The sequence below is a fragment of the Sceloporus occidentalis genome, unplaced genomic scaffold, assembly GCF_023333645.1.
Source record: "Sceloporus occidentalis isolate IW3139 unplaced genomic scaffold, rSceOcc1.0.p SCAF_246, whole genome shotgun sequence".
In the NCBI taxonomy this organism is placed as follows: Eukaryota; Metazoa; Chordata; class Lepidosauria; order Squamata; family Phrynosomatidae; genus Sceloporus; species Sceloporus occidentalis.
Genome location: NW_028317226.1, coordinates 1,000,746 through 1,072,834, shown reverse-complemented (window position 1 = coordinate 1,072,834; position 72,089 = coordinate 1,000,746). Strand labels below are relative to the sequence as shown.

At 40.7% G+C, this 72,089-nt stretch overlaps 3 protein-coding genes across 3 annotated transcripts; 1 reads left to right on the top strand and 2 right to left on the bottom strand.

The window, feature by feature from the left end:
- Positions 1-27,301: 27,301 nt before the first annotated feature.
- On the top strand, positions 27,302-28,201 carry LOC149276136 (mitochondrial nicotinamide adenine dinucleotide transporter SLC25A51-like). The gene has a single exon (XM_089503886.1). It carries the CDS (start codon positions 27,302-27,304, stop codon positions 28,199-28,201), a length of 900 nt encoding a protein of 299 aa, XP_089360012.1.
- Positions 28,202-34,685: 6,484 nt separating this feature from the next.
- LOC149276135 (DDB1- and CUL4-associated factor 10) lies at positions 34,686-42,251 on the bottom strand. The gene is made up of 7 exons (XM_089503872.1): positions 41,869-42,251; positions 39,991-40,104; positions 38,058-38,255; positions 37,711-37,913; positions 36,684-36,794; positions 35,634-35,779; positions 34,686-35,054 (listed from the first exon to the last, which is right to left on the bottom strand). Exons 1-7 carry the CDS (start codon positions 42,249-42,251, stop codon positions 34,686-34,688), a joined length of 1,524 nt encoding a protein of 507 aa, XP_089359998.1.
- Positions 42,252-46,839: 4,588 nt separating this feature from the next.
- On the bottom strand, positions 46,840-52,199 carry LOC149276134 (uncharacterized). The gene is made up of 5 exons (XM_089503871.1): positions 52,116-52,199; positions 51,308-51,481; positions 49,780-49,879; positions 48,492-48,622; positions 46,840-47,121 (listed from the first exon to the last, which is right to left on the bottom strand). The coding sequence occupies exons 1-5, from the start codon at positions 52,197-52,199 to the stop codon at positions 46,840-46,842; spliced, it is 771 nt and encodes a 256-aa protein (XP_089359997.1).
- Between the last annotated feature and the right edge of the window lie 19,890 nt (positions 52,200-72,089).

The following is a 72,089-nucleotide window of genomic DNA, read 5'->3' as shown; positions in this document are numbered from 1 at the left end:
GTTCACCAATAGCTGTAACTATAACCTCATTTAATGATGTGACATGCACATTGAATAGATCATACTAGACTAACACCTCTCTAATAGCGTATAAGTATATCACAATGTTCTACAGTCACAAAGCAGTGTGCTTATTAAATAATGTAAATAAAATAAATGTTTTCACTGCTTGTGAGGTAAACAGTGAAGCCTCAATAGGCCTGATGGATAAGTAGGGAGAAAGCCGTCACTCTTAGTTTTGACAGCTTGTTTGACTTTTGGTTTTGGTTGTGAATCCCTTAAAGGGACGTGATGTTAACCCATCTCAAAAAATATACAATAAGTAGAATTAAACATCAGTCCCACACACCTTGTAAAGGCTTCACTTTCACTTTTCCCCATAACATTTTATTGAGGTTGATTGGGAAACGGCTATAGGAAATGTGTTATAATGGCTCTTCTGAAATAACCTTGGCTCTTCACATAATTTTGTAGAGAGGTTTTAAAATCTGTGAGTTTTATTAACGCTACAGTCCAAGACATTTACAAGTCCATATAAAACATTATATCCCTATTAAGTAACTCTTCCAAGCCCCTGTATTAACAGAGGCTTTTATAAATTATGAAGCAATAAACGGTATGCATGTTTGTTATTCTTTATTTAATTAGACAAAGTAGCTTGACTTGAACCGAATGGACTAATGGCAATCGTTGAATTAAAGTAACATAGCCAAAAACAAGTCCACAACAGCCTGGGGGTCAGTCAGCACCAGTGAACACATAAAAAATGTTAATCTCTTATTGGAGTTATTCCCATGTTGCTGTTTTGGCACTTTTATTATACACTTTTGGAAGCTATTGCAAGTGTGGAGGTTTCATTGTTGTTTTGAATGGTGTCACTGGCACACAGATCGACAGTTAAACATGGTCATACTGTCCACTCACATGCTGGTAGACAACACGCGGTCTTAATGTGACCAAATAGGAGCTGCCTATCCTGCAGGCCGCAAAAGAGCACACGTGGGCTGTGGCCATATGGCAGTAATCATCTGTATATCTAGGAAATAAAACGCAAAATGAATATAAATAAACGCACCATGCTAATATAGAAACACTCCGCTATTTGGCTGTTACTTCTACTTCCCTCTGCAAGATTTAACTTGGCCAAGAAAATGAGTAATTTAGAATTTACAATTTCTTCTTTGCTTTTTTAAAAAGTTGTGAATTCCAGTATTAAAGCTTAAATTCTAATTACATTAAAGAAATTCAGTTATATAATTGCCCCAAAATGTATTGAACAAAAATAAAACAAATGCACAGTAAATGAATGTGCTTAAAGTTCAGTGAGTAACCTAAAAACAAATTATGATAACTGCTTGTAACAAGTTCTATATATATACTTCTGATCCATTTATTCATACTAGTAAGCATTATAGTGAAGAAGTGTTAACTTAAGCATGATGACTTCTCTATACATTTATTTTGAACAATGCAGTGGAATCGTAAGCGTGGCATGTGACCTAAAATGCACACACACAATGCTACCAAACAGGCCTTGTGATTTCCCCTCTTTAACTTTTATTAATTTGAAAATGTACTTTAAAGGAGAACTGCCACATTCCATGTTAACTTCAAACCCTATTTATATCTACCCGGAATGTATTTATTAATAAATATCGCTCCTATATGTTATGTGTTAATAGCTTTACCGAGGAACTCCACGGATGAAAAAATCTCTAGCACTAGAAGCTCATGGTCATCACAGTTGATAGTACACGGTGAGACATTAGAAATAAATAAAAGAAAACTTGCAGGAAGTGGAATGTTTTTTTGATGGATACTGGTTTTGAGAAATATAAATCTCTAATTGTTAAAAATGGAACAAAAAAATAATACTGATGATTTATATTGCTTAATTCATTTACGATTTTATCTAAGCTATGACACCTCCTGTTGAAGAGAAAACTAACTGGGATCTCCATTTTAATGCACGTGAGAGCTGCACTGATTAGCTAAGTTAGGGACCATGGAGAAGGTCTGGATCTGCAGCATCCCCTAAAGGTAATTTACTTTTTTATATACATATATAAGAATAATGTATCTCAAAGTATTTTAAAATGAGTTTAAAAGACTTCTTATTGTATGATTTAATTATGTTCTAATATTATATTTGGTGTGATTATACCTATTTATGAAAAAATAACATGACACATCTGCTATTTGCTTATCGTGCTAGTGTGCTAGCGTTCCATAAAGAAATACCTTTACGCCACATTATTTCCTTCTATAGCAGGGAAATGTACACAAAAGAAAGACATTTTCCTAACCCGTTTGACGGCTTTACTGGCATGTGGCCTTTGGCAGTCTTCTTTACAATTGTACCTGTTTACGCCAGAACAAAGATAAAACACAGAAACAAATCTTTAGTCTGTTGACCTTTTCTGCTGTAGGGTTCTGCCCTATGAAACCTATTTGGAAAACCTATTTGGGTTTTTTGTCACTTAATATTTAATTCGGAAATATGTTACTATACTTGTTCTATATGAAACTAGTAGGTATCCAATCATTATTTTTGTATACAATATATACAATTGATAGATGAACTATTAGATATAATATCACTATTTAAAAAAAGCTATATGCTGTATATAAAATAAACTTTCATGTCTGTAGACAATTGTAGGTGTATTTTCACCAGCCCCATAGTTCAACAAAACTAAGGCTGAGGTATAACTAATGGGATAATGTTTTAGCACAAAGGAGATTCCTAGAGTTATTTCCAGTTTTTGGGATAATGCAAAAACAGGACTAGCGCATGTTACAAGAAATACATTAAGAGTGGGATTAAGTCTGTTATACAAATGACCTGGATATTGTATATACGGTAATATAAAGATTATTTTATTCTCTTCCAAAATGAATCACAAAATTTTGTGGAGCAACTAAATATAATTGTGCATGAGAGGTTTCGGGATTTCTACATTTATGACTCAGTAGTTTCAGCTCCATTATCCCCTTAATCCAACTATCTATGTAAATACATTAAACCAGACATTACATTCAATTTTGATTATTGTCCAAATTCTCTACAGTACACGTCACCATTAATTTTAATTTTAATTAATATTTTACAGGATGTTGGAGAATAGTTTTGAAGAATTATTTAGTGATTATTTCTGATTGTTCAAAAATATGGATATCCATGTTAAATTATACTAATATGAGCAGGGCCCTCCTCACCTGTTGTCTCTGTAAGTCAGTTTGTTATGTTACATACTACTTGTTATGTCCTGTCTACCCATTGTACAGCGCTACAGAATTTGATGGCGCTATATAAAACAATAAATAATAATAATATCAGGTGCATAATTGTATGTATAATTATGAGGACTATAAACATTTCAACTCCCTGTCTTCAATATATTATGAAGGGCCAACTCAAACCTGGGAATTTACCAGGGTTTGATACCAAGTGACCCCCCTCATCTGTGGATGTGGTGTTATTCGGTGGGGAGGGCTACCACCAGTAGTGGAGAGTAGGTAGTAGCGGGGAGAAGGCAGTAGGTAAGCAGCAGCTGCGCACGTAGGTGGTGTGCCAAACATTGTTTCTGTTCATTTGAACACTTGAAAAGGGTTTTCCCCAGTAATTGGGGCCTCGTGGGCATTTGAAGAGTTTACCCTGTTCTTTCAGGAGATAGCAGGCACCATTTGAACCAAGAGCAGTCAAGTGCCCCTCCCAGCCCCCACCACTGCATATCAGCCCTCTAACACTCTTTAACGACACCAACCCCCATCTAATTTGCTTTTTAGTTTACATACACACTCACTTAGCTGTAACTTACCTTATCTGTTTCCCCTTTTTCTTGCGTGCGGTACAAGCTGCTGTGCTACCACTACAGGGCCACCTAACAGCCGTTTATGTGACTGCATTAGGCTCTTGTCTCCCAGAACAGGCAATAGAGCCCCCAGGGGCCAGCTTATCTCTGCTCTCTTTCCATTGTAAAATTGTATGTGGTCATATCCTGACACACACACAGGAAACCAGGGCTATATGTGTGATGCTGTTTTCACCCAAGAAAGTTAATAAGGAATTAGTGAAAACATAATGATTTTTATACACAGGTCTGTGAATGCTATTAAAATGGCAATGAAGTCAGTTGGGATGGATGTGAATAATAAGAATAATAATGGCAAAACTTCTTCACCAGCCCAGAGACATACCAGAAACATAATGTAAATTACATAAACTTTTGTGTTATATTTTCCTATCAAAATGATTTCACACAAACAGTAACAACCACTTCACTTCAGCTAACATCCCATTCTGTATTTGTTCATGGTTGCTCTTAGTGCCCTTGAAACAAAACCCAGTGGTTTACCCTGTCAATAAGGCACCAAGCCAAGACAAGGATGCATATACTTGAAGGACGACATCACAGAGTACACACAGAGCCGGCCTTAGGTGTTCTGGCGCCCTGTGCGGACTACACCTCTGGCGCCCCCCCATCCCAAAAAAAGAAAGGAATAAAAACTTGTAACAAAACTTGTAACAAAACCCCAATCACTATATACTACGCCAAACATTGATGTGGTCTAGGCCTACCACTTAATTGTCTGGCTTAGTAGTAGGGATGCACCGAAACGAATTCTGGACTGAAACCGAAAGTGCAGCATTTACCTGGCCAAAACCGAATATGACCCCCCCAACACCATAAAAAATCTAACACTTTTATTTAAAGTAAGTAACACACCAAAATAGGAGAAAACAATTAAATAATATTATATATATATATATATATATATATATATATAAAGTCCAAAAATAGTTACCGGCACTCCAGGGACTTTCCAAATAACCACACAAACAACTTCGGTTTTCAAGTCTATATATATCATATATATATGATTAACAGCAATCACATTCCTATCATGCCCAGGCATACCCAGATTCCAGGATTTACTCGCAGACTTGGCATGATAGGAGTATGATTGCCCTATTTACCCCTTCTCACTCTCTTCTGCCGTATCTACCCCTTCTCACTCCCTTCTCCCTATCTACCCCCTTTCCCCTGTCTCACTCCCTTCTCCCTATATATGCCCTCCTAACTATCTACCCTTTCCCTCTTTGAAGTTCACTTACCTTTCAGGAGTCCTGCGGTGGGGGTGCAAGGCCTCTGCCTCCCAGCTCTGCCACTGTATGGAACAGTATAGAATGATGGGAGTTATGATGTACTTTTAGAGCATAATTAGATCATGAAAAAGACATTGGAAATGGTACAGCATTACACCCATCACTCTCACACACTTACCAATCCACACATATACTAATCCACACGCATACCAATCCACACGCATACCAATCCACACGCATACCAATCCACACGTATACCAATCCACACGTATACCAATCCACACGTATACCAATCCACACGTATACCAATCCACACATATACACTAATCCACACATATATACCAATCCACACATATATACCAATCCACACATATACACTAATCCACACATATATACCAATCCACACACATACCAATCCACACGTATACCAATCCACACATATATACCAATCCACACATATATACCAATCCACACATATACACTAATCCACACATATATACCAATCCACACACATACCAATCCACACGTATACCAATCCACACACACATATACCAATCCACTCTCACTGAATGCTTTCCTACCTTTCCTCTTTTCTCCTTACAGCTCCTTTTTCTCATCTTCGTTCTTCTTCTTCAGTTCTTCTGTCTTCTTCCAGGTCAGAGGGCACGGACAGCGGTGGGCGCGGCTTCAGTGTTGTGCGCCGGGATCTGACAACAAACCCCGGCGCACAGCAGCTGTTGCCGCGCGGATCACAAGGGAGCGATATCGGAGGTCTTTAACAGACCTCCGGCTCCCTTGAGGGATGTTAAGCCGGGTTCAAGGGAGATCCTTGAACCGGCTTAAAATCACTCAAGGGAGCCGGAGGTCTGTTAAAGACCTCCGATACCGCTCCCTTGCGAGCCTGCTCCTCCAGCGGCGGACATTACTGTCCGTCTCTGGAGGGGTGCCGGGTGCCCCCCTGATGAGCGGCACCGGGTGCCGCTCGCCCCCCCCGCTAGGTACGCTGCTGGCGGCAGCGGTACGCTACGGTGGCGGCGGCGCCCCCTGGAGTGTGGCGCCCTGTGCAGTCGCACAGGTCGCACACCCCAAAGGCCGGCCCTGAGTACACACACACACAAATCTGTCAAGGCTGCTAAGTGATCATCACTAATTAACAGAAAATAACATTAATGTTAATGATGATTCCTGTCCAGCAGCATTGACAAGAAGGGTCTTCACAATAACCTAGGCTTTTTTATCAGAGAGAATTCTCTCCAATTTCACAGTTTTTTGAACCAAATTTTTATATGGAGGGATCTCCTGTTAAATAGAACTTCTGGTTAACTAATTTCAGTTTATAAATTAATTTTATTTTATTATTATTTCTCGGGGTGACTTTGATGATAAAACATTACTGTGTTGTTCCTTAATTGGTAACAATAAATTTGTTTTATGTATTTGTCTGGGTTTCATCATAGTAATTACCATAACTTAATTTAGAATGGAAAATGCCAAATAGGTCAGCAAGGAAAACAATAAGCACACACCCAGCAAATACTATTTAAAAGCCCATCTGATTCAATTTTAACCCCTTTCTGGACACCATTAATCAGGCACCTTAGTTGTAGGTTGGGTGGTCAACCCTAAGGTTTGGTCAATAGGTAATAGGCCAGCAATAGTCATTTATCAGTTACCACCCAAACTATATGCTTTGTTGAGCAAATAAAAGGTCTCAAACAGTTAATGTAGTAGCACTTATTATACAGTGGTTACAGAATTTTTCTCACCTCCTAGAAGATAAATAATGAATCATCTATCCGTTGCTGTTTTGTACTCTCACCATATTTTGGTCTTTAGACATCTGTTCCATGAGGCAAGCTTGGACATGTACTCAATGATGGCAAGTAACTAGTAAGATCTATGCAAACAAATGTCTTTCCTTTTTAACAAAAGACATCATATGCACATTGATAAGATAAAAATCCAGTTATCACATCTGAAGTGGAGTATGTGAAAACATGCTATTTGTTAGACTCCACCTTTTTAATAAACTGCATCAAAAAAAATGAAGTGAATCATTATCTTGCTAATTTGCATTTTTCAGGTGTGCTTTGGTGCAAGGGTGTTTCCCAGGGGTGAGATACATAGCTATGGGCATGTATTGTCTATTGTAACGGGAATCAGGCAGACTGAGCTACAGTAAGCAGCTCTCCCGCTCCTTATATAAGATTATTAACAAATGACAATATCCCACTATGGGTTTTAGTTGTGTTTTATTTCTATGCTGCACATTGTAGGAGAATTTGGGGAAAAGTTTGCATCAAGAAGGCATATTTGTAAAGGGAAGTATCATATATATACCGTATTGGCTCGGATGTAGGCCGCCCCCGTATATAGGCCGCACCCTAAAAGTTTGGTGCTTTTTTAAAGAAAACGTTTTTTTCTTTAAAAAAGCACCAAAAAAACATGCTGCCAGTCTGTCTCCCCCCCCGAGATATGCTGCCACTGTCCTCCTCCCCCCCCCGAGATATGCTGCCACTGTCCTCCCCCCCCCGAGATATGCTGCCACTGTCCCCCCCCCCCGAGATATGCTGCCACTCTGCCCCCCCCCCCCGACTTACCAGAGCAGACTCCCGGGTGTCTTGCGGGGCCGGCGGGGGACATCTACGCAATACGCATATACAACTTCCGGTGCCGGCACATCCGCTGAGTGCCGGCACCGGAAGTTGTATATGCGTATTGCGTAGATGTCCCCCGCCGGCCCCGCAAGACACCCGGGAGTCTGCTCTGGTAAGTCTTGGGGGCAGAGGTAAAACGCATCGTGCGGACGGTCACTGGCTGCGGTGATGCGGGTAAACAACCTCCCCAGCCGGTGACCGTCCGCACGATGCGCTTAGACAACCTCCCGTGCCGGCACCCCCCCGTGGAAAGTGCTGGCAGGGGAGGCTATCTGAGCGTATCGGAGAGTAGGATGCAGGTCCCCTGCCCCGCCGCGGGGGATCTGTATCCTAACCCCGCTGCCTGCCCGGCAGACCCCGAATATAGGCCGCACCCCCACTTTAAAGACTTAAAGTGGGGGGAAAAAGTGCGGCCTATATTCGAGCCAATACGGTACATCCATTTATTTCATTAAGTTTTAATATCTTTGTGGTGCTTGTGTTCAGCTGTAATTTTCTCCTCACCCATTTAGTGTACCCACATAAGTTATATATTGTTTTTTTCAGGACAAGATGGGCTTTCTTCAGATACCATTATTTTGATCGTATCAACTTATTTACTATAAAAAAAATAAAAAAAACATGGTGAAAAATTGAAAAAAACACATTTTATGACTTTTATTTGAAAAATCTTTTACTCACCTAAAAAAGCAAGTAAAAAAAACTAGCTAAATAGATTCTACTACTTGTCCTGAGTTTAGAAATACCCAATGTTTTTATGTTTTTTTGCTGTTTTTTGTAAGTTATAGGGCAATAAGTACAAGCAGCGTTTTATGATTTCCAAACCTTTTTTTAAAAATCTGGTCAGTCTGCCTCCATCTCCTCTTTGGAACATCTTTGAAGCCGGTTAACTCAATTTAACCCATTCAAACCATATATTTTTAAAAACTAGACACCCCAGGGTATTTCAAATGCTGTTATTTTAACCCTTTCCATGCAACAGTTATACAACTACACTTTGTCAAACTTTGTAATAGTAATTTTTTTTTTTTTTTTTCACACAAATTGTACTTTAGTTATAGATATACAGGTCCTGGTATATGTCACTGTCAAACAACACCCCAATGTGTGTTCAGGAACATCTCCTGAGTGCAGTGATACCCGACATGCATGGGTTTGTCGTGTTGTTTGAGATTTTAAATGCCACATTTGGGAAGTGCACTTTTTTTCTCCATTTTGGTCAGTCTGTACCTATGCCCTATCTTTGAGCTCTCCCACTCCAATTTACCCCATCAGCCATTTTTTTTTATATTAGACACCCCTTGGGTATTTGAAGTGCTTTTATTTTAACTCTTTGTTGAGATTTTTGAGAAATTTTAGCACTTGCTCAAAATAATAAACTTTATTTTTTTATTTTATTTTATTTTTTTAATACTTTTTTTAATATTTTTTTTACACATTTTGCTGGTACTGGATGGTTCATCTAGTGACATCACTGCATAATTATTTTTAAATGTTAGCACATATTTTTTATTTTATTATTTTTTGAATATTTTACTAATCACATTGTGATTAGAAAGCTGGGCTCCATTGACTTGCATGGTTGAGTGCAGTACCTGTATTCAACCTGCAAGCGGAGCCAGAGTTCTCTAGAGGGTCTGGAGACCATCTAGCGAACTCTTTCATCTTTATTGTTTTTTTTCCCGGGCCGCCGCCATCTTGCTGATGGCGAAGATCACCGGCAGCTGCGACTGTGACCGCTCTCCGGAGCGGTCACAGCCCATCCAGAGGTAAGTGTTTGGTGTCGCTGGATGCCTCCTGATCGAGGCATTCCAGCGACACCATTTAAGTTTAGGAGGCGATCGTTGGCGGCTGTTGATGTCCCGGGGAGGGGCCAGACATGGCCCCCGATGCCGATCTGGGCCTTGCTGAATGCCTCGACATCGAGGCATTACAGTAACGCTGTTTAAGCGAAGAAAGTGATCGTTGATCACTTTCTAAGCTTATTTAATTTTTTGACGGTTCAGGACCGTCAAAGGTTGTTAAGCGACCGTTTTTCCATGACGATCCTGAACCTGCAAAGGTCGTTAAGGGGTTAAAAATATTTTTTTCTTTAAAATAGCAACAAACTTTAAGGGTGCGGCATATAATCATTTGTTCAGCAGATTTGGTTTTTGATGCGCATCTTTCATATTTAGCCTTGTAACTACTGAAAAATACCGGGGATATGAGATGTTTGCAAAATCAGGACAAATACCTAAAAATATATATATACTGTATATTTTTATTTGCACTGGCTATTTATAGTTTTTAAAAGTGAAACTGTGAAAAATTTAGTTTTCCGTTTTCCCGACTATTTTGTATGTTTCATACTAAAGACACACAAAGCCTAATTGCATAAATATCTCACTCCAAAGTTACCTTATAATTCTAAATAAACCAATTAGGACAATAGAAGACAAAATTCAGATAATTAATTTGCATTCAATTTCCCCTACCAAGGCATGGTCAGGTTAAGGGACAGTTTAATGTCCCTGAAACCCAGGAGAGTGCTGGCAGCCTAAGGCCTAGGGGGCAAGTCTAGTCAAGTGGCCCGTTGCGCCACCGAATCAGCACACAATCCATGCCCATCTTTTTCTGATTTTCTAATGCATATTGATGTAATGTGATGGGACTGCAATGGCATCTCGGTGTGCCGGCAAGTTCGGCCGGCCCACCGCGGATGCTGCGGGTATTAAAGACGGCCCTGGCGTGGCCGAATCGGCCACTTAAATGGGCGGCTGCGCGGCCGTTTAATGTAGAATCAGGGCGGCCTGGGGGGCAATTGACACCCCTACTAAAGAAGAATGTGAGGACCGTAATAGATATTCTTCCAAAACAATAAAACATAAAAAACCTGGCACAGAATCTGGAGCCGTGAAAATCTGTCTGTTGGCAGTAAAGTACTTCCAATCAAGTTCCTGTCCCTGATTGCCAGCTTAAGCAGCCAAAGAGTGGCAAAAATGTCTTGAAATCAATGGGAAGACTTTACACATGTACCCTTGGATTTAAACAGCCCACTGCACACAGCATTTAGCAGATCCAGCTCTGGCTGGACACATCTCCTGCAAGGCATTTATGTGCAGAACCCCTCTATTAATTTGCAAAACAGGCCACATGAAAAATTCAATGTACCACACAGTAGAGCCCTGCATGGGACTGCTTTTTTAATCCCGTTCCCGCTCGCTCCCGCCACATTTGTGGCCAATCAAGCCCACCTCCTTACCTGAACTGCAGATTTCTCACGCAGTCCCGCAAGGCTGCCCTCGAGTTGCTCCCTCACAGCGTCATTTCTCTTGCTCCGCCCAGGAACAAGGCGGAGTCACGGGAAGTGACGTCACATCACGTCACTCCGTTTTGTTCCTGGGCGGAGCAAGAGAGGAGACACTATAAGGGAGCAGCGAGAAGGCAGCCTTGTGACCGCCCGCTCCCACCCGCCACCCCAGCAAAACCGCCCGCGCCCGCAAGTTTTTTTGGACCCGCCTCCAAATGCAGTCCTCTACCACACAGCTACTATAGGCATTCATGTGTCCCTTTAAAAATAAAAGCAAACCCTGTAAAAAAGGTTGAAACTCCCTTATTTTGTACATTACTCTTCTTATGTCTTATAGAAGACCTGTCAATCGAATCTTGCAGCGTGACCCTTGCAAGGGCATGCTGGTGTATTATATGTTCTAAGCACAAAAGATAATCGGAAAACTCAAAATCCATTTAAACATTATTTTTATTTTTTCAAATATAAAAATATGCATAAATAAAAGTATTCACATTTGTACAATTTCACTCTTTAAAAGAGCTACTATCACCTTTTTCAGGGTTCAGGGAAACAGACTATGTTTGTTGTTTCAACAAGAAATGTTGCTCAGCTGGCTCTCCTTTGGATGCCTCTCTGCTCCCAGTGTTTTACCTGTTTGAAGCTACGCTCAGCATTTAGTAGTAAGAGGGCATAGGAAAGCTGAGGGGAGCATATTAATGATTTATGTTTATGCTATAATAAAGTGACTAGCTTGGGTGCCAGTGATTAATATTCAGAACCACATAGTGATGGTGATTTCTCAAAAAACTATTACAATAGAACATACGTGCTTCGTCAGACTGACAGAAAACTAAGTTACAACGTGTAAATGCTGTAAACCATGACCATTCCTCTACAACCTTTATATAGGCTGTGCATGCAACAAATGATGACAAACTTTATTCACAATACTGACCATAATCAGTAATAATTAACCTGGTCACAAGAATGAAGTCTACAGAGATCTCATAGATATAATTTCAGAGGAGCCAATGCTCATTTAAAACAAAACTAGCGTAGCAACAGAAGGCTTCCCAAACCTGTCTGCTCACATTATCAGATTTCTTCTTTTCTTCTATATTACAGAAGAAGGGAACTTCAAATGAAAAAACATATGAAAAAGTAACTTTGATGGAAAAAAGTATGTGATACTTGCTGAGATGTAGATGATGTAGATGTAGATGTTAGGGGTTGTAGGATAAAAAATTTGCTAACAGAAGATCACCCTTATTCCTCCAAGTTACTTTAGCATGACCAGTAGCACCACCAACAAATATACCTTGTACTATATAGGATACATCTTTATACCCCTCAGCAATTCTCAGTTTTTACATCCTTTCATCGTACACTTAACATAACTGTTTGATTAAATTGTAATAGAATGTAAAAGAAATAGAATATAGCCACCTACAACATCTTCATACAATTATACCATTGATGTGATTACTGCCACAAATACATCATACCCCATGATAACTGGCATTCAGTGTTAACAAACCTAGTGCTCAGTCCTGGTCTTTGGTGGCTGTAGATTGTTTTGAAGTGTCTTCTTCCATTGTGTAGGTGTATTATTTTTTGAAGAGACATATAGCAGCGGTATTTCAGTTCTATCTTGCTTATGATGCACCCAATGTTTTTTCTCAGAGTGGAGGTCAGAGCCTACATCATGTAATGTCTTTTTGCATTCCCTGGATACATTAACTATTGTAGAAGAATCGTCCACTGGGTTCAAATGCTGCACTTTTGCTAGTGGTTTGTTATATTTCTTCACAAACTGTGGTTTATTTTCAATTGGGAAGGCCACAGAGCTGTTGATTTTAGTTTCCTGATCACCCACCAATATCCTCAGATCTCTTGGCTTTGGTTTGACTGCCATATATGCCATATATGATTGTTTGGGCTTTGATGTAGCTGGTTGGTTGTTCACATTTGTCCTTTGTGAAGTTACAAGAGGTTCAACTTGGGAGTCAGTTTTGTCACAGAGTTGTGTCTGTGTTGAGATAATCGATTTGGCCACCGTTTTATTAGTGATATTCTTCATCTCTAGATACTGCTGCTCACCTGTCCTTTTTGGCCTATCAGGTGACATTGGGCTCTCAAGGGAAGTAGAATCAGAAGAGTTAGAGATGGAAGTCTTTTGAGACGAAGTTCCAGAATCTAAAGCGACTGACTCATCTCTAGGTTTGAGTACCAGCTCTGCTGATGAAGTGATATTAGCAGCCGGTTTAAATAGAGATATGTTTTCTTTAGATGTTCCAACCTGTTTTTTAGTAAAATCCATTTCATCTGCAGAATTGTTGTTTTTCACCCATATGCAACCTACACACAGGAAAGCTTCTGTAGCCAGGAACAAAATAGTACCTCCTCCGAGTATACCCAGTCCAATGGGACCATAGGGATTCAGGCATCCAATGGTGATAAGAGCAATAGAAGCGCCAAATAAGAGGAATGTAACAATACCAATGGTGACTGCAATGTACTTCCATTTTGCTCGTTGTTTATGATTGTTTGCTTGTGCCATCAGAGCGCTTCTCGGTTTTACCACTGCCTTTTCAACTCTGGTTGTGAAGAATGAGTATTTAGTTACTTTGTAAACTCAGTGAGTTACTTTATAAACCCAGCCTCACATGTCTCCTCCTCCATTATGCAAAATATTCTGAAAACGCACAAGGAAGGGGAGAGCATGCAGAACAAGAAAAACAACCAAGGAAGATGTCTGTGTATTTTTGTTAATCAGTCTTTCACTAGTGCTTTCACTGCTAACACTCAATGTGGAAAAACATTCATATCAGTGGATAAAATAAATAGCTGTGATGTCAGCCGCATGTATTTTGACATATTTAGTATAAATAGATTAACAGACTATAGAATTTGACCTTTTGTGTGCTTCCATATTAGTGCTTTTCTATAGGAGCCTGAAAATTTTAAGTAGCAGTAGCAATCTTATTTTTAACGGTACTAAAATAATCTGTAGCACCGATTTAGCCATTTTTACTTATTGTATTTCTATTCAACATTATTCAGTGGCATATACCTGTCATGTACAATATGTGTGAAAGCTGAGCTCTTTTGGTCAGTAACAGGTCGATCTGTTTAGTGTAATTAAAAAAAATAACCTGTATAGTAATAAAACCGAGATCAATTGATATTGAGAAGTCTGTTGATCTAGCAGATGGCTTCTTTGGCATGCTAGTTGAGGATGTTAGGAGGGAAGGTTGAATTCTTCTCAGAAAAGGTGGGTTTTTAAAGAGAGGATGAAATTAGAAGAAGGAGAAAGTCTCACAGAACAGAGTAGGGAATTCTAGAGAAGTAAGAGCAAGGAGGTTAAGATGATTTGATATGAAAAGGTCATGAACAGCAGTGAGTTTGTTGCACGCAGAGATGTCCTCTGGTTTGAGGTTGGAAGCTTTGCAGTAGTTTGTGTTTATATGAAAGTTGCAGCGATAGAGGCCCCCAGGTTGTATTTAAAGTCCCCTTAGCACAAAAGGAGAAGGATAAAGACCAATAGGAGACGCGATTGGGATTTGCGAGCATGGTTAGCAATGAGGAAGGTACAGTGTAAATAAGTAAGAGAAGGTCATGTTGAGCTGGGGTGATAACAGAAGAGTAGGTGAGATGTAGAATGTGGAGGTGTTGTGATGAGGAAAGTGTAACTCTTACCTCTCTCTACTTATGATAAGGATGAGGCCACTACAGCTACATTTTCAAGGCTTGCTTCCAAGGAAAATTAAAGGACTTCCTCACAAGTGGTTAGTTGATTACTTAAAGGAAGCAGATTAAGCTTCAACAATAAGATCATACCAAGGGGGATATTAGATTCAATACAAGCCAGTTTGTGCATGACACGTTTTTATCAGCCTTTCCTTTCTACAATGTTAATTTTTACTGCAAGAAAATGTATTTCCAACATTATACTGTGCTCAAAAGCTGTATCTCATACAGCAGGCATGCGTAAATATGGGAGCCATGTAACCATTAGGAATCAAGTGACAGATCTTGTCTTCGGGTGCATGACTTAACCTTAGACATGATGGTGTACGTGTGTGCCACTCTCTCTCTCAATCATGTATATACAAATGTATAGCAATGTGTCATTCTGATTTTTTTTTTCTGGGGACTTTCTTATTCGTAACAGTACCTTAAATAACCTAAACATTTCGAGTTTCAAGTCGACCTATTGTCTGAATACATATTACTCAAAATGCAATGACTGCCAAAATGACAAGGCAGCCCCAATTTCTACTTCCTTATCTGCATGTGGATTGTGATACAATATGAGTCAGGGAGTCTGGTTAACAAGGTAACGTAACTGCCAGGAAGGAAGAATCTTAACGCAAGCAGCAATCTAGGGAATTAAATCTGCTAAAATGCTGAATAAATACTTTATTCATTTGTTACATCACCTGTACATTTTCAGGTATTGTCTTTATGGCTTCAGGGAAACATCAAAACAATGGTGTATATTCCAATGATGCAAGTCATCCATTATTACACATTTAGTTCCGATAACTCTGTTTCCACAACAGGATGTGTTTCCACTGTTAATATTGTGTGTATATTAAAAATTACATATATATAAATTTTCCAAACAGATTAAACCTATATGCAAAAAAGGTAAGATAACTATGCTTATATTATTTACCTGATCAGCCTTTTAAGATAAGTATCCAAAATATTATGACATATACATATATTATGGTCTGTACAATATCATGAACTAAATCTAGTGAATCTTGTGTAACAGTGATAGGTATCAGAAATGTTGCAAGATGTCACTATCGTAATTAGTCTGTTTCATTGTACCTTTTATGTTTGATGTTTCTCGTGATATTACTACCAAATTTCTACATTATATTCTGCTGAACATGTGCGCACAGTACCTGTATTATGATGAAATTATATAAAAATGATATGAAAATGAATTAGCAGGCTTCAGCACTATGGCTTAAGGCTGCCATGGCCAGAATTAGAATACATGGGTCCCTGTCCAAATCATTTAAGATCTGTAATGGTACACAATAGTTTAGTCTGTTATCCATGATTTTCTTTGTCCTTTTGAGCCTACTTTAAGCAATTAGAGATACTTCTGGTATACATGACCTCACATAGCAGCAAGACCAAGCAGCAGCGTATGCAGATGACCTGTTTTCGGTGGTGTCCTGGCCAGAATGGTCAGGCATGGTCCGAGTGTGGTCCCCTCTTTACAATTACTTCTGAGAAATCCAAACTTCTTGATGTTTCTATTTCTCAACTGAAGCTTATAACCATTGTCCTTCTTTTGAATATCGGTGGTGCCTGACACGTTTCAAATATCTGGGGATCTTGCTTACTAAAGAACTTTCTAAGCTCTTCTTTTGAATATCGGCGGTGCCTGACACGTTTAAAATATCTGGGGATCTTGCTTACTAAAGAACTCTCTAAGCTCTATCAGGAAAGCTCCTGAGCCGTCCCACACATCTCTTAGCTTGGCAGAATGTGTTGCTGATTTTTCATTGTTTTTCCCTTTCCCTTGAATACCATTTGATTTAATAATCTTGCTATTGTTGTACAAAGCTAAACTTTCAACCTTTTCAATATTGGGGGGTCTGGGCAAAATGTTTCCACTTGGGAGAGTATGCCAGTTTTCGTGGTTTTTTTTTCTATTTAAATGAAAACCATATAAATTTCCCCCCTTTGTAACTATATCCAATATATATGGTTATACATACTCAGAAATTGCACACTCAGTCCATGCACACATACGAAGGGGTTAAATTCCTTATTCATGCTAAAGACACAAGCAAAAGCATGCCAACCTTTTTGCAGTTTTGGTGGCCCCACTTGAGAATAAGTAAGTAGCCATTTGGCTCATGCCAGGGAACCATTTACTATGATTGTAGTAATTGCTAGAAGATTGAAGTAATGGCTAGTGAAACATGGCATTCACTAACAGTAAGAGAAATAGTATGTTGGTCAAAAGAGAGGTATGTATAGTCTTTGAAAAGCACTCATGTGCAGCTTTTGGTGGAGATGTATTCAACAAGCACAGCAAAATGTCTGGAATGTTTTTATTTGCTTTTTTAATGTAACAGGATGTGCCTGAAAAACTCTTCCATATACTATTGTATTTTTATATCTTTCATCTCTTCCTCAAGAGTAGCTAAATTCACAGAGAGTTTTTACATATTGTGAAGAGATGTTCATGAAGTTAAGATATCGCCTGTGTAATATTCACATTGTAAAACGAGTAAAGGAAGCCTTATATTTGGATAGCCAAAATTACCTGTTGTGAACATACTATTGGATCTTTATGAGACTTGCAGTTCCCCAACAGTTTGAGGGCCACTTGGTGGCCATGTTTGGTATAGCAAATATATACTGTGTGTATATAGTGTGTGTGTGTATATATATTCTTGCAGCTAAAACAATCTAAAAATCTTCCCCACGAGATTTGGGAAACATTAGTCATGGTAGTAGCCAAAAATACAATCTCTAGAAAAGAAACATGTTGTTCAGCTTTTGGAATAAAACGTATGAGGCTTTTAGGATGAAACCACTTATAGGAAATCAACGGTTTTTGGATAGTAATGATGAAATTGCAGAAGCCAGCTTTGTTTTTCGCTATAGCTATGTGTTGCTTCCTAATGTAATGTGAAGTGTTCCTTTGTGAAATACTGTCAGAAATGTCAGGTGTAGGAATTTCTTAAATGTGCACTGAGACCCTTTTTTAAGTATTGGCTTAGCATCTTGCAAGATGCCTAAACCACGGTTATTTGTCTGTTTGTGGAATAACCTTTCTGACACCAAGAACCTGAGAAGCACACCGCTTCATTTTCATTGGTAGAGAATATAGCCTTTTAGCTGTGTAATAAATAGAAATATAGAGTTAATTTGGCAGTAATTCTAAAGAAGTCAACAGTTTTTAGATCAGCTCACAGTAATGTGCAGTGTATGTGTGTATCACAGACCGCACAGTAGTAAAATTCAAAATTATTAGTGTATCACAGAGCCCCATAACAGTCACAATAATGTGCAGTGTGTGAGTGTATCACACAGCCCCATAACAGTCACAATAATGTGCAGTGTGCGAGTGTATCACAGATCGCCATAACACTCACAGAGCCCCATAACAGTCACAATAATGTGCAGTGTGTGAGTGTATCACAGATCCCCATAACACTCACAGAGCCCCATAACAGTCACAATAATGTGCAGTGTGTGAGTGTATCACAGAGCCCCATAACAGTCACAATAATGTGCAGTGTGCGAGTGTATCACAGATCCCCATAACACTCACAGAGCCCCATAACAGTCACAATAATGTGCAGTGTGTGAGTGTATCACAGAGCCCCATAACAGTCACAATAATGTGCAGTGTGCGAGTGTATCACAGATCCCCATAACACTCACAGAGCCCCATAACAGTCACAATAATGTGCAGTGTGTGAGTGTATCACAGAGCCCCATAACAGTCACAATAATGTGCAGTGTGCGAGTGTATCACAGATCGCCATAACACTCACAGAGCCCCATAACAGTCACAATAATGTGCAGTGTGTGAGTGTATCACACAGCCCCATAACAGTCACAATAATGTGCAGTGTGCGAGTGTATCACAGATCGCCATAACACTCACAGAGCCCCATAACAGTCACAATAATGTGCAGTGTGTGAGTGTATCACAGAGCCCCATAACAGTCACAATAATGTGCAGTGTGCGAGTGTATCACAGATCGCCATAACACTCACAGAGCCCCATAACAGTCACAATAATGTGCAGTGTGTGAGTGTATCACAGAGCCCCATAACAGTCACAATAATGTGCAGTGTGCGAGTGTATCACAGATCGCCATAACACTCACAGAGCCCCATAACAGTCACAATAATGTGCAGTGTGTGCGTGTATCACAGATCCCCATAACTGTCACAATAATGTGCAGTGTGTGAGTGTATCACAGAGCCCCATAACAGTCACAATAATGTGCAGTGTGTGAGTGTATCACAGATCCCCATAACACTCAGAGAGCCCCATAACAGTCACAATAATGTGCAGTGTGTGAGTGTATCACAGATCCCCATAACAGTCACAATAATGTGCAGTGTGTGAGTGTATCACAGAGCCCCATAACAGTCACAGAGCCCCATAACAGTCACAGAGCCCCATAACAGTCACAATAATGTGCAGTGTGCGAGTGTATGAGAGCCCCATAACACTGACAGAGCCCCATAACAGTCACAATAATGTGCAATGTGCGAGTGTATCACAGAGCCCCAGCAAACTCACAATGATATGCAGTATGAGCGTATCACAGAGCCCCATAAAACTGAGTAATGTGCAGTATGTGTGTCTATCACAGAGCTGTGTAGTAACAAAACTTACAGTAATCGGCTAGATTCAGCCAGGCAGGAGCACACTTGGGGTACATTGAGCCTGCTCCTTTACACCCAAAGACACATGTTCACACATTAACCAGTCCTCTCAGTTTCTGGTATTGTTCTGTAGGCAGAGCAGTGGTGTAGCAGGAGAGGATGACCTGCAGTAGCCCCTGGAATTCTGATGTCACATCCATGTCCTCGTCAAGGCGACCGAAGTTTGCCGTCCTGTCGGTCAATCCCGGTAGAAAGGAAGTGTCCCTCAGACTAAGAAGCAATCCCACTGCTGCCACCAATGTCATGGAGCTGGATAGTCCGACCGACTACCTCCGCTGACTTGTGCTCCCTTAGCCTGGGACAACACACTCTTTCCCCCGTTTCCCAGTCACTCCATGGCTGCAGATCCTGGCTGTCTGCTGGAGATAATCCCCTCAGCCAGTGATGAGATGATACTGCTGGGGGTAGCCACAGAAGTCTTTACAAAATCAGGGCCCATAGTCAATACGGAGGAGGCTGGCTGTCAAGCCTCTCCAGCTGCCCCAGTGATGGAGGGTTCTGTCACAGACAACACTAAAATGCCCTTGTAGTTAGGAGGAAGTTGCAAGGCAAGCTACTGGTACCTTAGTGCTTGAAAGTATGCAGGAGGTGGATAAGAGAAACCGAGAGCCTTTTAATCAAGATATTGCTAACATGTCACTTAGCGTAGTCACTAGACTTGTGCAAATGGACCAAGAACAATTTCAACTCATTTTTTTGTTTCATTTTTGGACCATTAGTTTTAAGACGACAAATTTTGTTTCCTTCCTTTTCGGTTCAATTGGTGGAATGGCATTTCTGTATCTCTTTCTCTGGCCTCTTGGAGTACTTCCGAGGGCTCTGCCTTTTTGCAGAAGTGCTCCAATGAACCAGGTTAAAGGGGAGAAGCGGCCAAAGAAAGAAGACAGAAGAATAAGAAGTGGGGCTGCAGCAAAGGAGACAGGGACACAAAAGTGATTGGCAGAGAAGGTAGGGAGACATTGTGAGAGAGCATGAGAAAGTTAGAGAGATTGATGAGAGTGAGTGAAGAAGACTATGAAATGCAAACGGAAATGCTTCAAACCAAATAATCACACGGGACAACGGACCACATGCTCAGCTTGCTAGCCAGTCTACTGAGAAAAAAACAAGAAAATGCATGGAAAAAAGGACATAAAAAAAAGGAAAATGGATTACTTGACATACTTTTTTCCTTCATTTGTTTATTCTTGTTTATTGCCAAAGCAATGAAAAGCGTTGTGTCGTTTTCAACGTTCTGCTTGGAATCTGATCCAGCTTCAGTGTTGAGTGAAACCTACCTCTGATGTGTGCTGCGTGATGTGGCTGCAACATAGAAATCTTTATTTCCCATTTCGAGAACCTGTGCATTGCTCCCCGCGAGCCTGCACACCTCCTCTCGCAAATCTATAACATACTGGTTGATGAACATTGTAAAACTAAGCCGTTTTTCCTTAGTTTGTGGGAGAGAGATCTTTCCCTGCCTGTCCCCTTTTCTGATTCTGAATGGGATAAGATCCTAGTGCTGACGCATAAAGGCTCCATTTCGAGATACAAGAGTGTTCCTATAAGTTACTATCCCGTTGGTATAAGGTCCCCCAGGACCTTCACCATTACATGCCTCAGGTCTCTCCTCTATGTTGGAGGTGTGGCGTAGCTGTTGGCTCTTATATTGACCTTTGGTGGGAATGCAGGGACATCAGGCCATTCTGGGATACGGTGGGGGCAGTGGTCAGGGAAATTGCTGATCCCGACTTCGTCCCCTCTCCAGCGGCTTACCTTTTCCATCACACCCGCTCTTTCTGTGGCTCCTATAAACGGTCCTTAGCCTTCCATCTTATCCAGGCGGCTAAATCAATTATTCCCCGTTTTTGGAAGACCCCGGGTCCACCTCCCATAGGGGCCTGGGTCTCCAGGGTAAATACAATCTCCCAGATGGAAGACTTAGTTGCTTCCGCCAAAGGGGAGGAATATCGGAATACCCTTCGGTGGCTCCCGTGGTCAATGTTTCTATCCTCGCCTCGTGTGCGGGATTTGGGTCTGGTTTAACCCCACCTCATCTGATTCGGTCCTCTCACCCGTGTGTTGTCATTCTTACCTGCTGGGCTACCTTTATCGGCTGGGGTCACCGGTCGTATCTCGGAGTTTCTCACACTTCGGTGTGGGTTGTCATGTCTTTGTCCGGACTACCGTGCAGTGTCTTTCTTTCTTATTTTGTACTTTTTGTTTTTATTTACTTTGTTACGTTTTCTTTGTGATATAGTTTATCATTGTTTCCTCAATGTCTCCAGCATTATCTGTATTTATCCATATTATTGTGTAGCGGCACTTCTCTATTTGTGTGATTATGGTCCCTGGTATGCCGTTTATACTTTCATGCGACCCGGTGCTCTCCACCTTTGTACCGACCGCAGTGATCGGCTCTAGGTCGCCTATGAAGCGTCTTACACTTGTCTGATTTACTGTGCACATTGCCTGTATAACCTTTTTGTGCGCTCATGTTTTCTCTCATTGTGCATATTTTCAATAAACGAGAATTGAGAAAAAAAAAAAGAAATCTTTATTTCCCTGGAATACACAGAGCCGTGCAGGGCATCTGGTAGTTATTTATAACTTATTTATATATTTTATAAATATATATATATTTATAAAATATTTATTTATATATTATTATTTTTATAACTTATTTATATAATTTATATAGAATATAATGTGGTTGTCTATCACAGCTGAAATAAATAGGGGTTTAGGAAATATTTTCTGTTTAGATTGGATCAAACGGGGGAGAAGAATATTCCATAATGCATAATGGAAGTGGTAAAAATTACAAAATCAATGTTATTGCTCTTTGACCATCTTATATTTTCCACTAGTGTCAGAATTATTTGACCGTTAATCTAGAACAAAAATTGTTGGGCGTGGGGAAAAAAAAAACAGCCAATAAGCCAAATGGAGTTTACTCACAGAAACATGCGGTAAATCATTTTTTCTGTAGGCAGGTGTGACCCTGGGATGACAGCGCAATCTACGACTTACATCTTGGCAAACACTCCAGAGAACACTGAACTTTGAAGCTAGCTGATAAAGCAAGCGCCATTCCATTATCTCAAATAAATTCAGTCTAAATATAGACTATCACTGTACGTATACAAATCAATCAGAAAATCTCTTTCTCAGACAACCTAAAAAAACCTTATAATTGCCTTATAATTACCTTATACATCAGATTCCACAGATCTGCTACTGTTTTGCGTTATAACTGAAGTAGGTTGATAATATCTTTAAGTTTGAAGATCTTGTGCAATATCCTTCAAAAACGTAAGTTTTTATTAATAATAGCTATGGATCCAGAGATACTGATCGCTATTTTTGAGCTGATGGCTCATTCAGCAGTGTGCATGTCTGGCACATCGGCAGTTACATATATATTAATGTGTGTGTGTGTATATATATATATATATATATATATATATATATATATATATATATATATATATATATGTGTGTATATAGCTATCTACACGATATATCTATCTAGCAGCACCTGCTGATAATACTATATATATAGATAGATAGATAGATAGATAGATAGATAGATCGATATAGATACATGTATATAGATAGATAGATCGATATAGATAGATATCTGTATATAGATATTTATATATAGTATTATCAGCAGGTGCTGCTCGACAACCAAACCCGGAGGAGATGAGTCCGCTCAGTTCCCTCTAACTTGACAGCAGCCAGGGTCGGGCACAGCTAGCAGCTGATTGGCCGGCAGGGACGCACGCGCGTGTCAGAGAGGTGGTGAATGAAGGTGACAAGCCGCGCATGCGGGCTACCGCTACTTATATTTGGGCTGCCGATTGGTTAAGCTTCGTTGAGACACGAGGCCGGAAGTAATCTCCGCCTCTTCCTCCTCGTAAATGTCACTGGTCGAGGAGGTGGAAGAGGGCTGTTAAGGTGTAAATGGGGGGTGACTGTCAAGGGTGGGTTCTCCTGTCTATGGTGGAGGAGGTTTACCCGCTGCAGGGTGGGTACATCGGCTTCACAGACCTTAAGTCATAGATTTCATAACAATACGGGCAGGAGCAGGCGGCGGCATAATAATGAGAATTGGGATACACAGGTAAGACTTTCATTCATAAAACATTATTCAAAACGCGAATGGGGTTTATGTGCTCTGTGGTGGGACAATGGCTCTGGCCCCACTATGGAAGGACTGGCTTTTCAATGGGCGCAGGCAGCATGTCATGAACACTATTGGTCCGTAGTGGTAATAGGGAGCTGGAGGTTGTCTGCACTGTCATAGCAATCAATGGATAGTTAAGATGAATGGACGGTAGTGAGTTTTAGCAAAGTGACAGAGTAGTTGTAATCTGCCGTCGCACACTGCCAAGTGTTCTTTGTGGGACCTTTCTTATAGCAGATACCTGTTGGAGTTTGTGTTTCATTTCTGGTAAATTGTTTTGTCTGGTATTTAATTGGCGGTATTCTTGAATTGCAATTTCTTTAGGAAAAATGTCCTTCGTTGTAACCCCGTTTAGTGTTTTGGTCCACCTTCGGTTCACCAGCTGTTGTATGGCTTCATCCACTTTGTCTTCAGCCAACCAAACCAATGTAGGCACCAGACTGACAGATTCCGAAGGCCAGCTGATTGATTGAGGACGCAGGAAAAGAGACCTCCGTGGAGTTTAAAAGTGACATTTGTGATAGCTATGGAATACATAAGTGCCTACGTCAGGAACAACATATATGGTTTTAGTAAATGATTGGCAAGTAAAGACCGCGTAAACTTGGTTAATTGTTAAAGCAAAAGCCAGACATATCCATTTGCCGGATCTCTGGCCATCCCTGTTTCTATGGTCTCTTTTAGGTGATATAAATGTATTTATGTTTGGACATGTAAAATTTGCTTTAATAGCAGCTGCAGCTCCTTGACTTAGAAATCTATCCCATCTGCCAGAACTCTGATAGTGACTGAGGATGATGGCAGCTATAGTCCAGACACCTGCCACCATAGACCAGCCCTTTTTCTTTATCAACGACATTTTTGTTTGCCCGCAAGAGCTACATTTTGAAAACACAGTTTTGCTGTTTCTTACACGCTTTGTGTTCTGAATTGGTTTTGGCCTGGGGTGTTTGTTGTTGCCAAATTACTTCTTAAACTGTTTCGTAGATAGAACTTTGATTTCTTGTTATAGGAATCCAACTAGTTTTGACCATGTGGAACTTGGTCTCTTGGCTTTGGTTGAGCCGGTTGGTGGAACTTGCAATACACACGGTGGCGTAAAAGTCCCCTTCCTTCCTTACTTCGCTATCCTAGCATCTCTAGTAGGTATCTGTACCGTTTGTGTCGGATGCTCAACTCGGGGGCATTGGGCAAAAATGGACATTTGCAAAAGTTCTTGCCGTTCCTGAGTAAAGTGACTTATTGGCGCTGTGGTAGCTTCCACACTGAAATATGCTATAACTCCGTTAAAGCAAGGATAGCTTATCTTCTACACTTCAAGGCTTTTATCAGCTGCTGATCGATGAGTCAGCAGTAATTTTTTGCTAGCGCAGAAAGCGTTTGTTTCCTCATTATGAGGCTTTACCTCGTATGATCTCAACGTTTGGTTTCGTGCTTGTTAAATTATCTAAAAATACATTGGCTTGTGTGAACGTTTAGATGCCGTCAGGATGCTTTCTTAGTGGACGTTTGCCCTCCTTCGTGGCATTATTAAGTAATTCATACATAATCCAAAGATGAAACTATATCTTATGTTGTTTCCTGGAGTCTACCGGCAGTGGTTTAAGCCTCTAGCCCTAAAATCTTTACAGATTTGTATCCCTTTGCAAAACTGTCACGAATATAAGGTGAGGCAGTGATTTAGAGCATGCAATGTAGCAAGCTGTGCCAGAATGTCAGAGAAATCTAGGGGATTTTTAATTAAAGGGTACACATGATTAATCTCGGTCATTTAAATATATGTGATTAGCGTGTGTGACCAAGGATTATCTAGAATGTAGGCAGACCCCCCCCATTGAAAGAACAATCCAGCCACCATATGCATTTTAATAAAAAAAAAAAAAAAAAATCACCCATGGATTTATTTTCCCGCTCTCCGACTGCTTTGTTTTCAGGAGAAGCACGTGGCCGAACACATCTCCTGCTTACCGCTGCACACTTATGGAAAGAGGTTGTAGAAGGTCCAATGACATCCCCTGCACACATTCACAGAAAGCGTTTCAATGGGGGCACTTTCCTGCAAATGATCACCAATGATGGTCACACACTGGACCTTAATTGTTTCCTAGCATGCGCTCACTCACTAACTTCTCTAATGCCCGTCCCCCCCTCTCTGACCACTTCCTATCATGATCTGTGCCTCCTACACAATCCCTTTCCATCCAACAACCTCACCTAACGGACAGACCTAGGGTCCCTGATGTTCAGAAATTCTCAACTGATTTTACTCCCTCTCTTCTCTCAATTATTCTCTCAAGGTTTTGGCATAGACTTTATCAAAGGTTAATAAATAACCTGGCTACCTCTCTATAACCCCACCCTGACGCCTGTTCTTGATGATGTAGCCCCAATCACTGCTGCTTCTTCACAACATTTTCCAACCTTGGCAATCAACACTAACCCAACTTACTTAGACATTGTTCCCTGGACTGCTGAACAGAGATGAAGGAAGTGTCATTCTTGGGTTTCCTGCACTTTATATTTATACTACGTTCCTATTACTCTGCTCTCACCCTTGCTAAGGAAACCTACTTCATATCCTTTATCTGCTCACTGTCGCATAACCCTAATCTTGACTACTTTCAGTTCCCTTCTTCACCCTATCATAACTACCCCTACCATTAACCTTATTGCCTCCTAATTCAATAATATATAAGTAGTATATAACATAACAATTTGATTTATCCATTGTACAGCGCTACAGAATATGAAAGCACTATATATAACAATAATAATAAATACAACCTGAAGTTTGTACCCAGCTAAGTTGAGTGTGAAGAACATAAACAAGAGACTACAACACTACAGTCTCAATGAGTATAGTGACTCATTATTTTACCACCAAGTGCAGAAAGGCAACAATTCAACCTTTAGGGGTTTCATTTTTTGTCGAACACTGTGCGTCTACAACGGATGCCCCCCCCCCCAGGCTATAGTATCTTTAATTTGGTGAAATCTGGTTAGCAGCACAGAGAAATGCTCTCCCGTTTACTTGGCAGATGGCTTCTGACTTCCATTTATCACAGCAGGAACTCTGCACATTGTGTTTGTTGGATTGACAAATCACAGCTAAGGATTTCTGCAGGGTACATGGCGATCGGAAGTTATTTAGTTTTATCATAGTTGGAACTTTACAGTCAAACACAAAAAAAACATAATCTCCCCTTAATTTGTACAGTTCAAATCATATGTTGGCAATGAGTATAAATGAGTGTGTGTACACGTTCATTCATATGTCGCTTTCTATGTTCTTGGGTGTCACTGACCTCTTATTCTAAATGTTTGCCTTTCCTGCAGCCAAAGTGTACATTTGCAGAACATCGCGATAAGATTGAGGGGGGGTCTGTGTGGTTTGGGTGTGAAATTCAACTGTCTGCCTGTGTCCCAGCTGTAATAGATATACAGTATAAGGAATCCGTGCCAATACCCAGTGAACACAGGCTCATCCATATAACTGGATAACTTTAATATCCTGCACTAAAAACAATTATCAACCTTCCATTAAAAGGTAAATTAATGAACTTTGCTCACCCCCCCCTTTTTTTTTTCTTTGCAGGTAAACTATAAAGATACCTTGTGGACAGCAGTAACTCATTTGCCCAATGATGGATTCAGAAGCCCATGAAAAAAGGAAAGGTGACTTGGTTCTTACCAGTCCAAAGCAAGAGTTAAAGCATTGCAAAGTAACTCTTAACTCTGGGAAACATTACTTTTGCGGCTACTGTGCTGCATTCACAAATATAGCAATTACCTTTCCTATCCAAAAAGTGCTGTTCCGGCAGCAACTGTATGGGCTGAGAACCAGAGATGCCGTTCGGCAGCTCCAGCAAGACGGGATCCGTAACTTATACCGCGGAATACTCCCACCTCTCATGCAGAAAACCACTACGCTCGCTTTAATGTTCGGCCTTTACGAGGACTTCTCTAGCCTTCTGTTAAGACACACAAACTCGCCGGAGCTTGTCACGCGAAGCGTAGCGGCAATCCTTGCCGGAACGACCGAAGCCCTACTCACGCCTTTTGAAAGAGTCCAGACTTTGCTGCAGGACTACAAACATCACGATAGATTTACAAATACTTACCAGGCCTTTAAGGTCCTGAGGTCCTACGGCATTAGGGAATATTACCGTGGGTTGGTCCCCATACTAATCCGCAACGGACCCAGCAACGCGTTATTTTTTGGCCTGCGTAACCCGATCAAGCAGTGCCTTCCGGAAGCTAAATCGTACAGTACTAATTTGATTAATGACTTTGTCTGTGGTGGATTGTTGGGAGCCATGCTGGGATTTCTGTTTTTCCCTATAAACGTGGTGAAAGCCCGCATGCAGTCGCAGATTGGAGGTGACTTTATGTCTTTTGGCAGAGTCCTTACGACTATATGGACAGAACGTGACGGTAAATTAACTCATCTTTTCCGTGGTGCCCATTTGAACTATCATCGCTCCATTTTGTCCTGGGGGATTATCAATGCGACCTATGAGTTTCTTTTAAAGCTACTCTAAGCTGGGGAGTGCGATGGTGGTAAATAGAGACGTCCCGTTTCCTTGCAGCCCAAGAATTCAAATGTTCTAAAACCAAATTGCACTTTGTTTGGTAAAAGCAGGGAATGGATGAAATCAGGAAGCTGTCGCTGATTCTATGTAGTAATCGACACAAGAACCCACTAGGTTATTTTCTGTGTGAGTGCCAGGTGTTTGCACTGATGGAACATTAATGTACATTTTTGTATATGTGTTTATTTTTGAAAGCTTTAATGTCTACATACACGCCGTACCTTGAAATCTCGATTTCTATGTATTTAATACACAGGGGGGAAAAAAACTACTCCAGATATTAAAAGCAGCAGCGCCGTCTTCATAAACACACATAAGTGAAAACAGGTTATATGATTTACGGAATATGGGACGTGAGACGTTCAACGAAACTCTGCATTCTACATACTTCCGCTGCGTAATACGTCACTTTGAAATACTCTACAGAGACGCTTGGCATGTTTGCCAATCTTCTATCCGACATACTTGCCTTCAGCGGAATAATATAGCAGCCTTTTAAAAAGTGTTCAACGTTGTGTATATGAAACATACAGATCGCTACGTATTATAAATGCATTGCCATCTCAGGACATTGTGGAGAGTCTAATATTTATTTTTTAAAGACAAAATTTCCTTAGATAAAATATTATTTTATTTATCATGATTCTCTTAGAAAACTGAGATTTTATTTTTTTTAGGTTAAACCTGTTTAAACGTGGATAGCTTGGGCCGCACTGCTGCTTTTTCACTTTAAGGCTACGTGGCACGTGGGATCTGCACACTGTTTACACCAAGGGCTTTCTTGTTCAGTTCTTGACCTAGGAGTACTTATGTGTGTTAATGTGTTTGTTTTTGTATCTTTTTTTGCCTCCTTCTACCATTCAAGCTTCACTATATTGGTACACAAGTGTAGTGGTTTTTGTATTTTAAAACTGGGTTTGACAGGTCCTAGAAGCCAGGTAGCCAGGGCTCCAAGATTTTTGGGTCTGGCTACTAAATTTCTGTGCCATTTGATATTGATCTCTGTGTGCACCTCTGTTTTCTCCTGAAAAAAAACAAAAACCAAAATATATATATTTGACTGACTGGCTCCTAACTTGTCCAGGACTTTGTTCAGCCCTGTTTTTAAAATGGTGTTCAAAAATGTAACATGAATTGAGGAATGTAACTGTAAAAAAGAAATAAAATGCATATTTAATGTTTCGATGACCGCTGAAGAACGTTCTTGCAGTTGTACCTTTTTTTTTTTTGTGCCCCTTAAGGACAATGGGAGGTCCCAAAACCCATTGAAAACAATGCATTTTGAGCCCGTACATGTACGGGCTTTGTCATTAGGGGGTTAATTATGCCGTACAGTTATGTTTATGGGGATTCTTTGTTGCCATTAAGATTGTCTGGTCTCACACTGTACTTTACAAGTATCTAAAACCTATAATTGTTGGTAAATACATAATTTGGTGTAATGAATATTGTGTTTTAGTTGCATCTCTTTAATACTCTGTACAATGTTGAAGACATAATGTGTGATTTGGGGGTATGGTGGGCTTTATCCTATCTGATTCTTTGCTACAGTTGGTTGAGAGCCTGGATTCCAGGGAATAGTCGGAAGTAAGAGTAGAGTTGTTCTCCATTCTAGTGATGTGTCCTTATAAATCAGCGCCTCTACCATACTGATGCACATTGATCCCGCAATCTCGCATTCAGGTGTATAGCTAGAAGCTATGGCTGGATCTTTTGAAACTACAAAATGTGCCCATGATTTACCTTAACAGACAGTCCACCCTTATCATGATGTCCATTATTTTCCTTTTATAACTGTAGCGGTTGGGTTCCTGCTTAGCTCGTTCCCAGCACGCGGGAGCTCTGGAGACGGTTTCCATCATCATTTTCATCGGCTGTTGTCTCTGGCATTAATATCCCAACCTAAAAGATTAGAGTGTAAATTAAGATGTCTTGCAGTGTTTCACTCGGTGCTTGCAACAAGGACTGACCTGTAATTCTCAAAATAAATATGGAACGAGCCCCATGTCAAAAAATTCATAGCCATATAAACCCTTTGATCTATACTTTTTGGCCACAGGAGGCACCACCTCCTAGATGTTCTGTGTAGATGGTCTTCAAATGTGTTTTCACTGTTGAGTTGTAAACCTGTCCGTACCAGTGGCACGCAAGCCTACTGAACACGCCAGCGTCCCATAAAATGTCAGATGAGCGCTATACCTTCTCTGCACGAGTCCACCTCAGGATTAGTTGAATAAAATATATCTCCCGTTGATCTTGGGATTTAATTCACCAACATAAAGCCATGTATTTCAGCCAAAGAATAGCAGGGAATGTTTGTGGAAGTTCTCCACTTGTCACACTTTAGAAAGCCTCAAATACCGTCCAATGCCATGAGATGTAATCCGAAATAAGAACAGGAAACCAAAACGGTTTGCATATCAACTAGCTGAGGAAAAGAACTATTCATAATTGTATGCAACGTATATATAATATATATATATATATATATATATATATATCTATCTCTTTACATATATAAATGGTAAATGTTCGCATTCCAATTGCTATAAAATCAGGACTGTCAGGAATGTTTATTAATGTCCATGTAGTCGGTCACCAAACAGATGAAGTCACATTCTGTGGACCAACATCTGCCAGCTAACATCAACTTAGACTTGTTGGTCTTACTGAGGGTTTTGACCAGTCCCTGGTAAGATAAACTCCTTTCGAAGAGTGCGTTTGTGGGGTACCTGCATCTTGGCAGGACTTTTGGGCCTTGTTGAAACTTGAGATGTGGTTGAGTTGACCGGAGGGTCTTTAGTAATGGTGAGCTCCGACCTTCTTCTTTTCCTTTCTCATAAACCTGTAATGGTAGTGTAGTCCAATGACACCCGGCTATATTAATGACTTGATCTGTAAAAATACAATTGTCATGTCCTATGGCTTTAGATTGCTGTATACTACACTGTTTACTATACTGCGTATCACTTTTCCTGTAAAAGTATTTATTTAGACATTATATGCGTGGCTGTTCAGATAAGAACATTGAATTTCATGCCTCTATGTATAGACAAAAAAATCCATTTTATTTGTATGTAAAGATCAGACTCAATTTACATAATTTCAACCTCCATCACCTTCCCCTGAAGCTAACCCAATGTATGTGTGAGGATTACAGAATAAATGTATTCTTATCGGAAACAATTTGTGGGAGTTGCTTATAGCCAGTGAAATCTCTCTCTTTCTCAAGTCAGCAATGCATTAACCCTACGTTTGGCACATAAACCAGTGTTTGTTTGTTTTTTCCTTTCCATAGATAAGAACCGTTTTGTTTTGTTTTTTGTAATCCACACGTATGTAATATAGCATGTTTTTTAATATTTAAAATTTTCACAAACATCCATAAAATTTAACATTGGAAAGTGTATGTTTTCATTTTTGTTTTAATATATAATATATATATATATATATATATATATATATATATATATATATATATATATATAATATTGATCATATAGATGTTTTAGGTTTTTTTTTTTTGTTTGTTTTTTTTTTTTTTTACAGAGTTACTTGATCTACTCTATTCGGTAATTGCACTTCACGGAACTAAATTGTTACAAAAGCTTCATGAATGCACTCCATCGTATGATCGTATAATAAACCCCACAGCTTTATGCTTATATCACTGCTTCTGTTCCTACAGCATACAGTGATGTATATGTAATAAAACCAGCCCTATGTGCATACAGCGGCCGCTGGTATCTTCGTTTTCCCAAGATCTACCTGATCATTCATCTGGCGCTCTTTGTACGTGTGAGTAAGTAGACGGGAGAGAACTTAAGGCAGGAAATTAGATCGTTCTAGATTGTAAGCCTGTTTGAGCAGGACCCGTTAATCCACACTTTACCCATTGTAGAGCAGTGCAGAATGTGGTGGTGATATCTAAACTTTTGTGGCTGTGCTAATCGGATGGAGATCTCACCTTCCAGGAGGTGAATTTGTCAACAACTTACAAAAAATTAAAGTTGTGCTTTTTTGTGGTAGTGTTTTGGAGCGTAGTTTCCCTTTCAACTACATCAGGCCTCATACGTCTGAAAATCTCATATGAAATGTTGTTAATTTACCATCAGTTAATGGCTTCCAGTGTCTTCTGTGCTCATACATTGTAAGTTCCTGAGAACACTATTGAACTAAATAAAAACTGTTGGATGTACACATGACCAACTGAGGTTTTTTTTTTTGTTTTTTTTATGCGCATTGTAGAATGGCCAAATTAACATATAGGCTATTTTGGCGGGTGACGAAAAAACCCAAAGTGTTATCAGATGACTTTGTAAATGCATTGTTTGGGTAACAGAGATGTATAGCAAATGTTAATTTCTTCCTTGACCGTGACATGGTTTAGCTGTTGTACCAATAGGCATGGCTAGCACGCTGTCTTCATCCGAGTAAACGGATATTGATCTCTGTGGAAAATGTGATGGGGGGGCTTGTTATTGCAAACAACGGCATAAAGTCTTCAGTAAACGGAGAACACAGGGATGCTGTACACCTTGAGCCTGTAAATTGAATGTGGGCCTTAATGCTCGTAATTTATTAAAGCTTCATGTCAGAATTGCCTCAAGGATGGCTCTTGTCAGCAGTGACTTGTGCCACCCCATATCAGCAACTTTTTTAGCTGGGGTATAAAAGACTTAATATTTTTTATCTACATTACCTTCTAGTTTTTATTGGAACCAATGCAACTTAACCCTTTCAGTGCGTTAACATACTTGTATGTCCTCTAATTAAAACCTGTACCAAGAAGCCAGTTGGGAAGTACGGGTCCGTCCTGCCTTTGCTGCAGCGGCAGGGACATCCTTATTAACAGCCTGGACGGTACAGTCATTCAAGGAATGCTCGATCACGCGATCAGGAATTCCCTTCCAGTAGACATCACGGGAAGTTCATTTAAGGAAATTGGCAATGTGATCAGCATAAACATATTCAGAGGCACAAAAAAAAGTATGAGATCCCATGCTGCTCTAGGAACAGCGCAAAAACTATTGAATAATGCAGTTGATAGCCTCTTAAGCTCTTTTAAATCAGGGTGGGGCCACATGGGGCACCTGCCCTAAATTTCAGTGTTGCTGCGATGCCTCAATGTCAAGACGTTAAGCAAGAGTTTGGTTGCTTTCTAAGCTTATGTGCCATGATGTGCCAGTCGTTAACTGAACTTGTGCGTGACTTGCAGGGCCCGTCGTTAAAGAGTTAAACATGTGGTCAATGATAAAAAAAAATGTATTTTAGTTATGAAAAAAAGCCCTGGGCCCTGAACCCGTCTTGTGCGTGAAGGATTATAAGACAGGTTACCCCAAAAGACTGTAGTGTGTTATAAATTAGGAAGCAATTAAGAGTTTGGAGTTCCTGCGCTGACCTCTCCTGACAAACTGGCTGCATCATGAGAACTGCTTTAATGCTTTCAGGTATGACAAAGGTAGATAGGTCTGGTATAGCCTTACATTTAAAAGTGTGCTGGAGATTTGCATCCCTTAAGCACGGCAAAACAAATGATGCAAGCAAACCATATTTTTCAACTTAGCAAAACTACCGCACACTAACAGCCAACCCCCAATCGGAAATACTTTAGCCTCAATAGCTGAAGCCAACACATGCAGATTTTTCCAGGATTTAGTGAGTTAGGACGATGTTTGGTTTTATCCAGGTTCATTTTGTTTTTTGTTTTTGTTTTTTTACTGGCATTTGAGTGGGCAAAAGACTAACGCTCGATGATAGTACAGAGACCACCACGTAGTCTTTTTCTCTATAAAACAAGGGTTTGTACTGAATTGTGGATAAAGCACCAGGCTGGTCCGGAAACAACTCACAGAGAAAGTGAGTGTATGTATGTATGTGTATATATATATATATATATATATATATATAATGTAAATAGAGAACAATTCAATATTATACGTATAGTTTTTATCTCTTGCAAAGCAAGAAGATAGTAGCAGATCAGTGCAATTATGCACACCCCTACAGTATGGTAACAATGGCTATCACATTTAATTATTACCATTCTTTTATGAAAACGATAGACCTGTAAATGACAGGGGACATTTTTTTTGCATTTTTGTTTAGTGTCGCAGCACATTGTGCTTTAATAAGACAGGTTTCATTTCGTATGCGATACCTCTGAAAGGAACCAAAGAAATACTGAACATGACAATATCCAATAAAATAATGTTCTTACAGCATAAATGTGAAGGACGGCTAGCGTACATCAAGACTATAGCTATCTAAATGGTGAAGCGGCAACAGGGTGCACAGGACCCGCTCTGTCACAATATAGGCCATGCGCTTCTGCTGTTCTGTGTAGGTCAATTCTCAATAAAAAGTTTGAAATCAAGATAAGGCCGATGAACAATATTCCGGTCCCGACCCTGAAGAGAACATTAATTTGTACCTAAAACTTCGGCTGATACAAGGAAACCCTCCCACTAAGGCACCCCGAAGCTATCTGACAGTGTGTGGGAGAAAACTTTGTTGTTAGGACAACATCTTTGTGAGAATACAAGGAGCGAATTTCCTGTAGAGTCCCAGCTTCTTTCGGTAAACAGTCTACAAGTTCATTACACTGGGCGTCAAATCCCAATAAGCGGATCCCGTAACCGTGCGGCGATGCAATCATACGGCCGTCCGGGCTGAAACACAATTCTTTAATGTAGCCTCGTCCCACATTGGCTTCTTCAATGAAGTGAGTCAGTCGCAACGAGCAGCGAGGCGATACGGGGCGTACTGGAGCCCCTTCCTGGAATTCATATACACAGGTCCACTGCAGGGAGATACAAGGTGCAAACATGTTATTTTAACTTTCCAAACCAGATTCTAATATTTGTCCGGAGGGCCTTGAAAATTTTGGACCAAAGCATGGAGCTGTTTGCTTTGTTCTCGTCTGCTTCGGGAGGGGTCTGCAACTCTGCATTGCTTTAGTGGCTTTTTATGGAATGCACAAGTCTTCTCAGTAACATCCTCTGAGCACAGTGATACCAGCCATAAAGGCATTTCAGCAACACAGACTGAGAAAAGGAAGCAATCATTGATTGCGTCCTAAACCATCTTTCCAGCAAAAGGACGCCGCCATATTTAAAGACATGCATCTTACGTGCCAAATTGTTTTGTTTTTTTTTTAAATCTATATAAATAAAAAAAAAAAAAAAAAGAGAAGGAAGTACAAAACATTTGCTCCATGCAACTAGTCGAGGTGCTGGGTATAAAGCTGACCTGTCACAATAGGGTTCTGAATGGCTTGATGCATCTCCTCCAAGCATTAGTAAAGACTGCATAGAATCATATTTGCACGATAGGAATGTCATTTAAGCCCAATATTTCACGGCATAAACGGATCTCCTACCTCCTGATCATCTGAATTGCTGGAACAACGAAGCAGCGTGGCCCATCCTTTTGGATGAAGCTGTAATGAGGTGATGCAGTTTCCTCTGTCTCTTTCGCCTGGCACTTCTGGAGTTAAAACCTCAAGACTGTTTCGAGGGGAAGCACCTGGGAGAAAAAAATGGGAAAAATGTAAGATTATGTTCAGAACAAACATACATTACTTAATGCTTTTTGGCCTGCTATTCCTTCACACAATTACAATGAGATAAAAGTGCATTGCTCTGGAGGTTTGGCACACAAATCTGGCCGACATCTGTGTGTGTTTTAGAGAGGCCATTTTCACATTGAAAAAGACAAATAAGAGACAACTGAGCTGAATTAAAATACTTTTTTGTATTTTTAAATGAAATGACAGTATCATTCTTCAAAATGGGAACAATTACGCACTTACAGTGACAAGACCTGTCATTTAAAGCCATTCTAATGGCATTTTACATTTACCGCGCTGTAAATGTCAGTAAATCAAATGTCATTTTAAATGATTTACACGAAAGAATGCTCTGCTTGCTCACATCACTAAACCTGTTTGTGCATCACGGTATTTTGGAGGTTCACATTTTTTGTTTTGTACCAATAGCCATCTTTTCGAATTAGAAACAAACACCTAGCTAAAACTTAGCTTGGGGCAATATTTTATTGAGAAGTAAAGGTTTATATGTTAACATACATCATATATTTTATTATATCACTGTTTTAATGTGGTACACACAGGATCACGTTAATGGCAATACAGTAGGTATATGATTCCCCTCCCCCAATAATTGTTGCATCGTCAAAATTCTATAAGCAAACGGAAAATGATTGGAGTTTCAGAAGTGTTCAGAACTCAGGTGACTGGCCAAAGGGAAAAAAAAAAAAAAAAAAAATTGGACAAAAATTATACTAATAAAATAAGCTACAGTTTACTATTGGATTTTTAATATATTCTAAAATCCATATAAAAATAAAATAGTAAATGAGTGAAAAAAACAAAAAACCTAAGGTGACATCACAAATACAGATCCCGTACCTTCTCTCTGCGAAGAACGGGAGCTCTGCTTCTCAAATAGAGGGCCCAGGTCGCTGTGATGGGAGGGGGAGCCCGGCGGTCTGGAGTCTGAAGTAGGCGAAGTGGTTATATCTGCAGAAGACATACCCGGTATTATTAAATTAAAGCATTATTCAACTAAATGGTTTTTAAGAGTACAAATTAAAAGAAAAGTATTGAGAAATTACTGATGTAACTATTTTGATTTTACCAACTACCCACGTTTTAGATCAACTATAAAATGCAAACCTTCATTAAACAGAAAATTATTTTAATACTGTTCAACTCCACTGCTCCTAGAACATAAAATTCACATGTAAACTATTTTTCCACATTGAATAAAAACTATAATGAGAAAAATGCATTTCTTGTTTTTATTTCCTTTTATTTGCCAACCTGCCCCAGATATGCCAATGCATCCCCAGACTTGCACCCCCCCTGCTCCACAATGCCTGGTGTCTGACCAGAAGGTCATGCCAGTGCTCAATCATAGAAGCCCTGGCAGCAGCAGCAGAGGTTGTGTGTGCGCATCATGCAGACATTTACCGGCTGCCGGAGAGGAGGATCTAGGTCCCCTGCAGCGCTGCAGAGGATCTGGATCTTAGTCTTGTGGTCAGACCTCTATTTGAGGTCTGATTATAAGATGACCTTGAATATAAGACTAGGGATATTTTTCAGAGCATTTGCACTGAAAAAAACCTTGTCTTTAATTCAAGCAAATATAGTATGTTAAAATGCAGTTGACCAGCTAGCTTTAAAAAGGAATACAACATTTAGTAGATGTTCATAGAACGTAATATAGACCTCAAAATGTACTTTCAATTTAGTTACTACACATCATTTAAGCGACATACTTCTGCTAGCAGTAATATACTGTAAAAGGGAAGCAGTTTTGGAAGCTATTTCAGACATATGGATCAATGAGCATCTTATGTATGTTTCCATACGTGCAAGAGACATTTGCTGAACAATAATACAGGGCATTTAAAGAGCTTTATTTTATGTTTACCGGAAGTGGATGCTGTTCTTCTTGCTCTTAGGATGGGGTAACTCCCAACCTCTAAGGACTTTGTCAGATCTAAATCATGCAAAATTAACAGATAGCCAGAGGAAGTAGATATCAGCATTTTTGAACAGTCAGGAGTTAACCTCATTCGCATGAGGAAACGCGTGTGAAAGAACTTCTTGTGAGGGCATCCGTCTTCAGTGCATCTGAAAAATAAAATACAGAGCTGAGAAATATGCTAGCACTTAATAAAGAATAAATGCACAGTAGCGATTGGATAGTAAAAACTTTAGATTATCAGACACAACATTAATACTATACACAGCTTTGGTATTACTGTAATAGCTTACCGATTTGTGTCCCAGATGATTACATTTCCATCAAATCCAGAGGTTACCAAGAGTCTTGTGTTTGTGTCATATTCTATGTTCTTCACCCAGCTAGTATGACCATGCAGAGTACACACCTTGGCATTTAACTTTCTTAAATCCCAAAGTGCTATTGTAGTGTCATCCGAGCACGTGGCAAACATTCTGTTATCAAGAAACCTATGAAAAATACATAAAGATGTTACTATCGCAACATAAACACAAGCAGTGATAAGGGGTGCGCTGCTGTCCCACCGTTTCCAAAATGAAGGAACAGCCAGGTCTTTTATAGATTCTGTATATACTGTGCATTTGCACTGTGCGGCACTAAGAAATGTATAGAAGATACAGCGCTGTGAAAAAAAGATTGTCCCCTTCCCCAATTTTTGCTTATTTGTCACACTTAAATATTCCAGATCAAACTAACTTTTGTATAAGACAGACTTTACCTTCAATAAATAAAATTGTAATTTAAAAAGTTCAACACAAACCTATATCACCCATGTGAAAAATATAATTTGTCTCCTAAACCTAATAACTGGTTGTTCCACTCGTGGCGGCAGCAAATGCAATCAAACATTTCCAATAACGGTTACATCACTGCGTAGGAATTTTGGCCACCCTTCTTGGCAGAATGGTTTTAATTCAGCCATGTTGGAGGTGCCTTTTTAAGGTCCTGCCACAGCTTTTCAGTCAGATTCGAGTCAGGAGTTTGACTAGGCCACTCCAAAACCTCCAATTTGTTTCTTTTGAGCCATTCAGAGGTGCGGAATTCATGGTTCTGTCAGTTATGTTAACTTGTCCAGGTCCTGAAGCAGGACAGCAGCCCCAGACCATCACACTATATCCACCGTGTTTGACTGTTGGTACAGATGGTCTTATTGTGGAATAATGTCGCACAAGAAGTTCCGCTTTTGACTCATCAGTCCACAGACTATTATCCCAAGATGTTTTTTTGGCAAGTGTAAGACAAGCCTTTGTGTCTTTTTGGTCAGCAGTGGTATTGGAGTGGCAACTCTCCTACGGATTCTCACTGTGTAATCACGAACATTGACCTTAACTGAGGCGAATAAGGCCTGCAGTTCTATACATGCTAGTCTAGGTTCTTTGTGACTTCCTGGATGAGTCGTCAATTCGCGCTTTTGGTAGGCCGGCCACTCCTGAGAAGGTTCACCACTGTTCCAAGTTTTCTCTACTATTAGATAACGGCTCTTAATGTGGTTCACTGGAGTCCCAGGGCCTTGGACATTTTGTAGGCCTTTCCCAACCAATAGATGTCAGTGACTTTCTCATCTGTTCTTGAATTTATTTAGATTGTGTCATCATGTGCTGCTTTTTGAGACCCTTTAGACCACTCCACTTTGCAATACAGGTTCTACTTAATTAATGTTTTAATGAAACAGGACTGGCTGTAATCATGCCTGGAAGCAAGCAAAGACTGATTTTTACATGACGATTATCATGACTGGAGTAAACCGGACATGGCAAGACACAGGCTTACAACTTATTTTGCCAACCTCAGTCCATAACTACCCACTGCCACCCAGGATAGGCATTAAAAGGGACCTGTTGTATCTGAGAAAAACATAATAAAGCAAAACAATACAAGTTTATATATATATATATATATATATATATATATATATTTGGAACACATGCTCAAAAAACACATTGCACGTATGCATAAGAATTAGGATTAAGAAGAATCCTGGAATATTATAGTTTTCCTTTAAGCACAAACTGGACCTACCACAAAAGGCATAGTTTAGATATTTTCTCGTGTACACCTTCAATTTAAAAGATACATCCTCAAGTCCAGTGCCCCTTCCACACAGTAAAAACATTTGCAATGACAAAAATATTCTGCTAGGACCACATTATGTTCTAGCAGAAAAATCATACTAAGCGGACATACCTGATGTTGTTTACACAGTCTTCATGGGCTTCTGAAAGTGTTTTGATATGCTTTGAAGACAAGGGGTCAAACAGAAGAACTTCAGTTTGCTCACACGCAACAGTAAGAACAGACCTAAAAAGACAAATCAGAATTTAGAAGTAACAAATACTTCTAAAACACACTGCATTCTGCAAAACATAAACATAGAACAAAATACTCACTGTTCTTCCAATTCATATCAGTAGGGTTCAATAATAACCGAGCTGCTGTTCCTCACTGGGCCCCCCAATCGTAAGTCTCACCCTGGCATTTTTTGTTATGCCACTGGGTGCACTAATATGATGGGGTGCATGGTTTGTTGACTCTTAACACACCATCCAATTTCTAATTGATCAGTCTAAGGGTCCCATAAAGGTACGAAGTATATGGTTGCAGACGATAATCTCCTATGTCACAGAATGCTGTGTGGGTGCGTTTACAAACATGGGCATCACCTAAACAGCATTGTTCAGGTAAGTAGGCCCTGCTAATGACATCGATAGCACAATCGCACTTTTATAGATGACAGGTCCAATTTATTCATTGCCGCTTTATATCCCAGTTATACTTTCAGGTGCCAATGAGTTCATCTTTTGGTATAGTCCAACTCATCACATGGTCACTAGTTAATGCTAAATTCCAAGACCTCACAAGGCTCTGCTTGTGCTCTTAGACTCGATGCACTAAGGAGAAGCTCTAGGAATCATATAGATGTAAAGAACACATTCACCACTGTAGCAGATTCCTCCAACTCTCAGGCAGAGAGAAACTGACTTGCTGACTAGCAAGTACCTCCCTTACCTTTAAATGTCATATGAGGTGACAAAAGCATCGCCATCTCTACATGTTACGTGGAATTTTTTGGCAGAGCATTTAATTTGAGAGAAGAGGATTTAGATCCTCACCATTATAAATGCAGATTCGGCACCACTTACAATACAGCACTCAACATCAAGAGATGGCTTCCTCACTGCCATAGACACTATGGCGTCCGATGCACCCTACGTTACAGCGGCTGTTAACAACTTGCTGCAATACACTTCTGGTGCCGGCTAGATCTCATGAGCCTGAATTTACGGAAATGCAGGAAAGGATATGGAAGAACGGCTGGAGCAAGACTAATGATGAAAATATGGCATTGAGAAATATAATACAGTGCTACGACGTAGTGCTAACCAGGCTCGTGAAATCCCACTGCCTCTTCTAGGCAGCACCAAAGCGGACACCATGTACAGTTAATGGAGGATTATTCTGTGAGAAGCTATGGAAGTCCACATTACATCTACTGCTTAGGACTATTCATGGTGATCGGGCAGATCCAGCACTAGACTCCACACTAGACTCTCAATGAAGTTAGCAAGCGGAGCACAACCTCCTCCCAACCTCCATCAATGCCATTGAGCTTTTTTGGTTGGGTTTTGTCAGTAACTCTGCCCAAAAAATACATCGCCTCGTGGTACAGTTATTTTTTGTTGTTGTTTTCAGCACATCTTTTGACGCAGATATTACAGTAACTACCACTGGCTTCATTAATACTATGCAAGGTCTAGATAAGATGTGACCCTTTCGGCATATTAATCGTTTGCCATCACTTTCCATGTGCCAAGACCAGTATTATTTAATGTGCAGGAGTCTTATGAGTTACGATGCAATTTGTGGAACTGGATAACCACTTCATGTTTAGCGGTGAAAGCCTGTCCACCGTTGTATTAGCTGGAGACTATTGTCCATATAACTGCATCGTATTACGTCTTGTTTTCCCCCCACAATATAACTAAATATAAATACCCTTATAACAATAGACGCTAGTATAAATCACTGTATACGCCCTGTAAACACTGGACAGAATATTCTTACCCGTCTGGTGAGTATTCCAGGTTAAACACAGCACCGTGGGTCCTTGTGCTCAGGTTCACAGAGTCAGCTGGCTGAATTGAGTTATACAGGCTTGTCATTGTCCTATAATTGTCCCGTGCAGGGTCCACACATGGCCCTCTTGTCAGACACCTGCTTTTCAACCGCCTGAAAAGACTTCCTGTGGAACCTGCGCCAGGGCCAGCCTGTGCCTCCTTCCCTGAACAGGTTCCATGCTGCGCAGGGGCGGGGCTTCGCAGCTCTTCCCGCCCATTTCCTCCTTGCTCTGCTAAGTCTTCAGCGATCTCATCGTTAGGCATTCCTGTACCATTGTCCGGTTGTCTGTCTTGCCTCTCGTCATCTACCTCCAACTGTGGGAGGCTCATGGCGCCTTCTATGGCACACAGGGCACTGAGGAGAAAGCGGGTATGCACCGACCAAATGCGCAGACAATCCCGCTTTACCGACCACAGATTACAGTCGGGGAGGGGCTACACGTTCACCTTTTATCAGCCGTTAGCGCCTCGGGACCTGAGTGGAGGCGCAGGGCACAGAAGCATGACCGCAACCCTGGCCCCGACCCCACATGCTTCCTCCGCTTACTTTCACCGTTTTGTTGGTTTCTCTGTCGGGATCCGTCATGCGGCCGCCTCCGCTTGCACGCTCACCTTTACCTCTCCGCTTTAGTGAACGTCCGCGCAGGCTCAGCGGAACCAGCCAATCAGCTTCCTGTCCTAAGCAATGGAACGAAGCAGCGGCCAAGACGAGCTGTCTGGGGCGCGCGACCGCGTCAAAGACCCAGACACAAGAGGATTCGCGCGCACAGAAACAGGCGAATGGGCATTGAGGGCGAGGTATTTTTACGTCATCTGCAAGCTGCCAGCACGCCATCTTTCGAGCGCCTTAAGTACGCCTGTTGAATGTTGTATTTAATCGACTGTGGATCTCTCCCGCTGAGCTGATTTAAACATGACATAGCTCCCGTTTCGGTACGTGCGTCTCTACCTTTATGTCAGCGCATAGCATTTTTTGAGGCAGGGGGGCATGCCCAAATGAAAAATGTCTGCAGCCAGGCTTCCGGTTACTTTACGTCATCATTAAAAGTGTCACCAACGAACTACGGTTCTGTGTAAACGAGTTGGACTCCTGAGTGACAGCACCACTAAGGTTCGATTGGTTAAAAGAAATCAAAAGTTTTGCAAGTTGGAGATCATAGAAATAAAAGAAATACACGCGACTATAGAAGAAGTTTTCATAACAAATGTACTTTCCTCTTTCTGCTCTAGGCGGCGCAGTACCTCTTCGGGAGTCGGGACTGAACCCTCTCTGTTCCACTTTCCTCCCCTGATGACCCTCTCTCTGTTGACTATCATATAAGCGGATTACATTAGTGTGTATAGAAAGAGCAGAAAATGTGTTTATCAATTAAAAAAGCGTAAATAAAATCTCAAGGTATTAACCCCTTCAATCCCAGGGGTTTTTGGTACCTCAAAGCCCAGAGCAATTTTGCCATTTTTGGGGTATGTCGGTTTAGCGATGATTCTCTTTTCCTGTGAATAATGTACCCATGTAAACTATATATTGTTTTTTCAAGGAGAGATAGAGCTTTCGTTTGATACCATAGTTGGATGATTAGCTGAAAATTTAGAATGAGAAATTTAGTAAAAACTAGCGAAGATTAGAAAAATAAACTAATTTTTTTTTACATTTTCCCTCTGAATCCTCACAAAATTAGGTAAAGTGATGGAAAATCCCCTCCAAGTTTATCAATTCAGGTGTCCTGATTTCAGAAATACCTAATTTATATAGATTTTCCAGACTTTCCCAGCACCAGGGAGCATACTATTAGGTGTACAATTTTGTATAATTTTTATGCCTATGGCTTAACGGGTTTGGGGGTTGTGAACGGGGGCAGGAGGGTTATACTGGCTAGATGTTATGCTAGGGCAACGGGATGTAAGTTTTTTTTAAGAATTTTTTTTATTATCTTTTTTTATATATTTTTTTTTAAAAAAAATTTATTTACATTTTTTTTACATTTTTTGTATTTTTTACATTTTTTTTTTTACACAGTAATGGTTAGAGGTCCTCCTAGGGACCTCCTGAACATACCAGTGATGTCACAGTGACATCACAGCTCATATTATAAATTTTTTTAGTATTATTTATATTATTATTTTAATGATTTTTTTAATATTATTTTTAAATGACTAACCGTTTTTTTTTTTTCAGCTTTTCTGTTACAGGACGGGAGGGGGAGTGAGAGAGATGGTTTCTCACTCCCCTCCCCGCGATCCCCCTGCACCGATCACACTGTGATCTCTATGCAGGTCCTCACAGACCTGCATAGAGATCGCAGCGTCTCTGTGCCTCATCGGAGGGCAGGATATCCCCGCAGGGGATATCCTGTCCTCCGATGACCTTCCGGGTTACGTCAGCAGTGACGTAACCCGGAAGGGAATGCCCGATCGCGCGTTTGCAACTGCGCGATCGTGCGATCAGGCAGTTTACCGGTAACAGCTTACCGGCTTTCATGCCGGAAGCTGTTACAGGCGATCGGACAGCAGAAAGCCGGCAAAGCCGGCTTCTGCTGTCAGTGGGGAGTCCAGGCTGTCAAACGACAGCCTGGTCTCCCGTGCAGCGGCAGGGATGTGTCCCTGACGCTGCACGAAGGGCTGGACGTACCGGGACGTCCATAGGGGTTTCTTTGTGGGCGTTTTTTGGACGTCCCGGTACGTCTATAGGGGATTGAAGGGGTTAATGACCCAATTTATGTTAGCCTCCATAAACTGCGAGCAGCCAGCAAGGGGGGGGGGGGGGGGGCAGGAATCCCAGCTAGGTCTGAATAGACCCTGCTAGGTATATCCCATCCTCCAGTGAACACCCCACAGCCCCCCCCCCGGAGGACCTTTGCCCTGAAGCCCGTTGGAAGGTAATGAGCGATTAGACATTCCTTATGTATCATCCTGCACTGTTACAAGTGATCGGTCAGTTGGGAGCCACCAATGCCGGTTTCTGGTGGCGGGTAGTCAAAAAGACGTACGTCCTTATGAGCTTTTTTAGGACGTACTGGTACATCTGTTTGGTATTGAAGGGGTTAAAGCACAATACCACTACTACAGCTGATAAAGTATTCTTAAACATCGGTTACGCTCTTTTTATAAATCCGTTTGCCTTTGGACCCACCGATACATCCATTAAAAGGTCAGGATATACTTACTGGCACATCCAGCCTTTTATTTTGTTGCAGCGGTAGGGACATGAACCTGCTCCTGCATTGGGAGATCAGGCTGTCTAATGATAACCTCGACTCTCCTCTGTCAGCAGACGTCTGTAGACCATTATAATATAAACGCCCGACCGCACGTTCAGACATTCCCCTGTCAGATGGACTTCAGAGGAGAGAAGAAGTGCAAGAGCTGGGATCTCTGCTCTTCCTGCTGGCTGGCCATACACTTTGCGATGAGCAATGGAGACAGACATCCTTGCTGACCACAGTGTGATCAGTGCAGGGGAGATCGGAGGGAAGAGAGTTCCCTCTCTCTTCTAAGAAATGAAAATAAGAAAAGCAGTTGTTTCACTTTTTTCACGCATGCAACAGCTTCATGAATCTCCACCCTGTGTACTAAAACCCGTGTCAATATGCCGTAGAACCTAATTAATAACCAGGGAGGAGGGACACTTGCAGAAAACATTAAATATGCTGGCTTTTAATGTGTCCAGAAAGCAATTAATAATACATTCACACAAATGTTACATAAAATGCGTCAAATAAATTATTAATAAAACCTCGATTACATTTTCCCTTTGTTTAAACTTAATTCCGTAGTTCCAGAGCTGAATTCGTGGACACAGTAAAAAGAGTATGTTTCTCCTCTCCATTTCAAAGCTGTAGACCTGACCGCGTTTAAGAATTTTAAATATATTAACGTTCTAAGCATGCACTGTTACGCTATATAAAGTCTTTGACCAGTTGTAACGCAAAGAACATTTTTATTAAGCAGCGCAAGGATTGTATCTGCATAGATGTTAACAGTATGAGCAACTAAGGAAAATACATGATGTCATTTTTCATGTAAATAGTTTTAAAAACACCACCCCAATTGTAGCTTAAAGTTAATTTGAGACATATCACATAGTGGTGTTCTATCATGTAGTGAGATACAACCCGACACAGGAGTCTTGTATGGCGAAATCAAAGATTATATCATCTACTGCAGCTATAGGTCCAGCATCGGATATCCTCTACATGAGTTGTTCCTATCTATGGTTCTTAAAGCATTTAGTTGAGTTTTTCACCTAAGAACAGGCAGTTTCATCAGTCCCTCAGTCATACTAACAGACCTGGCTAATTACCTTCTCTGTGTAGATTACCAAGAGATCTACCTATGTCTAGTGGTAGAGCAACATGGAGAAGCTGGACCCTGCATTATTGGGGCCTGAGGACACTAGCCGGCAACACTAGTCTCTAGTTTTTATAGGTACAAACTTAATACGGTATAGTTTATCCAAAACGCGAGAGTGCATCACTGTTCTCGTTACCTAAACCAAAGGATGCAAACCGGAAACGGGGGTTTACAGAATCAAAACCCCAAAACAGATTGGAATCCCAATTTACCTACCCCTGGTAAAGAGGAGAAGATTATAAGTCAACAATGCCCTTGAGAATTAGATCCACAGAATTTGATGGCACTCTATGAATAAAATGTACGTAAATGTTATTAGTTTTGTTATAGCAATTTTGTATAGTTTTAGATTTACAAAATGGTTAGGTTTCAGTAAGGTGATAACATTTACTTAGAAATATTGCATATAAATGTAGATACATAGGAGGTGATAACGCCAGTGTTACTAACGGGTTTTTTGTTATTTATTTTTGCATTCACAGCCAGAGTCAACGATTGAGCCAGTGCGTGCCATTTAGTAGACCAACGATGGTTTAATCTGTTGACATACTATGGTTTTTGACTAGTTCTACTTAGTATGTGGTTCACTATTTTTCACCTTGGGAAATCTTCCAAGTGTATAAAATTCCTCATTGGGTCGCAGGTCTGTCAAGTGTGCCACCCGATTAGCCATAGCAAAAAAGGCTGTAATCATAGCGATGTCCCAAGCATCTTCACGGTCAAAACCATGCTTTTCCAATTTGGCAAAGTGCTCTTCGGTGATGTTTTCTGGCTTGGCAACTGCTAAAGCAAACTGTATCATAGCACGTTCTCGGTCACTGAGTTCTGCAAGATCACAGTTAATAATAACCTGGAAGTACAGACAAAGCATAAAGAATACTTTTCTGTTAAAACTTCATGGCTCAACCAGTTTCAAAGTATAGTATCACCAGCAAGTAAGTGCATGTTTATCCTGACAGAACACACTAAAGGAGAAAAAAACCCAAATGGTGGATCTTTGGAAATGCTGCACAAAATACAGAAAATATAGATTATATGAAAGAGGTAATAAAAAATATATATATTATATTGGAAAAAGCTGACTATATTTTAGTATAGAGCACTTTATACTGTTTGGTAGCACATTCCTGGGTACATACATTGTTATTGATGTATTTCATAATGAGCCTGGCTAAAAACCATACAAGATACCGTATTTGCTCGATTATAAGACTATGCCCCTCGTCTTATATTCAAAAAGACGTCTGACTACAAGACTAAGATCCAGATCTCCCGCAGTGCTGCAGAGGACCTGGATCCTCCTGTCTGGCAGCCGGTGCACGTTGGCACAATGCGTGCAGACAACCTCCGCTGCTGCCGGTGTTCCACCACAGAAGCCCCAGCGGAAGTACCGGCCAGCAGCAGCCATGGTTGTATTGTGCAGCCATGGTTGTATTGTATCACCGGCTGCCAGAGAGGAGGATGCCCCGCAGCGCTTCAGGGGACCTGTAAACGTCTGCGTGATGCACACGGACAACCTCCGCTGCTACCGGACATGTCCGCCGGGACTTTTATGACGGAGCACTGGTGTGACGTGACCTTCCGTTGCTCAGTCATAGAAGTCTCGGGTAGCAGTGGAGGTTGTCTGCGCTCATCGCCCCCACTTAACACAAGGGAGTCTGAAGCACGGGAGACAAGTCTGGGAATGCATCGTTAAGTCAGGGGGCATATAGGGGGGGTATAATGCATTTCAGGGGGCAGATTGGCAAATAGGATAGAATAAGGCATATCAGGGGGGCACAAGGCATATCAGGGGGGGCAGAGTGGTAAGTTGTAGGTCAGATATGCATAACTGGGGGGCAAGTTGGAAAATATAAGGAAATAAAAAACAAGAAAATGCATTTTTCTCAATCATAGTTTTAATTAAATATGAAAAAATAGTTTACATGTGAATAAATATTTAAAAGTAAAACTTTTTTCCCATAGGGTTATATTCCGTTTTTTCTTTTTTCTAAATAAATTTTCAAAGTTGGGGGGGGTCGTCTTATAATCAAGCAAATATGGTAAGTACAAAAAATATTGCCAAATAAAAATGCCAGTATTTTCCCTAGACATATGAGGCAAAACACACACACATATATACATATATATACACCAAAAAATTACCAAAAATGCTTCCCAAATGCTTCCCAAAAAAAGTCGTTAAGGTTTGAAATCATGCTAGTGTTTCTGTATATTTACCTGGTCTGCCAGGGTTGTATTCTTGGAGTATACTCTATGCAGAGCACCGTGAGCAGTCACACAATAAGGGCACCGGTTGCTGGCACTGGTTGCTACAATAACAAGCTCTTTGTCTGCTTTTGATAGATTTGCTGCAAAATAAAACACATTGTTATTTAGATGATATCATTTATCAGTGTTAGACCCTCCACAATGGCAGTTTCTCTTCAAATGGCTGACGATTGAATTAGCACAGACACTGATCCACAAGAGCGGTTCATCAATGAGAAATACTGCAGTAACTATTGGTACACCCAACATCACAACGCAAGATGGACCCGGTACAGACTGTTGGGGTATCTGATGATAATCCCGTTGCAAGTCACACTTGCAGCTTTTAACGTTTCTCTTAAAAAGTAAAAATAAATGATGATGACATCACTTATACCCTTTCACTACCACCAACATAAGAGTATTAACCCCTTAAGGACAATGGGCGGTCCCAAAACCCATTGAAAACAATGCATTTTGAGCCCGTACTACGGGCTTTGTCATTAAGGGGTTAAAAATGGTGTATAACGTGAGGAGGGTTGTTTGCCCTGTTAGCTCATCCAATAGATAATAAGACACATACGCGCATCGGGCAGATATTCACCGGCTGCCCCCGCTAGACACCAGGGAGTCTGAAGCACAGGGGACACGGCTGGGGATGCATTGATAAGTTTGGGGGGGCAGAGTAGCAAGCCAGAGGGCAGATTGGGGGGCAGGTTGTCAAATAAAAAGGAAATAAAAACAAGAAATGCATCATAGTTTTTATTAGATAGTTTACATGTGAATTAATATTTACTAGTAAAACTTTTTCCTATGGAGTAGTCTTATATTCAGGCTTTTTCTTCAAAATTAATATTCAAAATGGGGGGGGGGTCATCTTATAATCGTCCAAATACGGTGGGTAAAAAGTGGTTGCTTTTATCAATTTTTGCCCAGCTTTTAAATGTTAGCTATAATAAATATAGTGTTCTATGTCTAACAAAATGATTGCTTTGTGTGTAAAAAGTGAAACATAAACATAACAAAATGTCTGAAAACAATGCAAGATAATCTTTAAAGGGACACTCCAGTGTGCGGCTGTCCGTTTAAGGGGTTGGGGGACATCATCCGATGTGATTTGAGGTATCAAGCTGAAGATTTACACCCAAGAGGGAGTGGATTGAGAAGAGAAAAAAAACACAAACACAGTCAGCACCTTCACCTAAAATCACTGTAGTTTTGAAGTCCATAAATTAATTGAGTTGGAAAACATGTTTACCTGTTTCTTTATTCATCAGGGTATCATAATAAGCAAAAAAGGCTCTGAACTCTTGTGGTCGGTGTGCCAAGGCTCGAAAAACGTTGGGCAAAAATCCACCCTGCAAGGAATAAAATGGGTTATTGTTTTGCTTTTTTTCCTTAATCTCAAGTGACTAATCGGTTAATACTTGGTTAACAAGGGACTGGGGCTGCCCTGGCTTTACTTACCCCTGAGCCAGAAGGTACCAGTCTTCAACCTTAACTAGGAAAACCTATATAGTTTTGTTTCAGTTAAGCTATTAAGTTATCTGGTTTAGGGTACTGTGTATCATCATACCTGGGAACTCTACAGAAACCCAGGCCAGTTTCTTATTTGTCGGGGCAGAAGAGCAGTGTTTGACCACACTCATGTCCAGTCTACTCCTGCCCAGTCACCTCACAATAAAGGGCCTTCTCCTTCATTGAAGACACTCTCCCATATGAGGAAGAGCTCCACAAGCTCCCACGTATGTACATCCCATAACAAGATAAAGGGATTTATTTAATAAAGGGAGAGTTGTCAGGAGAGTTATTGGCTCAACCCCCTTACTTCACTATTATGAAGGGCCAGCAGTAGCAGGTTTTCAATGGGTGATTTAACTGTACATTATACAGACCCAGCCATGCTCTTCCTGCATCGGATATTCTCTGGGGCTGGACCTTCATAGTGAAGTCAACAAGCTGAAACACAACTATCCTGTAAACTTTGCCTTTAGTGAATAGCCCCCATAGTGGTAAAGTACAAAAAAGACCCAAAACAGCATTTTTTCAAGAAAAATTATATTCTTAAAGGCTCCCACACAATTTATCCAAGAGATTGTACATATAGGTTGACTGCAAATGCAGCCAATGTAAGAAACAGTACACGATATAATGCAGGGTAAGCACATATAAGAAGAAGGGGTTAAATTAAATAATCTAACTAAAAATTATTTTTTTGGCCCACAAATGTGGTATCATTCTATAACCCCTGGTCAACCAGATTTGGGGGCTACAATTCCTATCACCCTCATCATAATTCTGGTTGAAGTTGATGAAAGTTGTAGTCAACCAAAGCCGGTCCTTTTATTGTGTGTTTAAAAAATAAAAACATCTATTGAAATAGTGTAATTGTCCTGTTTTTAGATGGGGGGGGGGCACCAGTTGTGTAACAATCATAAACCGTGCGTGGTATAAGCCACAAGTTTATTCCCCAGCAATCTACCCAATTACTATATTGGCCAGCTAAGAAGGTATCACTAGGTCCAAATATGTTTGATTACTTGGAGAAACTCAGTAGCCTGGGGATTAGACCACCAAGGTGCATACTGATTTTTGAAATATGTTACGCTTAGATGCCTACAGTGGGAAATGTTCAAGCACATCCCAACAATAGTCCTAATATATGTCACGCTTACTAAGACTACCTGCAATTAAAAATGGAAATCAAATGCAAAAAAAGTGGCAATGGCAAAAAAAAAAATTCATGCCATATCAGTAGCAATGGGAAGAGCGTTGTATTCACTTACCTTTCTTTCTACTTCTTCCATGAGCTCCACAATGTCGTACGGCAGATCCTTTTTATAAGGTACAGGGTATCGGCTTATAGACCTGCTTGAGTCGTTAGACTGCGTGCTATAGCTGTATCCCCCTCCTGTTAGAGCCCAGGATGATCGCAATGCGCCATGTGATGCACTTAAAGTCTAAAATATTAGAAAACATGGATTATTTTTAATTCATCATTTATAACCATAATAATAATCCTCTAAACAGATGTAGAATGTTCAAGGCTGTCACCAATTCACCATCATCTCAAACAAGACCGGGAAGAAAAGAAAATCTGATAAAAATCTTTAGTGGTGACAAATTGTGCCTCTTTGTTCTGCAATTTTTGAAAGAGATGTTGAAGGCCTCATGATTTCAAATTCGTTTTTATAACTGCTTAGTTACAACATTTTTAATTTACACACTTTAATAATTTTTCCCTTGGGTAGCGTGAAGCAGCGCTCTACAAACATTATCTCATGCCCTATTCGGTAACATGACATATACCGTACTCATGATCCTACTTGTGTGCTTACAGGAGAAGGCAAGTAGCTTTTGGACCATGAGACAAGTCTAGCAATATAAACGCGACTTGAAACACACTTAGGAGACGGTAATAACGGGAATCTAGTCCTTATTTGTATTTCATAACCTCAGAAACCCTTTATAACGGCAAATCCAGCATAACATATACAGTGCGATTATCACCACCGTAACAAACGCAAGTATACCCAGCAAGGAGGTCTCGATACTTTGTGAATGAATGTCTCTAGTTTTAGATTACGTTCTTACATGTCTCTCACGCAGTGTGCCAGAAAGTGACGTCACAACTGGGCACTCATAGTCCTGATTTGGCTCATAGTCCAGTGACGACATGTCAGTACTAGGTGCTGATGGCAACATTGAAGAACATTACTCCGAAGAGAATCAAACCCTCTACAGGGGGCATGGCGGATGCAGTTCAGGGGTCTTCAGACAAGGTGACAGAATGTCGCATCACTAAATGCGGTAGGGTCTTTTACGAAAAGAGTGCATTATCTGCTAAATTGCGCACATAAGAGTATTATTTCAAAAAGTAGAGCTTTTCTGCTATACTAATGTATACAGGCAGGTATTAAAATATATAGGCAGATCCTAGATATACTCACGTATATACATACAAATTGAACTAACATTGTAAGCTTGAGAGCAGGGCTCTTGCCACCTAATGTATCGGTTTGTCTTAGTCTGTCAATTCTGGTCTTGTCGTACCCCTTGAATATATGTATTCTAAGAAGTGCTGCGTAAACTGTTGGCGCTATATAAATAAATGATAATAATAACATACTAATAAAAGAGTACGGAATAGCACTGGAACATTATGGTTCCCGTATGATGAAAAATGCTAAAATACGCAAATAATGACCCAAAAAACATACTTTATTAGTATATTATGGTTTAAAGATATATAGGCTTAATAGAAAACAGTTTATGGCAGAGGAGCTGCCAGATCCCCAACTTTTCGGCATAATAGCTTGTCAAGTGTGTAGTATCATGAAGCTCATATATTTATTCCCTTTTGCACACAAAAGAACTGCAGGAACTTTATGGGTGCTTTTTAGTTTGTTATATACATAATATTATAGAATAAGCATCTCAACTGTAATAGACGCTGTCTTCTGAAACTCAGTTTCAACACCTGACATGTTGCGTCTCTTAGAATTCAACTTTCTTATTAACCAATAGAACTACAATACACATAGAAATGCAGCATTTAATGAAATAAATGTGCTGACCTTAAGAAACATTAACCCGTTGGTGACTTGCCCAGGCGTTAACCGAAAAGTTTGCTGGTGGGCTACCTACAGCTCCACCTGCCACACAGGAGCTTCATTAATGGTGCCCAGAGAAGGCTTTACATTGATTAAGAGCCTCATGTGGGTTGAAATCCAGTCCCAGCTCCTTGGTATGCTACATAGCCATGAAAAATGGGACAGGACTCGTCGACCTTGGGGTACCTTGACGTAGTGGTGAGATAAGAAACATATGGCCACACAGTGTGACGGAATCCCCAATATTTATACCTCAGATAGGTGTTATTTTGAATGGTATTCATTGGCCATGGGCTGAATTCATGTTTTCTTGAATTACTATTGTAGCAGCGTCCCGGGAATCTGAATGTGGATGCCTTTGGGGTTGTGTGCTCCCGTAGTTTGTATTTTTGGATTATTAGAACCCCTGCATGTAATCCTCATGTAGCCTACACAGCGTATAGCTCAGTTGTAATGCTGACTCTGCAGATAGCGGGTGCTGTGTTCTGAATGTACACGCTAATTCCATCTATAAGTGTTTACACAGGTTAATCAGGACACCCAAAATTATAGTCAGCCCAGGGGGCGCAGTTATTCAGTAAGCAAAGCACCTATGGAAAGTTGTTGCATAGAACAATATGAATAACAGAACAATAATGGAAGGACATTCACATCTGTCAGAGGCTGAGGCGTTTTACTCTAACACACAAAGAAAGTCACATGAGCAACTGCATTTAACAGCAGGAGAACCCTCTGCTTGCAAAGGATCACGGGAACAAGTCCCCCAGGATAATGGTGTACTTACAGGAGAGAGGCAACTTCTGCCTAATCGCAATAGCCCTGTAAGGATTCTCATTGCGGTATGATCCAAGCAGGCTCCCGTAGGTCTGCGTTCACACAGCCTAATAGTGTTTCCTAGTTCAGGGTTATGAGCAAAACCTCCTATCTGTTTCGCAAAGGCCCGCCTTCCAATGCACACACCCATATACACACCCTCCAACGGAGGTTTGTGATTGGCTCTGCCTCACAAGTGCGCTTTTCCATTGCATTTAATGACACAGGACAGTGCTATGATCTGCTGCTGTCTATGCCTGTATACTCGTTATGGCAGCTAAACTCTGAAATAATGTTTCTTTTTATTCCCCCTAAAATGCTAGATTAGACATGTATGTGTATGACAGAAAACATATATTTTTATATCTAAACTGAGTAAAAAAAAAAATGATTGGCATTCTTACAATCATATATCATACATATATATATATTATCTATATATATATATATATATATATACATACATATATATATACCAGTATACACACACACACACACACATTTCTTTGGAAATCATAATCATATAAACTAGCAATTATTATTAGTTATTTTTATACAGCGCCATCAACAGGGCTGGCCCAAGGCAAAATGCCGCCTGGGGCGAATTTTAAAATGCCGCCCCCCCCCCCATTATCTACCCTTCCTCTCCCTCCGTCCCTCCCTATTATCTACCTTTAAACCCCCCCTTGTACTTACCTTTCAGCAGTCCTGTGGCGAGTCTCCCTGTTCGGTCTCGGTGCCGGCTTCAGGGGCATGAATATGTCACTCCAAAATCTTTACTTAACATGGAGGATGTTAAATAAAGTTTTAAAAAAAACAACGATGTTTTAATGTAAGCCCTGTGCGGCCGCAGACCCCTAAGGCCGGCCCTGGTGGGGGCTTCCCGGCCCCTTAGAGTGGCGGCAGGCTTAAGGGGCAGGTGCCCCTTATGCCCTGCGTTAATGCGGCCGTAGAGGCCCAGTCAGTTCGGTCCTGACTGGGCCTATTTTAAGGCAGGGGCCTGGAGCTGCAGCTCCATCAGCCCCTAAGTCGATCGGCCCTGCCGCAGCCCGGCCCACCGGGCAAACGCCCGGTTTGCCCGATGGCCAGTCCGGGCCTGCTTAGGTTCTACATTTTTCAAAAGTAGATGCAACAAGACCTTATAGATTGAGAAATGAATTGATTTACACAATTCAAACATGTTACATTCAGAAAATAAAAAAAACCTGACACATCAAATCCAATAACCTCCCCTTTACACTATGAAAATCATCATAAGTCAATTGTAAATAGTACATATGAAGATGATTACTACATCAATAGAGTAAGCAGGTTATCAGTATCCTTGTACGTGAACCCCAATATCAGCACACACACAGCATCCACACCACCATATCTGGGTACTTCTGAGCTCCGGCTACCAGTAGCCTACCCTTGCGGGATGCAGCCAGGACATCGTGGGAAACACCACCATGGAAATAAGTGTGTCAAGACCTCGCTCCATGAACCCAGAGGATTCGAGTGTTGACCCGGAGAACCGGAGAGTTCCCAGGTACGCATACCACCCGGTCACTAGCATCCAGGACTTATAAGAGTGGGGATAATGAAGTGTGTGTGTGGGGGGGGGGGGTTCATTTTTCATTTTAAGGACAGATAAGGCTTTCTTAGACGTAATACTTAACCCTTTGTTTACTGTTTAATTTGCAATAAAATGTCTATATACATATATTTTTATTGCTTTATTTTCAGGGACACAGTGTCTTTCTCTCATCACTCGCTCTCTGACACTAGATCAAAGTGTGCCAGTAGGACAGAGGGAGGAATTGATATTCATTGTATGTGATTGATTTTCACAGTAATCATATGAATAAATTAAAAAATAACGGTTGATTCTGGTCTGCCTAACTCATAAGGCAACCAGGATATATTCGGGGGGACCAGGCCTGGACTGAGCAGCCCATTTTTATTTATTTATTTATTTATTGTTAAACCAAATTCTGACAAATCACGGAGAGTGAAGGGCGCCGAGCGGTTGCTGAAACCTTCACGACTGCTCGGTGCCCCTGCCCGGGACTTAAATTAAAAAAGTTAAAAAAATAATAAAAACCCGATATTTTAATTTAAGTCACAGGCAGGCGCCCCTGCTGCGGCCGCACACCCCTAAGGCCGGCCCTGGTGGGGGCTGCCCGGCCCCCTAGAGTGGCGGGCCCGGTCGCAGTTGCTGCGGGCTTAAGGGGCAGGTGCCCCTTTTGCCCTGCGTTAATGCGGCCGTAGTGGCCGCATAGGCCCAGTCAGTCCGGTCCTGACTGGGCCTATTTTAAGGTAGGGGCTTGGAGCTGCAGCTCCATTAGCCCCTACATCAATCCGGCCCTGGTGTGCCCGACGGCCAGGGACTGTGACAAAACCCTGGGTTTGACAAATCCTCTATTCAATTGCTGGGACTGTAGTCCTAGCAATCATCCTAGAGGCATCCTGGAACACCCTCATCCAAAATACATGGGTTTAGGGGCCTGATTGAGAGGCCAGTGATAAATATCAGAGGCCTGTCATTTTTACCACCCATCGCAGGTGGGCAGTTAGGTGGCTCTTTTCTTCTTTTATGGAAATCCACGTTTCTGCTGATCGCTGAGATCGGTCAGCTGTGCGGCGGCGGAGCGTGTCTGAGGTGTAAATAAAACATTACCTTGATTACAAGACAAGGTCCGATTTTCAGATGACTTTTCTTATAATTGAGAAATTACTGCATTCACCAATATTATATCTTCTCTAATCTCTCTAAATGATTGGTTAATCAAATTACTTTTCATCATATTGCTTATATACTCTGTAAATATATGCATACTTCCCAACTTCTACCAAGCTCTACTCCCTGGCGAATTGGGACTCGGTGCTTGGGAGGCAGCCCTACTATCAGGGCCGGATTAACCTAGGGGCATGACCCTGCTGCGCCCCTGCTTCCCCTGGACTGTAAAACAGAAGTCGTTCCTATGGAATGCAAGCAGCACAGAAGGAAGCAGCGACCCCTGCGGAAGTCTGCGAGACATTTGCAGTTCAGGTAAGGGGGTAGGGGAGAATGCATGAGTAGGTGAGATTGAGTGAATGTGAATGAGTATCTGTGAATGAATATTTGTGAATGAATATGTGTGATAGCATGGATGTGTAAGTTGAGGGGCAGAGATGCAGGCTGTTTTGGAGGGGGCAGAGATGCTCCAGGCAGGCTCTTTTGGAGGGGGCAGAGATGCCCCAGGCAGGCTTTTTTGGAGGGGGCAGAGATGCTCCAGGCACGCTCTTTTTTTGGGGGGGCAGAGATGCCCCACACAGGCTCTTTTGGGGAGGACAAGGATGTCCCAGGGATGCTGTTTGGGGGGTGCAATCTGGGTGCCTGGGCTGATTTGATACTAAATGGGGGGGGCTGGCTGGGTGTCATAAATACACAATGTGGAGCTGGCTGGTGGTAACACGCAAGGGTGTGGAGGGCATTAATTCACAATCTGGGGTATCACATACATCAATACTAAAAGGGGGGCTGTCTGGTAGGATAAATATACAATGTGGGGCTGGCTGGGGGGGTATAGATACACAATGGGGGGGCTCACTGGAGTGCACAAATACACGTGGAGGCTGGTGCCATTAATACACAAGGGGGCAGCTAGGGGCCGTCACATAAATCAATACCAAAGGAAGGGGCTGGCCAGGGGTCAATACACAAGGGGGGAAAAAACACAAATGACATAACGAGTGTGGAAAACAAAAAGTATTGTTGGCTTAGCCGGTCCTTATGTGGGTGTCGGTGTGGCAGAGCCTGTCCTGGTGTATGTGTGTTTGGGCGTTGCTGTGGCAGAGCCTGTCCTGGTGTGTGTGTGGGGGAGTCGGTGTGGCAGAGCCTGTCCTGGTATGTGTGTGTTTGTGTGTCAGTGTGGCAAGGCCTGTCTTGGTGTGCGTGTGTCTGGGTGTCGGTGTGGCATATATTTGGTTATCTGTTGACTGGCACTTTACTTGACTGGCACTTTACTTACCGAAGGAATAAATTAAACTACGGAATTTGATGGCGCTATATAAAACAATAAATAATAATAATGCAACCCTTATTAAATGTACTGTTTAAAAAACTGAAATTCCATAGACAAACCACTAGAGGTCCTGCAAACAAAGTAGACATTTTTACTATATAGCTACAGTATATATATATATATATATATATATATATATATATATATATATATATATATATATATATATATATACATTTCCTTATCTGAAGAATATATTGTATTACTTTTCCTTGAATGAAGAACTTGAGGTTATCACACTACTCCTGCCAGAGCACTAAGTTGTATTTTTTACTCATTTACTTCAAACAACGTACCAGATTGACCCTATCCACATTGGTAGCCTAGATAAGAAGTAGCAAGAATTATTTGCATTAGAACATAAGAATCCAAGATGTATGTTTCCACCCCAACAAGGCCTTGTTAGCCAGATGCTGCTATTATCTTTCTAGGCACAGAGAGCAAAGGGTTTTACCATGTTATTCCCAAGGAGAAACCACACGTGAAACCATAAGTGGATCTTCTCGTTCATTACTAGTAGAAAAGAATGTAAAACATAGGGGCGTTTAATTCAGAGCTGTAGGCACCATGTGGAATCTTCAGGCAATCAGAACACAAAACACTCTTCAATAAATTCTAGAGCTGCAACTGTAGCAAATGGTAATTCAAATAATTTAGCTAGGTGTCCAATAGATATTAGGGTTTGTCATTTATGGCTTTTCAGGGGGCGTTACCTAAGGGAAGTTTTGTGTTAAATCAGAATACAATATCCACATTATCTTTAAACTGAGAATTAAACTCTGGAACTGCCTACTAGCCTCCTAGATATGCGTCTATTCCAGTTATTTTACTTTAGATTTTATTTTGAGAGCTTTAGCAGATTATGGGGCTCTATTACTATAAGGGACATAGAAAATAGCAATAACATCATATTCACAATATACAGTTTGACAATTAGATAAACTGATACAGAAGGAGAGAGCCTGGTTCTTGTGAGCTTACAATCTATTAGGAGGTTGAGGTGGAGTGAGACAGAAGGGGAGGGACTCCTTGGTGAGGATTATTTAATTGTAGCAAGGGCGAGTCAGTGCCATGGAGATCTTGAATCTTTGCAATTCAACATATAAAAATACATAAAACACTTACTTGCCAGCTCTCCTGCTGAAAATGATCCTGCCAAAGTCATTTGCCAAGTCCAGAGAACTTGTTCATTCAGTAAAATGAGTTGACATTCACTAGGGTTTATGGAACAGAACTTTAAACATTAGTAAATATACGTTTAAAGGATATTATATATCATCTGTCTTTATATACAGTGGCAGGAAAAACTAATGGAACCCTTTGGAATTACCTAGTTTTCAGCATTAATTATTCATAAAATGTGAGTCACAAGGATATCTGGGAAATTTTGGGCTCCGCTACCCCGAGCCTAGCCTTGTGGGACGCGGCTGACACCGGGGCGGTCCCACTGATGTGGGGGTGTTCTCGCTAATGTCAGTGGCTGTGCAGTGCCCTTTTTACGCTATATGTAGTGCCATATGTTCTTCCAGAACAATTCAACCTTGTTTTTATCAGTCTACAAAACATTCTCCCAGTAGCATTGTGGAGTGTCAAAGTGTTCTTTGGCAAACTTCAGGCAAACAGTGATGTTAAATTGGAAAGCAGCTGCTTCCTCTGTGGTGTCCTGCCATCGACTGCATACCTGCTCAATATTTTGCATATGATAGACTAATGAACAGATATGTTAACTAGCTCCAGTGATCCATTCAAGCTTTCAGCTGTTACTCTAGGGTTTTTTTTTTACCTCATTGAAAAAAAACACATTTTGTTCTTGGCTGGGTGCCCACTTCTAGAGAGAGTAGGCACATTACAAAATTGTCTAATGAATATGCAAACTCTTTGAGAAAGCCGCTCTAAAACACCTCCAATCCAATTTCATTGATTGGACTCCAGGTTTGCTAACGCCTGACTCCAATTAGCTTTTGTTGAAGTGATTAGCTTAGGGGCTCACATGCTTTTTCCAACACACACTGTGAATGTTTGAAAGATATATTCAATATGGACAAGAACAATACAATACAATACAAAGTGTGTGTTGTTGGTTAACACAGATTGTGTTTGTTCATTATTGTAACTTAGATGAAGAGCATTTAGTATTTTAAGACAAATTTATACATAAAATCTGGTAATTTCAATTGGATTTGAAGGTTTCTCTGTCTGCTATGGTTACATGAAATGTATTCATAAAGAAGGACTATGCATGTCCAATATATTTCTTCTGAAGTGCATGTTAATAAAATAATCCACACATACAGGTTGCTGCGGAATTAATGAGCACAAAGCAGAATGAAAGAAAACTGTTTAAATACTGCCAATTCATACTATAAAAACGATTTTACCAGGCTGTAGAGTGTTTAAAGAGGGAACATATATTTTTGGTAAAACAGACCTGCAAACCCACAGCACATTCAATGGAAAATATTAGTGAATACTAAAAAAAGCTGTAATGTGAAGAGTTTTATTCCTTAGTATCAAGCAATGTAGTTAATTATATTAATAAAGCATGATAGACACTTAATGTAAGCTCAGTATGGTTTCAGACACCTAACCTATCCACAAACCATGTTTTTAGAAATCTGCAATTTTTATTCAGCTACTTAATCCTTGCCTTCCTTGGCTCAGTGGGATTGGGTAATTTATAAGTCCACAATGGGAGACTCACTTAAAGAGACTATCTGAGAAGAAGAATAATGCATATTAAAATCCATGATCTGACTATTCTTGACCCGAATGCAACATTCATTTGAGACGTAATTAGTGTTTCAGCCAAAACACTTTTCCTGCATGGTGTTTAGGTGGGGATGTGGAAAGGTAGAAATGCGTTTGAATTTGCAAAAAAATGTATATGCATTAAAGTGCATATGATGGCTGGAGTATCATTTTCACTTGACTGATCACTAGACCTCTTGAGAATAGAATTTTATTAGCATTTTGGGACACTTTTCTACAAAACAGCTTTACGCATTGTATGGTCAATTTTGATTTACACTGAAAATTCTCAAGCTGGGTGCATGCTTTGAAAAACTTAATATAAATCTGCAAAGATATGAAAGAATATTCACTAAACCAAGTCGGCCCTTCTTCAAGTCTGGAAGTTGAAATGCTCAAATTACTGAACACGCCTGTACCTGTGAAAGGTACGATCTAACGTTTCACAAACCAAGATCTTTGATTTTTTTAGCCAATTTTAACACTTTTTTGGCACAGCAAAAGATTTAATGCCCCCGGATTTCCTGAACTTTATTCAGGAACGGGATGGCGCTGGGGGGCAGGGAGGCAATTTTGGACAGGCATGGAGAGACAGGAATGCAGCGGAGTCACGTAACGTGCTGTTATGTGACCACACGTTAAAAGTGAAGTGGCTCAAATAAAGAGTGTGAGCAGCCAGAAAGAAAGCTGCGGTTGAGGTAAGGAGATGAGGGCATGTATGTATAAATTGAGCATAAGTGCGTGTTAGTAAAGATGTGTAAGTGTGTGTTTGTGTAAATGTGAGTGTGTATGTTAGTATGTGTGTTAGTGTACATGTATAAGTTTGTGTAACTGTGAGAGTGTGTAAATGTGTGCCATTGTGGATGTGAGTTACAGGGGGAGGGGAGTCGTTGGCTTATGGGGCCACCTGGCATTACCTGTTCCCTAGGCGTGACCTTTTACCTTCTTTTCCTCTTGATGACTAAAAGGAAGGTGATATGTGATGTGTGTCTTGAATTGGTACCACATTATGATGGTATACCCTTAGACTGAGTGCATACAATAGATATCATCAAAGGCAGTTTTTACTTTTATTTTTGCCCGTTACTTGCATTGTAGAAAGATAATATTGAGGAGCATTGGTCTGTCTACATCAATAGCTGACATGTATATCAAATGCAGCTGTTTTTAATAAATCAAGTGAAACACCAATTTGGCAAGTGATCATGTCTTTTAGCGGGCCTTCTCTGTGCGTGAGTGATGTATTCTGGCCAAGACTGATTAGGCCTCTGGTAGCAGATCTGGAGGGGCGTCAGACCTTCTACTGCATTGTTGGGGCTAGGTCAAGTGATCATACTCCCTTGAGCACCCTTTACTTAGTGGGCCTGTTGAAGATATCTTTCTCATTTATAACTGTCCATTTGCATTAGAGAGGTGTTTGTCCACCTGGAACAACCTCTGTAACACTCTTCCCTGGCCCCATGCATGCTTCACAGACAGAGGGTGAGGACTTGATGCCAAGTTGACCCTGCTCATACCCAGGACTGAACCATCCACGATTTGTGCCTCACATTCCAGCACAGGTTTCCGATTTGGACACCTGCAATGTTGGGAGGTGGTTATGCATCTGCACCTATTGCTCCTTACCACACAACCCAATACATGATATGGACACCAGGAATATAGGGGGTATGATATTGTTGAATATTAACATTTTAAACCACTTTCTTTTGTCTTATTATGTGACTTTTTTTGTTAGAGACCAGCGAGATATTCATTTTTTCCATAGTGTGATACTGTTTTTTTGGGGATCAGTTGTGCTATCCACAAATAGAGTTGTAAACCTTAGTAGCTATAGATACAGTAGTTAACAACCATCAATTATACAGACAACAGGAAGGAGATGAAAAGCTGTTGTACATATATATATATATATTATTGGGTATAATACGCAAGTATATTTTTATATTTAGATTTGGAGTGGAAAGTATTTGTGTATAATATCCACTCACCAGATTATATCACTGGCTGATGAACGGTGAGACTCATCAATGATCAGTGACCTAAAGAGTCATTGATAATTAATTGAAAAATGAATATTGTAAAATATAAAAATCTGTAAGCATTAATTTGTGAATCTGATCAATAATCAGTGATCAGATAGTAATCGGCTATGTAACAAAACATACATGTAAAATATTTCAATTTTATTAATAATGTGCTTTGGTTTTTTTTTACTTTATGACTCTCTCACTCTCTCACTGATGAGGGGTCATCTGCTGCAGAGTGTAACTAACAGCAACTGAGCTGGAGGCACCTGAGACTTTTAGGTCATTGCTGTTAAATATTTTTTGTATTATTTTATTTTCTTTAACACTTTTAATGCTAGTGTTCCATAGAAGCACAGTATTGTTTGTGGCTTGGCCCCCACCGAAGACACAAGCATTTACACCTTCAATGCCGCAATCATATTATTGCAATCACAGCATTCAAGGGGTTAATGCAAATTTGTATAACAGTATTTATATATATATATATACTGTACACACCTTGTTAGTACCGGGTTGGACCCCTTTTGCCTATAGAACTGCCTTCATTCTTCGTGGAATACTTTCTACAAGGTGCTGGAAACATTCCTCAGAGATTTTGGTCCATATGGACATGATGGCATCACGCAGTTGCTGCAGATTTGTCCACCACATCCCAAAGGTGCTCTATTGGATTGAGATCTGGTGACTGTGGAGGCCATTGGAGTACAGTGAACTCATGTCATGTTCAAGAAACCAGTTTGAGATGATGTGAGCTTTGTGACATGGTGCATTATCCTGCTTGAAGTAGCCATCAGAAAGGGATGGACATGGTCAGCAACAATACTCAGGTAGGCTGTCGCGTTTAAACAATGCTCAATTGGTACTAAGGGGACCAAAGTGTGCCAGGAAAATGTCCCCCACACTAATACAATACCAGCAGCAGCCTGATCCATTGATACAAGGCAGGATGGATCCATGCTTTCTTGTTGTTTACGCCAAAGTCTGACCCTGTCATCTGAATGTCGCAGCTGGAATCGAGATTCATCAGACCAGGCAACATTCTTTCAGTCTTCCGTTCCCATTTTGGTGAGCCTGTGCAAATTGTAGCCTCCATTTCCTGTCCTTAGCTGACAAGAGTGGCACCTGGTGAGGTCTTCTGCTGCTGTAGCCCATCTGCTTCAAGGTTCGACGTGTTATGAGTTCAGAGATGGCACTCTGCATATCTTGGTTGTCATCCCGAACCAGTCTGCCCATTCTCCTCGGACATCTGACATCAACAAGGCATTTTCGTCCACACAACTGCCGCTCACTAAATATTTTCTCTTTTTCGGACCATTCTCTGTGAACCCTAGAGATGGTCGTGCCTGAAAATCCCAGCAGTTTCTGAAATACTCAGACCAGCCCAACAACCATGCCACGTTCAAAGTCACTTAAATCCCCTTTCTTCCCCATTCTGATGCCTGGTTTGAACTTTAGCAAGTTGTCTTGACCACGTCTACATGCCTAAATGCATTGAGTAGCTGCCATGTGATTGGCTGTTTAGCTATTTGTGTTAACAAGCAATGGAACAAGTGTACCTAATAAAGTAACCAGTGAGTGTGTATATATATATATATATACACTTACATTAACATTTGCATGGGTTTGAAGCAGCAGGTCACAGGTAGGAAAGGGCTCCAAATTAAAGCAGCATTTTGGCAAATCCTTCCAAGCTCATTATGCTAACACAATCCAAGAAAAACTTAAATACACAGCAGCTGCAGCTGCTACAGTTTCATCTACAGATAGCACAGTGCGGCCGCCAGAAAATCTGTAATTATAATAATTGTGTAATATGTAACATTTCTTCGCTTGGCTAATAACAAGCTACTTTAAACTAGAGAAGCTTCAAGGTTTTTGATCTTACAAATACTTCAATGGCTCATTACATTTCTCTCATTTATAAACTGAAATCACTTTATATGTAAGTACAGATACTGTGATTGATTCAAGTTACAGTAAATGGTTATCTTGACTAGGAAAACTTGACCCAGCTCAGATGCACTCATATGCTACAACTCAAATACTCAATCATGGGCATGGCCAAACATTGCTCACCTAGCTGGAGAAAGAAGACGCTGACCCGGAGACCCCAGGAAATATAGACTAAAAGAATTAGCACTCTTTATACATATGTTGTCGTTTTTTTTACGTGGCAGTCGATTTTGTATTTTGGGTTTACTTTAAAACGGCACCCAACAGACTAGATGGTCCGAATGCTTCTTATCTGCCGTCACTTTCTATGTTTCTATTTGGAATTCTCAAGATAAGTGGTTTCTGTACATTTACTTTTTTATTTACTTTAAATATATATATATAAAATTATACAAGAAATCTGCAACTTCTGATGATGTAATTGTTCACCTTTTAATTTACAGATTTCCTTGTGGGACAGCTGTCAAATTTCAGAATTTTTTTTTACTGTTATTGTGTCTGCAACACTTTTATAACCCCTTCTTTGCTGAGGGTATTTTGTACCCAAAAACCTTTACATTATGGTTTTTTTTAACCATGATCCTCATTTTTTATTTTACGTGTACCTGCACAACAGACCATTTGAAACCATTATTTAGATGTATAGTCCAAAATTTAGTATTAATAATACACCAAAATAATGAAAATAGTTAAAAAAACAAAACACTTTTTGGACTATTTTACCATGATAATTGTCCCCAAACTAGTTCAGTTGACCAAAATGCCATTAATGTATATATATTAATATTAATGTAAGTGTACTGATTTTGAAAATACCCAACATGTGTAGGGTTTTTTAATGTTTTTTGGAAGTTACTGGGTACATATGGAACATGCGCGCCCCCATTTCTAAACCTGACATTTTCAAATTGTGTATATATATATATATATATATATATATATATATATATATATATATATATATATTTGGAGAGCAGACAACCCAGGGTATTTCACTAGGGGTATTTGAATCTTATAATAGAAGCATTTGGGCCCTTTTTCTCTGGCAAAGGGAGCCGTAACATTAATTTGTATTGCGTTTTTCACCATTACACAAAAGAACTGCGTTTGGTTCTCCAAGATGTTTGGAACAGCCTACTGAAAGTAGTTCCTTTAAAAAATGTGTGCAAGTGTAGCTAGAATTGATGGCAAAGGAAGGTCACACCAAATATTGATATTTTTGAACGCATTCTTACTTTTCAGCATTTTTTCACACATGGCTAAAAGATTTGTACAGTACTGTAAATATTTTTGAAAATCAGACAAGCAATACCATGTGGGGTTAGCGGATCATGTGCAGGTTGACAGAATCGCTGGTTGCCCAGAAGCCATGTGCACTGATTACTCTGCTTGTCTCAAATATAAGGGTGTGAGTTGTTTCCTCATATCCTCTACGTCGGTGCCAGCCATAAGTTTGGTTATCTTCCATTGTCAGAAATGTATTTGCCTTCTGTATTTCTCCTTGCATTATAAGGTGTAACATGCAGCACCTTCTAATGCAGCCTATGGAGCAAAATAGGCTGGTTGGCCAGTATACATCACTGTCCAAAGGTCATTACTGTTGTCTTCCTTTGCAGACACTTGGTGCCTTCTGAGTTTGTGATGCTGAAAAGCAGATGCATGGGGATACATGTGACAGCTTCTTGCAGCTTCTTGCAGGACACATCAAGTCTCCACTACTATATTACTAGGGTCTGAATAAATATATGTTTTATGATTACAATTAGGGCTGGTGTTGTGAGATGTGAGAGAGATGGAATGACACATTGAACGTGACAATAAAAGAAGGTGTCGGGCCATTAGGGTGACCACATGTCCCGGTTTGCCCGGGACATTCCCGCAATGGGACTTTAAGTCCCGGGTCCCAGACAGCCTCAATTACAGGGTAGAGGACTCATGCGTTTCATAGTGTGTCCCTGAATGGCAGAAATAAAATGTGGCCACCCTGCGGGCCATTATAGGAGTTAGGCCACAAAAGAGAAAATGTGGGTAGGGATCCAGTAAGAGAGGGAATAGAATATTGGTTGGGCTATGAATGGACGAAGGCAAGCAAGGTAGGATGTGACAGGTAGAAACTAGTTGAACAAGAGATAAAGCAAGAGCAAGAAGGAGGGGATTAAAAGGTCTGTGAAAGCTTACTCAATGTGTGACACTAGAGGGGGCAAGTCAGGGTGATATGTCCTGCAGGAGCAGAGACTGACATGACAACTCTTCTACTATTCATCTACAAGTACATTTTTCTCTAGGGGGTTTATGTTAGTCCATTAGGAAGATGTGAAGCTCTTATTAATGTTGACCCCACTTAATAGATTACCTCCTGCAGTCTTACTATCATTTACCTGGTGCGGTATACAGAGCCTTGCTCTCCATTCTACAGCGTTTAAACCCTATGAACAGCTTGTTAAACATTACATTGTTTTTCCATTTTTCTGATATGTATGAATTTCATTATTAAAACAGAGCTTATTGTATACTCAGCTAAGTGGTGGTTGGAGAACATACCCACTGACCCAATTGGCGAGATATTATTCCTTAGACGTAAACTAAAAAACAGGGAATTGCTATGTGTATGTACCCGATGCTCCCTTCCATTACTTGACATGTGAGGGTGTGATACCCGAATTTAGGGTCCATTTTTTAAGGCTGTATATAACCTATAAAGGTTTGTATCAAATATTCTATATATCCATTGAAAACACACATCTGCTTTTAGTTGTGCCAACCGGCAATGTTAACTACTATACTTTAAGGACAATAAATGCTGTTGAATTATATGCTGTCTCTTGGTTAATTGTATTAGAACCTTCTTCTGAAGAATTTTTTTTTCCCTTAGAGCCTGATGGTCCCAGAAGCTTTTTGCATGGCAGCATGGCAACAAGACAAATCACTAGCAATGTCTGCTTTTGTGTCACATGACACTTAAGTGATCCCAGCATAAATATGAACAAGGTAAAATAAGTGGACGACTATGTGTGGCAAACAAGGTATACACTTATGCAACTTCCCATTCACATACTGTATATGCACACATCTAAGTTTGGCTAGAACTATGGAGGCCCTGTTGTTGTTGCTCTATGACTCTGTGGGAGCAATGAGATTTCCGTTAGAGCTGCACGTCAGCAGTTGGCGAGCCATGAGCTACATTAATCCACACTTCATTGGTCATGTTCACTGTTCAATCTTTTCCACTTTAAATAGAAACCTACAAAACATGTCAGACAACCTCTTACTTCTAGGCAGTATTTTAAGGTAGAATGCCAGGTTTCTAATGCAAAGTCACAATGAGCTTTTTGTTTATTAAATGTCTGCTTAAAAAAAATAAAAAAATCTGTGTGATCTTTGCCAGGGTAATGTTGTTTATTCCCAGGAGGATTTTTTTTTTATTTCCAGAGCAGAGGAACACTTAGCAGTTGTGCTCAGACTTTGCCTTAAAAGGTGTTTGATCTTATGGAGTAAAGAATGACAACCATTTCAAGTGCCCATTCCACTGGGAACAGATGACAGCTATCCCAGGAGTCTGGAGAATGAAAAACAGTTCAGTACTGTGAGTTAATGGGCAGTTTAAGAATGTCAGATACAATGTGTCTTGCGATATCAGAAAAAAAAGCTCCAAAACCGTTTGTAACAGAAAAACAGAATTTTTAATTAGGAATGATTTTGCATACCAAACATTGCTGTCATGCTCATTGTGGAATTGTAAACCGTAGTAGTTCTGCATTTTTTTTTAGAATATGCTGGAGAATTTTACACCTCCCAAGTGTCTCAGCTTTTGTGGCACATTCCCGTGCCCTGCTGATGAGCACCATGAGGTGGCACTTTGGGTAAAGTGGGCGGGTGGCCATGACTCTAACCTCATCAACTTCTGTGTACCCCCAACAGTCTCAGTTTTCTCTGGGAATTCTTGATTTTTGGGGGCTGACCTTGCCCATTTCCAGGGTACAAATTGTGCTTACTGTTGGTAATGTTATGGCTTATGTCTATTTCCATTTTAAACATACTAGACCCATTCTTGTATAATGTCTCTAATCTTCACAAGCATTGTAGCACGGAATTGCTCTATCATCTTCTGCCAAGCCACAGACGAGCTGAAGGAGATCATTTTTTTCTTTGATTTTTGGATTTCCAGGAGTGATGAATCATTTTAAAAAGCATCTTGAGTGGTTAAACTCCAAACAGCCAAATCTAATATGTCAATGGTGTAACTATAAAAAATATTAGGGCCTGATGGCCTGCCAAATTCTTATTACCAAAAATGTATTGCTATACTAGTTCCACATCTTTGCTCTCTATTCTCCTACCTCATGTCTACACCCTCTCCTCCACATGAAATGGTGGAGGCGCAGATTGTCACAAATTTCCAAACCCGGCAAATCCCCCACTGACTGTGCCAATTACAGACCTATTTCTTTACTAAATACAGATACGAAGATCTACTCAAAGTTGTTGGCCCTCCACTTAAATGGACTTCTTCTGATGTTAATGAAAATGTACCAAGTGGGCTTTGTTTTGGGACGTCAACACTGATAACACTCGAAAGATCTTCAATATTGTTCATTTTGTAAATACTACCAAAGTGCGGTACCTTCTCCTGTCTTTAGATGCGGAGAAGGCATTTGACTGTCTTCATTGGGGATACTTGAAAGCTACCTTGAAAGCATTTAACCTTCCAGAGGCGTTTATTAATGCTATTTTGTACTTTACAGGTCTGGGTGGACCATTTGGCTATTGAAATTGCCCTCCTTGACATGTTCCCGGGTGGCCTCTCCAGTCCTCAGCGTAAATTGTTGGCTCACGTATTCATAGCGGCGAAGATGCGGCTAGGAAGTGGAAATCCTTGTCTCCCCCTACCATTCAAGAAGTCCTTTACTCTTTCACTATGGCATGTAATTACAACAGACCGACCCACTTTGCAATGGGAGAGTTGGCATCAATTGAATCCAGTTCATCTTAGGGTCTCTGTGAACTCCGTAGTATGGGAAGGCCACTGCTACTTTGTAGGTTCTCTGTGCCCGCTGGCGACTCTCCTCTTGTCTTTCGCTCTTTGTTCTGTCCCCTCACCCCTCTTTTTTCTTTTGCTTAGTTTTTCAGTTTTTTCCTTGCCCCCACCCTTCTTCTGGGTCATCTGTTGTCTCTTCTTGGCCAAATGTGTTGATGCAGAGTGTATGTACTACTATCTCTGCTTTTGCTCTTTATTTGGTGTTTTTTACTTTTCATTTGTGAACTTTCATTGCTCTTTTGCACTGTATTACCTAGACTGTTTTACTTTCTGTAAACCCAATAAAATTCAAGTGATAAAAAAAAAAATATTAGAGAACAATTGACAGAAGGTAAAAGCAGTATGCATCTAAAATAAAAACAAAGTGGGGTAAATGTATTTTACAGTGGGAATTATAGTAAAATTATTGAAGGTCATGTCCTATAAGATAAAGAAATGTATATTTGTATGTGCCTTTATTAAATCACAATAATGTTATAACACAGTTGTTTATTTAAAGTGTCTTCATTAAAAATCCTGTTGGTGGATGTATGTCCTGTAATTATTAAATAAAGGGTAAACCTAGCACTGTATAAGTGAGCTACATGAGAAACTCTCACGTTTCATCCAAACGGGTTAACTGAATGCAACAAATTGCAGGTATTGGAAGAACACAAGCTGTACACATATGCTGTATTCAAAATGCCAATGAGGCCCAAGCTTTTTGAGGTTTCTTGTCAACCGTAACGAAGCAAACTCTGCGTCTTTAGCTAAAACACTTATGAGTACGGAACATTTGGTGCATTACATTTTCATATAGAAATAATTGGTCTTTTGGACTTTATGGCAGTTGAGGTAAATTTGCGGTAGCGAAGTCACGTGAGTTGGACAAAATCCAATCCATTCACTAGTTTTAAGAAGAGGTAAGGTGCAATATGCATCTCAACTCCCTCTTTACATAGCTGTTGTTGTTTTTTTAATAAAGTTTAAACAAATAACAAAAACAGACGCTTCCATCACCCTCTCCCACCGCACATATTTATAATATATCCTCATGGGTGCATAGAGCCTACCAATTTCCCTCCTCACTCCATCCTGTGCCCATTGTGATAGGGGATTAAAATTATAGGTAGCACTTTGGAGAGGTCTGGTGCCCAACCATACCTTCTGCTTCCTCCATTCCCAAAGCTGTGGCATGCTAGGGATTAACAGCTAAAAATAGGCATTAACATACAAATATATACCGTATTTGCTCGATTATAAGACAAGGTTTTTTTCAGAGCAAATGCTCTGAAAAATACCCCTCGTCTTCTAATCGGGGTCGTCTTCTAATCAGACCTCAAATAGAGGTCTGATTATGAGACTAAGATCCAGATCCCCCGCAACGTTGCAGGGGACCTGGATCCTCCTGTCTCCCCCCCACACACACACTTACCGGTGCTTCCTGCTGTATTTCCGGGGCAGCGGGTTGACGTCTACGCGATCCGCGTAGACAAAGTCCGCTGCAGCCGGAAGGAGGTGTGGCTAGCAGCGGGGGTTGTCTGCGTCCGTCGCAGATACCTTCCCCGACTGTCAGAGATCAGAGTTCCCCACACCGGTGCGGGGAACTCTGATCTCTGACAGCCGGGGAAGGTATCCGCGACGAACGCAGACAAACCCCCGCTGCCAACTCCACCTCCTTCCGGCTGCAGCGGAAGGAGACGTCAACCCGCTGCCCCGGCAATACAGCAGGAAATTGGAAGCCCGGTAAGTGTGTGTGTGCGTGTGTGTGTTAAATGGGGGCATAGGGCATTTCTGGAATGCCTTATACCCCTATATGCCACTCTGGCACTTAGGGGGTTAAAAGGCATATTATGGGGCAGAGTGGCATATAGGGAGGTATAAGGCATTTCAGGAGGCAGAGTGGCGTTAAAGGGGCATTTAATAGAGCACTCTGCCTCCTGAAATGCCTTATACCTCCCTATATGCCACTCTGCCCCATAATATGCCTTTTAACCCCCTAAATGCCAGAGTGGCATATAGGGGTATAAGGCATTTCTGGAGGCAGAGTGCTCTATACAATGCCTTTTAACTCCCTTAATGCCACTCTGCCTCCTGGAATGCCTTATACCTCCCTATATGCCGCTCTGCCCCATAATATGCATTTTAACCCCCTAAATGCCAGAATGGGATATAGGGGTATAAGGCATTTCTGGAGGCAGAGTGGCACATAGGGAGTCAAAAGGCATACCATGGGGCACAGTGGCATATAGAGGGTTAAAAGGCATATCATGGGCCACAGTGCCATATTGGTGTGGCAAGCCTGGGGGCAGATGTGCATAACTGGGGGACAGGTTGGAAAATACAAG

Excerpts from the sequence above, each read along its gene's own strand:
- LOC149276136 (XM_089503886.1), top strand. The coding sequence starts at position 27,302 with ATGATGGATTCAGAAGCCCATGAAAAAAGGAAAGGTGACTTGGTTCTT.
- LOC149276135 (XM_089503872.1), bottom strand. The coding sequence starts at position 42,251 with ATGAGCCTCCCACAGTTGGAGGTAGATGACGAGAGGCAAGACAGACAA. Across the intron at positions 37,914-38,057 it reads ATCATCTGGGACACAAATCG|ATGCACTGAAGACGGATGCC; the intron begins GTAAGCTATTAC and ends TTTATTTTTCAG. Across the intron at positions 36,795-37,710 it reads AAGAACAGCATCCACTTCCG|ATATAACCACTTCGCCTACT; the intron begins GTAAACATAAAA and ends TGTCTTCTGCAG.
- LOC149276134 (XM_089503871.1), bottom strand. The coding sequence starts at position 52,199 with ATGTCGTCACTGGACTATGAGCCAAATCAGGACTATGAGTGCCCAGTT. Across the intron at positions 51,482-52,115 it reads GCACACTGCGTGAGAGACAT|ACTTTAAGTGCATCACATGG; the intron begins GTAAGAACGTAA and ends CTAATATTTTAG. Across the intron at positions 49,880-51,307 it reads TGGAAGAAGTAGAAAGAAAG|GGTGGATTTTTGCCCAACGT; the intron begins GTAAGTGAATAC and ends TATTCCTTGCAG.